Source organism: Hakea prostrata, chromosome 4 (assembly GCF_041222555.1).
Source record: "Hakea prostrata isolate BN-2017 chromosome 4, UWA_Hpros_2, whole genome shotgun sequence".
Classification (NCBI taxonomy): Eukaryota; Viridiplantae; Streptophyta; class Magnoliopsida; order Proteales; family Proteaceae; genus Hakea; species Hakea prostrata.
The window spans coordinates 46,115,410-46,179,118 of NC_142603.1; the positions used below are offsets into that span (position 1 = coordinate 46,115,410).

At 38.9% G+C, this 63,709-nt stretch overlaps 4 protein-coding genes across 4 annotated transcripts; 2 read left to right on the forward strand and 2 right to left on the reverse strand.

The window, feature by feature from the left end:
- Positions 1-2,976: 2,976 nt before the first annotated feature.
- On the forward strand, positions 2,977-9,500 carry LOC149019137 (F-box protein CPR1-like). The gene is made up of 2 exons (XM_089154062.1): positions 2,977-3,889; positions 9,376-9,500. Exons 1-2 carry the CDS (start codon positions 2,977-2,979, stop codon positions 9,498-9,500), a joined length of 1,038 nt encoding a protein of 345 aa, XP_089010188.1.
- A 14,367-nt stretch (positions 9,501-23,867) lies between these two features.
- On the forward strand, positions 23,868-24,947 carry LOC149019138 (F-box protein CPR1-like). Its single transcript, XM_089154063.1, has one exon. The coding sequence runs from the start codon at positions 23,868-23,870 to the stop codon at positions 24,945-24,947; it is 1,080 nt and encodes a 359-aa protein (XP_089010189.1).
- Positions 24,948-26,104: 1,157 nt separating this feature from the next.
- On the reverse strand, positions 26,105-28,715 carry LOC149019139 (pirin-like protein). Its single transcript, XM_089153203.1, has 7 exons — positions 28,551-28,715; positions 28,402-28,454; positions 28,143-28,181; positions 27,989-28,017; positions 27,821-27,883; positions 27,617-27,720; positions 26,105-27,497 (listed from the first exon to the last, which is right to left on the reverse strand). The coding sequence occupies exons 1-7, from the start codon at positions 28,661-28,663 to the stop codon at positions 26,984-26,986; spliced, it is 915 nt and encodes a 304-aa protein (XP_089009329.1). The 5' UTR covers positions 28,664-28,715; the 3' UTR covers positions 26,105-26,983.
- A 1,020-nt stretch (positions 28,716-29,735) lies between these two features.
- Positions 29,736-57,043, reverse strand: LOC149019140 (lipase class 3 family protein). The gene is given in 15 exon segments (XM_089153202.1): positions 29,736-30,758; positions 31,241-31,780; positions 37,845-38,000; positions 38,099-38,325; positions 38,328-38,443; positions 44,445-44,726; positions 45,791-45,867; positions 46,034-46,099; positions 49,447-50,023; positions 50,216-50,343; positions 50,421-50,525; positions 51,175-51,361; positions 51,442-51,504; positions 55,601-55,710; positions 56,598-57,043. Coding segments are annotated over 15 exon segments (3,084 nt in total). The 5' UTR covers positions 56,859-57,043; the 3' UTR covers positions 29,736-30,569.
- Between the last annotated feature and the right edge of the window lie 6,666 nt (positions 57,044-63,709).

The window sequence follows — 63,709 nt, forward strand, 5'->3', positions numbered from 1 at the left end:
TTTTAGTTTTCCTTTGGGTCATTGACCATGTTCGCAAGATCCTATGTTGAATTTCTCTTAGAGCATATGTGGTTACGCTTAAGAATGGCCTATGGATGTATCTTGTCACTCTCTATGGACCTTCAACCATCCAATTGGACTTGTTGGATTTTTAAGATGGATGATTGGACAACACCCTCTGGATTTGATTATTTTTATTGATATCTTTATCGTTTTCGAGTTTGAAAAGAATCTCCCATAATTCCTTCTTCATCTACCTCCAAAGCTTCATCATCTTTTTTTCACTAATGATCCAATCCTCTTTGTGAAATCCCTCGGATATCTAACCCTTTAACCCATAGTTTCAGGACCGCAAACCCAAAACTCGAGTTGGTGACAATTGTGGGCCATTCGAGCCGAGTCCGAAGGTTCAGAAGTGGACCCCATGATAGTGGATGACCTTAATAATGACTTGGCCACTCTCCTAAAATTTAAGAGGAGAGAGAAGGTCAATCACGAAGGCATTAAAAGGCGATTTTGGCACGTCTGAAAATCGATGAAGGAAAATCCAAATGACGAGGTAAATATACCCAAACGTAGGCCCTTAAAAGACCTTTCTTTCAAGCCAAAAATCATAAGAATCAAACACCGAATGGGGAGGGGGCAAACATGGACAGGTCGATTGGCTGATTGAACAGCTGGTTCAACTGCCCATTGCCCAGTTTAGGTTTGTTTAGGGAATTTGGGTGTAAAAACCCTAGTTTATGATTCCACTCACCTTAGAACACATTTTCTAATACTAGAGTGAGGCTAAGGCTTGGAGAGGAGAAGAAACCAAGAGGGATTCTGGATTCCATCCATGCGGTGACGCTTTGGGACCTGAATCATCGTGGAAACATTGAGAAATGTGAGTGTTCTTCAACCTCTCTTCTCTAAATCCAGGTTAATGGTGTTTTCTTCATAGTGAATGTTAGATCTTTGTAGTTGGGGTACAAATGCCTTCCATTATTTCTCTTTATGTTTCCCTTTGGTTTTGAGAGTTGAATATGCGATTCATCGTGAACGCTTTTGCGTTGAACCTCTCAGAGACACCTGTGGGCACTTGCAAGAGCCGAAATTGGGGCTTTTCATTCAAGCCCTAGTTTGGATAAATTGTTGGTACTTTTAGGACCCTATTACTATTAATTAGAAGTCCCCAAAGTCTCGCTTCGATCCAATTTCAAATCGGAAGTGAAATATGAATTATTGGCCGAAACTGGGTGGACTGGGGGGAACCAGTCCTATCCGGGAAGTTTCTTTTGGACCTCTTTTGAACCCCAATTGATTCTCAATTGTTACTTACTCTTTCTTTTATCCAACTAGGGTTATTTTGAGTCTAATTACATACTCTTGGGTGCAACTTGTGAGACTTTGGAGAGCTTATACTAACTTGAAAGGTGAAGAATATAACTTACCATGTCTTGTAAGTTCAATGATCTTATTTAAATTTCATTATTGATATCTTGCTTTAATTTTGATATTTATTATCTTGTGATTATGTGTGTGACTTTGCATGAATGAAAGGTAAGTATGGTTGTTTCTATTCTTTTTGAATCTAGTGATTGATGATATGAGAATGTATTTATTTACCAACTAAGGTTGTGGATTCGCCCATTATTCTAGTGACCTTATATGAGTATGCATCTAGACCTAAGTGCATGAATGGTAGGTCTCTAAAAGTGTTCGGCTAGATAACCCCATGAGTACTTCTACCCTTCCTGTAAAGGTATTGAAACCGGGTAATCCATGATGTCAGTGGATGGATCCTGTGAGCATCAAGCAGACCCACGGTCATCATGAGATGGTAGGGTTGCATATAATAGATAAAGGCTCATGGGCGCTCAAAACTAGCAAGTAACTTGTGAGAGGACATTGAGAGCATCATGCTCATTATATGTGGATGACCATAGGGTTGAGAAATGGAATCCAACAGATGCCTCTCATTGAGGATCCCATTTCTAAGTGAAAAATGATACTGAACTGAGTTGGTTGGTGCCATAGGGGAAGTGTCTTGACCATATGTAGCACAAGACCGTATGACTATGCATTGGGCCAAGAGTTATCCTTGACACGTGACAGTTCTCATGCCAAACGGTGATGTGAGAGAGTAGTGACTTATAACCCCTGCCACGGATTGAAGTGGCTTGACCCAACAACCGCAGAGAACCCAATAGATATCTTTTGTTGAGGGAGAGTGAATGAGAGTACCAAGAAGAGACTGATATACGACTTAATGCATGTCTACCATAAAGACTTAATGATAGATTAGGAGCATAATATCATAATCATTCATATATCATATCATTATTATTAATTACATCATCAATATTAATGTTATACGTGTGATGTGGAAATTGTGAACAAATGCATGATATGATGCTGAGTTGATCTCACTGAGTTATGTTGATCTCATTTTTTTTCTATGTCTGTTTCTAAGGTTCTTCTCACGGGAAGTCCAAGGATCTATTATGTAAATTTAAAATATATAATAAAAAAATTAATTTACATATAAGTCCCCGCTTTGATTTATGGCCATTGGATACATTTTCGTAAATGTGGCAAGATCATGACCCTTGGGTGCAGGCTACAGCAAAGAAAAATCCGAAGTGGATCTCTCTATCATTCCTTGTCTAATACGGAATGTGCTAGGAAAATCCTTGTGTATCCCATAGTTTTTTTTTTTTTCGGTACAAATGCGCTTTTTAATATATAGGGATGGGAATATTACATATGCCGCCGGTAGGTGTTGAACCCATGACGTCTCCACTGAGAAGCAGGTTCCTAACCATCCTACTACACCTCCATAGTTGATCAAGTATAAGAGTTTTGATCGGTTCGTATTCCTCACACAGCTTTCCAAGTAAATCTTCAACCTTCAATCCATAAATAACAAACTCACCTTATTTTTGTGAATAACTTTTTTACTTAAAAAAATCCTAGGCAATATTCGCTGCAACAATGGAAATAAGAAAAAGAAGGAAAACGATTGTAACGGCGCCGGATCTCCCAGTGGAAATAATCAATGAGATCCTCTCACGGCTACCGGTGAAATCTCTACTCCGATTCAGGTGCATATCCAAAGAATGTCATATTTTGACGAGTGATCCTGAGTTCATCACTCTCCACCTCAATCGATCCAAAGAGAAAAGTCCTTCTCTTGTTATCATACCTGGTGAGGATGTCAATTCGATCTTCTACAGAGTGATAGAGAACAATTTTTCATGTTTTCAGCGTGGCAATATATGTCTCTTAACTGCAAAAGAGAAAAAGTTGAGTAGCGGGTTCCCTGGTAAGTTCAGAATCAATTATGTTGGTTTTAGTAATGGGTTATTATGTTTCTCGTTGATTAAGATTAATAGGTCAAATATTCCTCAATCCGAAGAACCTATATACCTGTTGAATCCAGCCACTCAAGAACTCAAGAAGCTTCCACATTTTTCACGTCCATCGTTCGATCCTTCTTATACTTACAGTAGCTTCGGATTTGGGTTTGATCCTATCAACAGAGACTACAAAGTTGTTAGGATTGATTGCGTTCCTCACCTCGCAAGTTCTGGTTTGGGCACTGTGAGTGTGTACTCGTTGAATTCTGGTAACTGGAGAATAGTCGAAGATGCCCCACTCCCAAACTTATACATGAATACAATGCCAGTCGTTAATGGTGCTCTTCATTGGACGTCAGATCTTTTGAGGAATATATACTCATTCGATTTGGTACATGAGGTGGTCAGAGAGTTACCGTCACTTCCTAAATGTGAATCTAATGAAAGAAGGAACTACTACATGGATCTTTTCGGCATGGGAGAAACCCTTTGTGTTCTCTGTTGTGATTCACAAAAAATGCTTGAGCTCTGGATGATGAAGGAATATGGTATTCGGGAATCTTGGACTAAACAAAGAATCATTATTTATCATACGAATTGGTCGTGTTGGCCCAATTGGAATTACCGTCCAGCATTATTATTAGGGTCATGGAACGATCATGAGATCCTGTTCCAGCTCTTCGACAGGAAGCTCAAAGAGCGCAAGCTGGTTTTATACAACACCAGGTACAAGACAACTAAGTATTTTGGAATTCATAGGCTTCAAGCCAAGTCCCAAGTAATTATTCTAAAAGAAAGCCTTGTTAAACTGGGGTTGAAGGGGGAGGGGGTTAAGGAGTGAAGGGTTTTTTTTTTTTTTTTTTTTTTCAAGTTGAATATTCTTCGTAGATTTGGTAATATGAAATTCACTCAATTTAACAATATTTGAAGGTGAATCTACTCTCTAGAAATCCTTCTCTGAAGGTGAAATAATTTCACAGAGTTTCTACTAGATGCATATTAGTATTTTATTAGTATTGATTTAGAATTAATTATGGCTGCGTCCAAGGGCAGACCCACAGGGGGCCATGGCCCCCATTTTTGCAAAAATTATATTTATTCTTTTAATTTTTTTAGTTTTTAACTTTTTATATTAATTTCTTTAATTTTTTCAGTTTTTTTTTTTCTCACATGCGAAATATCACTATTTGGTCATTCTTTCAATATTGAAAATAATTTTTAAAGATAAAATAATACTATAAATATCATTCCTAATTAAAAACTCACTCCTCAATCCCTATTTATTCTCCTCTCTTTTCTCTCTTGTTCTTTCTTGGGTAAAAGGAAATTTTTGAAAAAAAATCTTATTAGTTATTGGATACCTATTTAATCTCAATCCATATTTATTCTCTCCTCTCTCCTCTCTCCTCTCTCCTCTCTCATCTTTTATTTTTATTTATTTCTATAATCGTTGTTAAGGAAATGTTGGTGCTATTTCTGCCGATCGCCTCGAACCGTAGTTTTCCGCACCGAACTCCTCAGATCTGATTCGATCTGGTTTGCTCTTCGATCAATCAACCTCTCACTCCTGAAAGAAACAGAATACCAGTAAGAAACGAAGCCGATCGTCTTGATCGGCCCGTCTCCGACGATCTAGTCAGTATGGTGTCGATGGTGTTTCAGAGCTCTCTGGAGCTTCTAAAATGCTAGTAATGGAGTTCAATCAGAGTGAGCTTAGAGTTTTGGTTGATTCTAGAGACTTACCTTCTTACGGATCTTCCCTTGCTTTTATACTGGCTTTCCCGCTTATAATACTCTTTCAATCATGGCCATCAGATCATCGCTCCTCTTTGGACGTCTTTGATCATCTTACCTTTATCTCTCATTCGAACCCGACTGAGGTTGGTTTGGCCGGTATGAACCAGCAGTGGATATATTAGTTACAACATAAGCCCCCAAGCCTACTGATCAGGTTGAACCTAAATGAGACTCTGATCAGCAGGTTTAATCCTTTTCATCAAAATCATACAGTATTCCTTGTCCAGCTATTACGCCTTTTCCCCAGGTAATCCTCGATTTCTTCAAAACCTTGATGCCAAGTCACCATATCATCATTATCTTGAAAATCGATTTATGACCATGTCCCTTATGAAATTATGTCCTTTGTTTTGGTTGGAATCATATTATTGTATTCAGCCCCCAAATTATCTTAAAACCAGCTGAAATCACTTTCCTGTCAGACCTTTTATGAATTTTCAAATATAACTTTCCAGCTTCCTTAACGTTACCGCCAGCTTGATCATTAATTTCGTCTTTTTCCCATGTATTACCATCATATTGTTCCCTTACATTTTCACACATCATCCTCATTCTTTCAACTGCAGTTTTCATACGTTCGCCGATTGATCCCACGCGTCGGTTACGAAAGGTAATGACCATTGATTTTGGACCATCGTGCATTTCCCCCTCCTTTCAAGAAATCTTCTCTCATTCTTTATATATATCTGTCAACTGTCACATGTTCCTTTCCGTACTCTGCTCTTCTTCTTCGTGAACATCAAACATACCTATCTGCCATTTTCTTTATCACTCCTTTTCAGATTTTACCTTTCCAGTTTTCTTCTTCTTCCTTTCTTGTCTCCGCCATGGATCCCGCTTCCAATCCTTCAAGACTACCAGTACCTCTCGCTCAACCCGATATACCTCCAAGCAACGAGCAAATGAAAGACGTGTCTGGTGCTTCCTCCTCTCAGCATAATCCCTCAGACTGGAAACCTGTTCCATATGCTCATGATGAAGCCATTCTTATTTATACTCCTGTCAATATGTCCAGAGAAAAAATGGACCCAAAGCATGCTGGTCCTAAGTGGTATCCCACCAAAATAAAGAAGTCCCATCTGGACTCTTATTTGGAAAGTTACCATTTTCCTTCCGATGCTAGAATATGGGTTCCTGACTCCTCCGACCGTCCCTACTTAGTTGACCCAGGTGTTATCACCATTTACCTTGATCATCTTGATTCAGGTTTTAGAATCCCCCTGATTCCCATAGTTCAATCTTTATTGGACTACTATCATGTCTGCCCTTCTCAACTTACTCCAAATAGTTGGAGATTAGTTTACTATTTTTTTGCGTTTATTCTCCAAATGAATCGTACCACATCTGTTGACCTTTTCAGAAATTATTACACCCTGAAAGTATCCCGCGAACGCGGATACCTTCATTTTGCTAGAAGAACCTGTATTGTGAGTGAACTGGGAAGAGAATCCAAAATTTTCATTGATTCTTCCATTCCCCATGACATCAAGCAATGGCGGGAAAAGTACTTCTTCTGTGCCATTCCAAATCCAAACTTTCGGTCTCGATGGTGTTTACATTCCTTGGAATCCTTATCTCCCCTGAAAGTGCGTCCTAAACTTACTGAATATGATCGAGTAACCTGGAATATGATTCCTACCGGAACTCCAATAGATGCAGCCAAGTTGAAAACAGATGCAGGTCTCATTAGTCACGGCCTTTTTCCAGGTAAAGATAATAACAACTGTATACCTTTCTTTCTTTTTCCCCTTATTTTCTCTCTTTTTGTAATCCTTATTCATTATCATATACTTTTATCATCAGAAGTAATTGCTCGTCCGGTCCCTAGTGTTGCTGATCTCCGAAGAATTGTTTCAGAAGAAAAGAAATCCGATTCTAGGGTTACCAAACCCTCCAAGAAAAGGAAACACACTGCCTGTCACCCTTCAAAAAGAAAAACTGTTGAAAAAGATTCCCCTGATCAAGAGAAAACCATCCCGGCTCCAGAAGATACCATCAGAGAAGATACCGATGTGCAAATTGTGAAAGTTATTGCAAGTAAGACCCCTGGTCCCAAGACGAGGACCTCCAGAACCTCCAATACACTGAGATGTAGACTTAGGTCTACAGGTCCAGTTTCCGACCAGGGTTCGTCTGGCTCAAAGAAGAAGAAGAAAAGAAAAGAATTTCATATTGCTCCCACAGAAGTTCCCACTGTTGAAGATAATCCACATGAAGAGATTCCTGCTGCCACCGAGGCTGATGTTGAGGAAAATAGAGAAAACTTACTGCCACACATATCAGCCAATTTACCTCACGATACTTCCATCTTCCCAGAAAAGATGGTTGAGGATGAAGATCGAGGTAAGGATTTATTTGACTATTCTTCTGATCATCTGAAGAGAATTGCTGAAGACATATTAATATATGTTGCAGGTGGTATTATTGAGGAAATAGTTGACCAATTGTGTGATGAAAATGCTGATGTTCCTGTCTCTCCCTTGGATGTTGTTGCCGAGGACCATGTGAATGAAACTTCCGTTTCCGTTTTACCTTTATCCATCCCTGTGTTGGATGTTGCTGCCCTAGATACTAATGTCCCCCCCTTTTGAAGAAAATGATCAAGATGCTCCTCCCTTGGAGGAAAATAACCAGAATATTCCCCAGGAAATTCATGAAGTTGTTCCACCAGAGAATAATCCTGCCCCACCTGAAGCTCCCATGGTAATTGATCCTCAGAATGGTCATGAAGACCAAGAAAATATCATCATGCAGACTGGTTCAAATGATGTCTGTGTAAATGTAAATCCCGAGAATATTCTTGAGATAGCCGATCTCCAACCGAGTCCCCGACCAGCCCGATGATACCATGAGCATTGCTGACTCCGGGAATCCTTTCCACCCTGAGTGGTTTTTGAAAGAAAATCATACGGCCAGCCGCAATTGGGAGGTTGCCAGAGAGTGGGGCACAAAAGGCAGAATCCCCCGCGACAAGAGGAATACTGCACGAATGTCTAATTCTGACCTTTATTCACATGGGTGGGGGTAAGAAATAGACCTTTTTCCCTTTCTTCTATTTAGAATTAATTTACTATTGATCTAATTACTTATATTGTTTTTAATGTATATATATATATTGATTGATCGACAGATGTTTTGGGGCTACCTTCAATGCATTTTCTGAAGTATTGGAGAGAGAAAAAACTTTGTCTCAGGAAAATGATGAACTGATCAAAAAGAATTTTGAATTGGTCAATGAGGTACAAGATCTTCGGAGAAAATTGGAATCTTCGAGAGAGAAAATTAACAGCAAGAATGAGTTCGGAGAGATTGATTTGATGAATGATCTTGATAGCTTACACACCGACTATGAACTTTGCTCTGACCATTGTGCTGAATTGCAGGAAGAGGTTTCTATGTTGAGAGATGCCGTTTTGAATTATAGGAATGAGCTTTTTCAGCTCGAAATGTTAAAGAATGATGCCCTTGACAGGGCTAGGATTGCCACAGATGAAAGAGAGGATTTTAAAGGAAGGCTAACCAGAGCCTTGGTCTGGTCACAAAGTATTGAGAAAGAAAAGAATGAACTCCAGGAAAAGTTCAATGAGATTGAAAAGCTAAATACAACTTTAGAGTTGGCTCAAGAATACCATGTGAAAGCTTTCAGCTCAATTTTGCTAGAGAAGTCTGCTTTAGAGGATAAAAATAATGATTTGGGGTTGAGACTCAATGAAATGACAGCAGAAAGAGATAATCTCGATGCTTCCCTTAGTTTGGTTTCTAAAGAGAAAGAAAGTCTTCATGCTCTCCTGGATGAAACTTTAAAATTCAAAACTTTACTGCATGAAGATTTAGAAGCAGAGAGGAAACAGTTTGAAGTTGAGAAGAAAAGAATACAAAGTGAAAATCAGATAGTCTTAAATTCAGTTACCTCCTCAGTGAAGGAAGTTGGAGATAATCCAACTTTCCTCGGATTTTGCAAGAATATGGTAAAGGATTGCTCTGATCAAATCTTTTCAGAAATCCTTAAGATTCATCCTGGTTTAGATTTCAAACTGTTATCCCCAGAATTTCTCCCTTCCAGAACCTTTTTTGATCTTAGGAACTTGAAATATCCCAACTCTGATTGCTCATCAGAAGATAATTTTGACAATGATATGAGTGACTCCTCCAGTTCTGCCAAGATCATTCTGCCAGTGATTCAGATAACAATGATGATGATAACTTACCTGCTCAAGAAGGTGAAGAGATTATTCAGATAACAATGATGATGATAACTTACCTGCTCAAGAAGGTGAAGAGATTGCTGCTAATGATATTGCTGATGTTGATCCATCTGGTAATGCTACAGATGTTGATCCATCTGCAAAACCACAAGTTTGAAGAATACACTCTTTTTTGTTTATGAACTTACCTTTTTCCTCCTTGTCTACCTCTTCTGCATATGAGGTTTTTTAATTTGTCAATCTTTTATATTAATGAAATTTTCTTCCTTTCTTTTGCTCTTTTTAGCTTTGACAGAATAGTATCTTTTGTAATGTTGGCTATCATCTTCTAACCAATTCATAATTGATTAGATGCATATATCTTTGATCAAACTTTGTAAATTGACTTCTGCTGAAATACTTTTGATGAAAAAATATTTGAAAGGAACTTTAATACCTGATCAGATACCTTGAGATGTTGCTTTACAGATAATCTTTGAACTTCGATAAATAGTCCTCGATGTAACCTGATCCTTGAGTTATTTTATTGATTAATTCCGTTGTACTCGATCCGAATGCTGCCTTAGAAAGATGCGGCCTTAGAAAGATGGCTACTGGAGCCTGACTTCGGAAAGTCGGGATCATTCCTCGGAAGGAACAATCCGGGATCACCCTCGCGAAAGGAATGATCCGTGATTAGCTTAGCATGACCTGGCTACCTGAGCCTGACTTACGTAAAGTCGGGATCATCCTCGGAAGGAATGATCCGTGATCAGCTTCGGAAAGCATGACCAGGCCTCGGAAGGCTGGCTACTTGAGCCTAACTCACGAAGAGTCGGGACCACCCTCGGAAGGAATGATCCGTGATCGGCTTCGGCGACCGAAAAGCATGACCAGGGCCTCGGAAGGACCGTGTCGCTCCGAAAGCTGACCTTGAGCCTAACTCACGAAGAGTCGGGATCACCCTCGGAAGGAATGATCCGGATCAGCTAGCATAATCACGCCTCAGATGGCTGGCTACTTGAGCCTGACTTCGAAAACCGGGATCATCCTCGGAAGGAATGACCCTGAATCAGCGTTGAAAAGGCATGATGTGACCTCGTAAGGCTGACCACTTGGGCCTGACTTCGGAAAGTCGGGATCATCCTTGGAAGGAATGACCCTGGATCAGCGTTGAAATGGCGTGATCAGATTTCATAGAGCTGACCACTTGGGCCTGACTTCGGAAAGTCGGGATCATTCTCGGAAGGAATGACCCTGGATCAGCGTTGAGATGGCGTGATCAGAAGAACTAGTTAACAAAAATGTCCCTTGGATTAATAATGAAGAAGAAATTTTAGATGACCACGTTTTAATAAAATGTTTTCTCCAAGAATACCAGAAAATCCTTTCTACTGATAATATTTCTTAAGGTGAATTACATTCCACGGTCGTTTCAAACAGCTCCTATGAGAATCTTTTAGCCAATATGTGTTTTTGCTCACAATTTTTGTCACCACATATGGCCCCTCCCAGTTTGCAGAAAGCTTTCCACAGTTCCTTGGATCTGATGCTGATTTTTTCCTCAAAACCAAATCTCCTACTCTGAAAGATTTATGTCTGACTCGAGCATTATAATACGCCGCCGTTCTCCTCTGATATTCTATATTACAGTATAAGGCTTTTTCTCTGACTTCATCTAAAAATTCAAGGTTTGCCCGCAGTCCTTCTTCATTAGTTATTGGATCAAATCCCTCATATCTGTTTGATCCCACCATAACCTCCACTGGAGCTAATGCTTCTGACTCATATGCCAGTCTGAAAGGTGTTTCTCCTGTTGGAGTCCTGACCGTAGTCCTATACGCCCATAGTACATGAGGTAGTTCATCGATCCACAAGCTATGCGCTTCATCCAGCCTCCTTTTTATTCCTTGCAGAAGTGTTCTGTTAGTTACCTCAATTTGGCCATTGCATTGAGGATATGCCACAGACGAGTGCTTGCACTCAATATGATAGTCTGCACAGAATTCCTTGAATCTTTCATTGTCAAATTGTGGTCCGTGATCAGTCAATAGAATCTTTGGTAGGCCATATCTGAATATGACATGATTTCTGAAGAACTTTTCAATTTGACTTGTGGTAGTTGTTGCCAGGGCTTCTGCTTCTACCCATTTCGTGAAATAATCAATTGCAGCCACTACAAACTTTTTTCCTCCAGTTGTAACAGGAAAAGGCCCAAACAAATCCATACCCCACATAGCAAATGGAAGGGGATTAAGAATTGATGTTAGTTGCTCTGCTGGCTGATTCTGAATTGGTGCATGAATCTAACATTGGTGACACCTTCTTACATATTCAATCGCCTCAGATTGCATACGTGGCCAATAAAATTCTAAGATGTCTTAGAATTTTATAAGCCAAAGCTTTCCCACCTAAGTGGTTTCCACAGATTCCTTCGTGGACCTCGGATAAGGCATAAAGAGCATCAGAAGGTCCCAAACATTTCAAAAGTGGCCCTGAAACTGTTCTTTTATATAATAGCCCATTCTTTAGAATAAACCTGGCAGCTCTTCTTTTCACAGTTCTGGCCTTTTCCCTATCTTCAGGAAGAATACCATCCTTCAGATACTGTATAATAGGATCCATCCAAGATATTTCTGCGTCAATTTCCATTATCTCTGGCTCTGAATATGCTGGAATATCTAGCTCCTCATAATATACAGCTTGTGGAATAGAAATAGACTTTGCGGATGCCAATTTTGCCAGAGAATATGCTTCATTATTTTGATTTCGAGATATCCTCGTGACTGAGAATTGTGTGAACCACTCCTTACATTGCGATACTTTTTTAAGATAGCTGACCATTCGATCATCTTTCGCACCATACGCTCCCGTGACTTGACTAACCACCAGCTCAGAATCACTTTTTACTTCAATGTTTTGAACATAGAGGGATCTGGCTAGTCGTAATCCTGCAATAAGAGCTTCATACTCTGCTTCGTTGTTTGAAGCATGAAAATTAAACCGAAGTGCATTTTGAATTAAATATCCGAACGGACTTTGTAAAATCACCCCCGCTCCTGATCCTTGTGAATGACTTGACCCATCTACATGTAAGGTCCACACAGAAGACACCTCACTAGAATCTTTTTCCTCCTCTAGTGATGAAATACTTTCAGCAATAAAATCAGCCAAAACTTGTGCCTTTATCGCAGTTCTAGGTTTATAATCTATATCATGTTCTGTTAACTCTACTGCCCATGATACCATTCTCCCCGCCAGATCAGGCTTATGTAGTATTTTCTTTAAAGGCCAATTGGTAAGAACAATAATTGGATGAGCCTGAAAATAAGGTCGGAGCTTCCTGGCTGCTATTATTAAGGCGAAAGCCTGTTTCTCAAATTCCGGATATCTAGATTCTGCATCTAACAATGTATGGCTTACAAAGTAGATAGGATTTTGGACAGTACCTTCTTCCCGGATTAACACCGCGCTTACTGCCGCCTTTGAAGAAGATAGATATATCTGCAAGCTCTCTCCAAGCTTTGGTCGAGATAAAACTGGTGGACTGGTCAGCCTCCTCTTCAGCTCTTCAAATGAATTCTGACAGTCCTCCGACCATTTGAATTCGTTGAGTGCATTTAGATTTTTCAACGCCTTGAAGAATGGTGCACACTTATCTCCTGATCTTGATATAAATCTACTTAATGCTGCAACTCTTCCTGTTAAGCTTTGAATTTCTTTCATACTGCTGGGTGCTATCATATTTAAGATAGCCCTGATTTTTTCTGGATTTGCCTCAATACCCCTCTGCGTGACCATGAAACCCAGGAATTTACCAGATGAAACTCCAAATGCACACTTCTCAGGATTGAGTCTCATTCCATTTCTCCTCAATACATCAAAGCACTCTCTTAAATCGGCGAGATGATCAGATTTAAATTGACTTTTTACAAGAAGATCATCTACATAAACCTTCATATTTCTTCCAATCTGATCAGCGAACAGCTTGTTCATCGCCCTTTGGTATGTTGCACCGGCATTTTTTAACCCAAAAGGCATAACCTTATAACAATAGCTTTCCCGATTGGTCATGAGTGCCGTGTGAGGCTGATCCTCCTTTTTCATAAGAATTTGATTATAACCAGAGTAAGCGTCCATAAAACTCAACATTTGCTGACCTGATGTAGCATCAATTAACTGATCAATTCGCGGAAAAGGATAGCAATCCTTGGGACATGCCTTGTTCAAATCAGTGTAATCTACACACATTCTCCATTTTCCATTATGCTTTTTCACCATTACCACATTTGCTAGCCATCTTGGACACTCAATTTGCTCAATAAACTGAGATCTCCTAAGCTTGTCCACTTCAACTTTAATTGCATCATGCTTTTCTGATGAGAAATTCCTTCGCCTTTGTTTCACTGGCTTGATAGATTTATCTATCCAAAGGCAATGCTCCGCCACTTCTCTACTTAGACCTGGCATGTCTTGTGCTAACCAAGCAAAGACATCCGCGTTTTGCTGAAGAAATTCTCTCAATTGCTCTTTGTCTTGACTATTCTGATCAGCTCCTATCATGGTCCCTTTTTCTGGATTCTCCAAACCAAAACAAATTTTTTCCAGCTTTTCTACCCGGTTCACCTCTTTGAATTTTTTCCTCATCCCTGTTATCCGTAACTTCAACAATAAAGGCGAGTGCCTTACCTTGTGCTTTTGAATCCTTCAAAAAGGTTGTATAGCTCTGCCTTGAAGTTTTCTGATCTGATTTGCATTCACCAATGCCTCCTTCTGTTGGGAACTTGACCTTCAAATGTCTTGTCGAAATTATTGCCCCAATAGTATTCAACGTTGGTCTCCCGAGAATTATATTGTATGCTGATAGACTTTTTATTAACAAAAATTTAGTAACTGTAGTTACCGTTTGTGGATGTGTTCCAAGTGTTATTGTTAGCTCCACAGTCCCTTCTACCGAAGTAGACTCTCCAGAAAATCCAAATAGCCTTGTGCTGCAAGGTTTTATCTTGATCGTATCCAACTTCAATGGCTGAAAAACTTCGTAAGACATTATGTCTACAGATGATCCTGTGTCTACCAGAACTCTATGAATATCTCTGTTTGCCACCTCAATGACCACCACAATGGCGTCATCGTGTGGTTCTTGAATTCCTTCCATTTCTTCCTCCGTGAAGACTATCTCCTTTCATCATTTTGATTCTTCTAGGAGTAACATGAGATTCAACAGCATTTACGTACGTGGCATGCGCCTTAGATTTTGAAATTGAATTTAAATCCAAACTTCCGAGGATGGTCATGACGGGAGACTGCTTCTGTTGAATCTGTCGATTTTCCTGCTGTTTAGCATTTTCTTCTGGAGAGTTGTACTGAAAATCTCCCTTGGTTTGGTCTTCTCTAGCTGGTGTTCGATTATTCCACCTTCTCGGCTGATCAGCGGCATTTCTTCTGTTGCCTCCATTTCTCTTTTGAACAAATTGGTCCAATCTTCCTTGACTGATCAGTCGCTCAATTTCATTTTTCAGAATTCTACAATCATCAGTATCATGACCATGATCTTTGTGATCTCTACAGAATCTATTCGAATTCCTCTCATCCGCCTTTGCTATCATAGGTAATGGCCATTTCATAAATCCCTGATGCTGAATTCGCATCAGAATTTCTGATCTTCTTGCATTGAGAGGAGTGTAGTTTTCTTGGAACGGTCTTGGGATGTCCCTTTGTATTGACGATCAGGAATATTTCTTGAAAAACTCCTGCTATTCCTCCGCTCTCTCTGATCTCTCTAATCAAATTTCACAACTCCATCATCTTTCCTTTTAACTCCACTATTGTCAGTTTCTTTTCTTGCTTGGAGAATGTCCTTCATATTCGCATACTGATTACGTGGATCGATTCCGCTATATTCGCCGGCTTGTTCATGATCAGGAATTCCAGAAGATGCTCATCTGTTAGGCCTCTGAACATAGCGTCATATGCCACCGCCTCATTCAAATTTTTAATTTGAATTGACTCCTGATTGATTCTGACACCACAATCTGCCACCCATCTTTTCGTGTCGGTTTGTTTATGTTACTTTAAGTTTGCCGTGATTTCTTTCTACTTTGAAATCTTAGATGTCTTTGTGGGCCATCTCGTAATATGGTGTTTGACCCAAAACCCTGGTTTATGTGGTGTTTCCTTTGACCTTTTTATTTGGTGTTGACTATTTATTTGTGAAACCTTGTTGTGGACCTAAGCTTTTGGCCTGGTTTGAGACTTCCCTCCTCTGGTTGTCGTTTTCCCTCCAATTTGTTTCCCTTAATCCCTTTTTTGTTGTCGGCTGGCTTTTGGTATTCTGTTTTGCGTTTTGCTTTTTTCTTTTATTTCGTGGTACTTTTCCCCCTGTGTCTAACCTCTTGTAGTGGGTCCCTTTGCTCCCTCTTTGGCCCTCCCCGTCTTTGGTCTTTGTGCCCTGTTTCTTGGCTCTTTGTCTTTTGGGGGACTCTTGTTTTTCCTCCCCTTGTTTCTGCCTTGGGCGTGGGGTCCCTGTCCTCTCCTTCGGCGGGTCCTCCTTTCTTTCTTCGTTCTCTTCTGGTTGGTTGCTTCGTTTCTTCTTTTTCTTCTTTCTTCTCTCTTTGTTTTCTGATCATGAGGGGTGTTACCTCTGTTGCCTCTTCTTTATTCTTTTACCCTGGTGTCCCCATTCCTCTTGTCTTGGCCTTGGCTGTCCTTGTTTTGTTCCCTTGCTCTTATGTACTTTTCCTATTTCCTACCTATCTTTATTATTGTGGGGGGTCTCTTTTTCCTGCCTTCCCTTGTGTCCTCTGTTGGGGTTGATCCTTGTTTTTCTTTGGCATTGGCCCCTTTTATTTTCTATTAATTCATTGGACCCTCCCCAACCTTTCTTGATTGTATTCCTTACCCTGGGTGAATCTTTATTCTCCCTAGTCTTTTGTGGGTCCGGTTCTTGTTGTTCCTTTGTATGATTTGTTTGTTTCCCTTCACTTTATTGAGAACCTTATTTTCTCTCATTGTGACCCTTTCTATTCCATTCTTTATTTTGTACTTGAGATTTTCCTTTATCTATCTTGGGTTGTTTTTGTGAGTTTTTGGGTACTCTCTGAGGGTCCACTCTTATGGGGTCCTTTGCCCTATTGTTCTTTTATTTGTTGGCTTCCCACCTTTTTCGTTGTGCATTCTTTGTTTCTCTTTCCCTGGGTGTCTTGATTCGTTGTTTCTCTTTCCCTTGGGTGATATTTGTGTTAACCTACTTGATCACTATATTTTATTCATGATCCATGTTTCACCTATTGATTTCTAATTATTCTTTCTTCATTCTTGTTCTTGTTTGAGATCGGGGATGATGCATCCTTGCACCATCTATTCCATGATCTCATTCTATTCTTTGAGATCTATGATCATCATCTGATCTTAACCCTGCTATGTTCTTGACCTTACCCTCCCTTGTGTCTTTCGGACCTTTTGTCCTTCCTGTGGGGCCTCTGGGTTGTTTCTGTTAACTCTAGATTTCCTATGTTTCTTGTTATTTTCTTGATAACATCATTCCCTCTCTTTCCGTGATCATAACCTTTTCATGGCCATATGTTTGTGACCCTAACCTCTTTGTTACAACCTATTATGTTGATTTTTGGCTATGTCTCCCCCTGTCTTCTTTGGGTTTGGTTGTCTTGGTCTTCCCCCTGGCGCCCCTTGTTAGCTTCTTGGGGCGGTTCTAGTGGCGGTTGATTCCCGCCGCCTTGCGCCCCCTTCGCTTGCGGGTGCCCTTTTTGCCCCTCTTCGTTTTGCATCCCTCGCCCTATTACTCTTATTTTGTTCGGGTTGCTTTTTGGGCGTTGGCGGCGTGGTCTCGTTCGTCTGTCTTTTTGTTCCTTTTCTCTTCTATTCTTGGTGTTCGTTGGTTGTCTCCATCTGCTTCTCTTCTTTTACCTCTTTGTTTGACCCATCCCCTTTTTGTTGGTGGTTCCCTTGTTTGTTGTTCTCCTTTTCAATGTTCTTGATGAGATCCTGTCCGAACGAATCCCCGCATTTGTTTAATGGATGGATCCCATCAAGGGAATGATTTGGGTAATAAATCTTTGTTAATTTTAGGGTTTCTTGTTACCCCCTTGTTCTAGACCTATTAAGCTTGAAATTCGGACTAAGATCATCCCAAACGGATTGAAATCGGATGATAAAAAGTCCGATTTTCGGAGTTGGAAACCTGCTCTGAAAGCTCGCTTGTGGAGGTCGCTAACAGCAACCGCCACAAGCAACCGGCTGTTTCCGATAGCTCGTGTAGGTTTGATTTTTGAATTGTTTTGACTCTTGACTCTTATACATTCTTGTAACCCTATGCCTAGGTGTTCTCTGTTTCAAATAAAAGTCTTATAATAGTTTTTGGATTGCAAGTTAGAGGACTTCTACTAAATTACGGTAAGGACATGCATTCTTATTTATATGCAATTACATATACATGATGATTCGTTGTTCTATTTACTATTCTTTGATCATGTAACTTGTGTAATTGTATAAAGCATGTAAATCTTATTGTATACTCGCTGTTTGTGGTATTCCTTGATGTACTTCATCTTTCATGATATTGCACACTGTTCATGGTATGATAAAGAGTGATTGTGTGTAGTTGTGATGGAAGGGGTATTCCATTGGGATATCTTGCTTGGGATATCGAGGTCGTGAATGGGACACATGCTCTGATGTCTCCACACTATCATGATTCTGGATGACATACTTAGGAGAGTCTAGATTGCATGGCTGGTACCCCACATGCTATTACCCTTTCGGCGGGGAATTGAAGCCGGGTGACCCGTGACAATGGTGCGTGACTATGTTTCATCCAACGCGGTACCTCCTCGAAGACTCGGTGGTCCACTATTGGTCATGTAATGGTAGGGTTGCATATGTTAGGGTTGGGCTCTGGACGTCCAAGGAGCGGACCGGGTGTCGCGAGGAGTCATGAGAGCATCCGCCCCAATAATATGTGGATGACCATAGGGTTAAGGAGTGGAGTCCAACGAGGTAGCCGGTCCGTGAGGATTCACCTCCTAGGTTGCGAGGATCGAACCGAGTTGGTTGGTGCCATGGGGAAGTTCGAACTTCATATAGTATGTTACCATTATGACCCGCATTGGATTAGAAACCCCGACATGCGCCGTACTCATTGCCAATGGTCGTGGTGAGAGGTGTTGACTTAACCCCCCCACGGTTTTGAGAGCCGGTGTGGACTTACCCCTTGCCCGGGATCCCTACGAGGTAACCGTCCTTGCCGGATCGAGTGATGAGACTTACCCAAAGGAGGGCTGGTGTATATCTTAAAGCATGTCCCATTAGAGACTTGCATAGTTAGATCTTAGTAGCATTCATATTTCGCATATCATCCATATCATTTCATATGTGCATTCGTGGATTGTATTGACATATATATGAGAATTGCTTGTTCCTTCGGTTCGTTGGAACTCATTCCTTTCATTGTATGTATTATATAAACTGTATGATGGTTGCACAATGTCGGAAGTTGGAGATGATTCATATGAAAGAGCTTTCTCGTATGAAGCCGATGTGAGGCAGGCGTGGTACTGGACTTGCGAGCATGAAGCCTCCCGAAGATGAAGATTATTTAGTTACTTATTTTGCTTCCGCTGAACTCGATATTACATTTGATACTTGATTCTTTCCTTTGATTATTTCTTGGATATTTATTGGGTATTTGGACTCTTGTAACTTTTATTAATTATTGCACTTTTCTTGCTCTTGATTATCCGTATTTGTATTTATTATTATTGATAGACTAAAACCATGGATCTGTGCGGTTCACATCCGCGGGTTGTCGGGCGGTTCCGGCGGTGTGATGATTCTCTTCATGTAATTTCGAACTAATTCTCCCGATTTTTTACGGATTGCGCTAAATTATCAACGGTTTCTTTGCTTTTCATGCTACTTTGGAATCTTGACAAGAATACTTTCGTCAAATCCTTAATGGAATCTAGTAATAAGCTAAAGAACCAGGTTGTTGCAGATCCTTTCAAGGAAGATGGAAATGAGCGACACTTTAAAACATCGAGTTACTCGCCAAAGATCATAACAGAGAGTTGAACCGAGCCGGGTGTTCCATTGGATCTGTGCTTCCATCATACATCGTGAATGTCGGAAGTTTAAAATTGCGCGGCAATGGTGCTGACATAATGTCCTTAGCAAATGGATTTTGGTTCATCATTTCCTCAACTTTTTCTCCGTCATCCTTGTTTACCAGTCGCTGAATCTGATCATCAAGGACGCGAAATCTTTTACTGATTTCCGATCCATAGACTTCAGATCTGCAATCTCCTGATCTTCCTGTTTCTTTCTTATCTCTCCAATCCCCAACGCTTCTACTCTTTTTGCTCCAGATATGACTCAATTGATCATCCCTGGATGATTCTCGATCTTCGGTCTCTAGTGGAATATAGTTTGGATCCGCACTCTCTCCTGATCCTTCCTTCAGAAATGACCTCCTTCGGCTTCCTCCTGACTTTTGAATCTGAGAATTTGGGACAGAGGTCGTTTTTGCTCGGGAAAAAGTTTGAGATCTTCCAGCTAATAAGACCGGAACTCTTTCCTCAGGATGTACTCCGATCCGCTTGATGAAAGTCCTCATCGATTTTGTGTCTCCAATATTTGATGCTTGCATGCTCTCAAACCGCTCGGGATCGAGATTTGGATCTAATTCGGACGAGATGTCGCCAATGTATCTGCTAATTGTTTCTCTTGCCTTTCGAACTGATCAGTTGGACGAGGTGAATGATCCTCCATCATTCTCAGCCTCTGTCGAGTCTGCATCATCGGGATTTGCGGTATCGGAACCACTTCTCTCGTTCTTCTTTTTGGATTTACTCTCCTCGGCTCCCTCTGGCTTGTTTCCGCCATTTCTATCGGTAATTCCTCCTCCCGCTCAGGTGATTGAGCCATAGCTTCTGCTTTGAACTTGTTCCCAGAGACGGCGCCAAAATGTTGGTGCTATTTCTGCCGATCGCCTCGAACCGTAGTTTTCCGCACCGAACTCCTTAGATCTGATTCGATCTGGTTTGCTCTTCGATCGATCAACCTCTCACTCCTGAAAGAAACAGAATACCGGTAAGAAAACGAAGCCAATCGTCTTGATCGGCTCGTCTCCGACGATCTAGTCAGTATGGTGTCGATGGTGTTTCAGAGCTCTCTGGAGCTTCTAAAATGCTAGTAATGGAGTTCAATCAGAGTGAGCTTAGAGTTTTGGTTGATTCTAGAGACTTACCTTCTTACGGATCTTCCCTTGCTTTTATACTGGCTTTCCCGCTTATAATACTCTTTCAATCATGGCCATCAGATCATCGCTCCTCTTTGGACGTCTTTGATCATCTTACCTTTATCTCTCATTCGAACCCGGCTGAGGTTGGTTTGGCCGGTATGAACCGGCAGTGGATATATTAGTTACAACAGAAAACTTTGGAAAAAATATTTTCCATAATTAGGTACTCTTTCTCTTACTCAATTTATTCATAGTTTTTTTTTCTTCTCATTTTATATTATTTGTTTCTTTATTTCTCCTACAATTATTGTTATTTGATTTTATATTGCAAATAAAATATTCATAGTTAGTAAGGTAACTAACTACCATTAGATTGGTTTGCATCCCTTACCAAAGAAAATTTTAATTTGCATCTAACCTTTTAGGGTTGAAAACATTTTTTTTTTTTTTGGTGGCTTTAATTTACAGATATTTTGTCCAAAAAAAAATATATCATTATCAATAATTACCCCTTTTTTTCAAATATGTGTGGGCTATTCTTTAATATAATAAAATAATTCAGAGGTGGGACCCCCAATGGATGTTATAAGGGCCCACACAATGTGTGGTGATGAGCACATTTATGTGTGAAATCTTAGGGCATAAAGCATGCATTTTATACACTTAAAGTGGAGTTACCTTGGGTTTTATGTTGTTTTTGCAGATTTTAGGACTTTTCAAGATTTAAACAAATATTTGGAGTTTTGGGCTTGAATCATGTAATTTTACACGTCAATAAGTCCATTCAAATTCTCAAATGCAAAATGGGCCTGATCTGGAGCATGATGGGCTAGAGAAGTGTGATTATGGGCCAACTCTGAAATATTGAAGAGATAAAAAAGGCAAATTTGATCTACGGTTGATTAAAGAAAGAAAAAGAGGAAAAAGAATTATATTCAGATAAGGATGAAGCAAAATTCCCGTTTTTGAATGTCTCTGTCCAGTTTCGATCAAGCCCTTCATCGAACGGTCATCCAATGTCCAATCGTGCTGATTTTTGGAGGAGAGTTTCACGACTAATCAAACCTCAAATCCAACGGTGGAATTATGCATATGATCTCTCTAAGTCGACGCAATTAGTATGTAAAAATCCTAATTGGCTGAGTCAAATAGGAACCCTGAGTTTTATTCAAATTCAACCATGCCTCATATCTCATGTAAACTCTATAACATGATAGCATACTCCATCAAAGGAGGAGGTGTTCTAGAGCTTAGTAGAAGCATTCTTTCTTCTCTCTTCAGTTTATTTAGGCTTTCTCTAGTTTATTTTCAGTTTGCATTTGTGAGATTTAAATTTCTAGATTGAATGTTTAGGTTTAATTTTTTTTATGTAATGTGCAATTCAAGTTCAAGTTTCAAGTTTCAATTTTTTAGATTCGTTTTTCTTTGGGTCTAGCAATTGCAGATTTAGATCATTCTAGATCTAGATATGGTTGTTAGGGTTGGTTGAGATTCGAATCGTTTGTTCAATTCGCAAGTAAGTAACCTTCTTTATTAATCTTCTCTCCTCCCTCCATTCCCTCTTCTATCTACCCCTCCATATTCTTAATTTAGGATTTACTTTCCCCATTTACTTATTGTTTTCCCATTCCCTAGATCCTTGATCAGAGATGTCTACAGTCGTGTCTCTCGTTGATTAAGGCTTCCTTTTTACTTTCTGCAATTTACTTTCTATTATTTACTTTCTGCAATTTACTTTCAGCATTTATTTATTGTTCTCCATTCCCCTGGATCCTTGATCAGAGATGCTTACAATTGTGCCTCTCTTTGGTTAAGGCTTCATTTTCCTTTTATTGCTTTGTTATTTACTTTCTGCACTTTTTTTTTTCTTTAATATCCATTCTCCTGATCGGTGGACCGGAAACTACGGAAAAGGGTCCACGGTCAAAGTCATTATTATTATACTCCCCTTCCCTCGATCCAGAGCTGACACTCGGATTACTTCCCCTTTCTTTTTATTTTTATTGTTCGCATTTTTTTTCCTGTCTTTTATTTATGCATTGATTGTGTTTAATTTATTATTCGTTTCAATTCTATTGCATTAGATGTATAGATTAGGATCGTTTAGTTTAGTTAATTAGTTAACAAAAAGTGAATCATTATACTCTCGCATTACTATTAAGAAGTTGAATTATAAGTGGCATACCTCCTTAAGATCGAATCGTTAACTACATGATACCTTGCGCTTGCGGTTATTTTTCAATTTCACAAACATGTAGCGAAAAAACATTAGTACTTCCCCAACAGGAATTTTAAAACCCTACAAATTTGGTGGGATTTTGTGGAAAAGTTTAGAAAAGTAAAAAGTGGACCAACCACTATTACTTTTCCACAAACCCTTTCTTTTCCTTCTTTCTCCCTCACCCCACTACACATGGGGCCCACATTTTTTTTTCAACCCCTTTTTTTCCACCCCACCTTTGCAAACAAACGCAGCCTAAGAGTTTTGGATTTTGCTAGGCACTGCTGCAAGCAGCGTAAGGTGAGGATTAAATCTGGGTTTTTTCATTAAATACTTACCGTAGATAATACCCATGTGCAACAAAAATGCTTTTAAGTGCTATTCACTCAGTTTACTTGCTTTAACCCGGACCAGGAAGGTTCAAACCAAACCATCATCTTCTTCCCTGTTTAATTGCTATCAACCAAAATCCTGACCGAAGTCGAAGAGTCATCACCGTACAATCCCATCGTTCAATGTGAGCGAGATGCTCGCTGAACCCTATGACCAGAAAGTTCAGGACTACAACCTTGGTACAAATCTATTTTAAACCTCACATCGCGCCTTCAAATCCTTCAACTTTCTGCTTCCAATTTGCTTTAGTGGCTTTGCCTCTTGAATCCATATTCTATGGAGTGCTGGTACGGGGTCTTCTTGCCTGCGTCCTACTTTTGGGGTTGGTTGATGGGAGCCGCTGTTGGTGCGTTGGGTGTCGGTGTGCTCTTCCTTCTTTGGTTTTGGTTGGCATTCGGGGGTGTGGTTTGGTTGGTTGCCTTCCCGCGTCCGGTGTGCCTTAGCTTTTGTTGCCTGGGTAGTCTCGGCGTTTTGACCCATATTTATCTCACCTATGCTGCTTGGCAAAAATCCAAGAGTTTTGACCCGTTCGTATACCTCCACAACTTTCCAAGTAAATCTTCAACCTTCAATCCATAAATAACAAACTCACCTTATTTTTGTGAATAACTTCTCTACTTAAAAAAATCCTACTTCTTTACTTTAAAAAACCCTAGGCAATATTCGCTGCAACAATGGAAATAGAAAAAAGAAGGAAAACGATTGTAACGGCGCCGGATCTCCCAGTGGAAATAATCAATGAGATCCTCTCACGGCTACCGGTGAAATCTCTACTCCGATTCAGGTGCATATCCAAAGAATGTCATATTCTGATTAGTGATCCTGAGTTCATCACTCTCCACCTCAATCGATCCAAAGAGAAAAGTCCTTCTCTTGTTATCATACCTGGTGAGGATGTCAATTCGATCTTCTACAGAGTAATAGAGAACAATTTTTCATGTTATCAGCGTGGCAATATATGTCTCTTAACTGCAAAAGAGAAAAGGTTGAGTAGCGGGTTCCCTGGTAAGTTCAGAATCAATTGTGTTGGTTTAAGCAATGGGTTATTATGTTTCACGTTGACTAATTGGTCAAATATTCCTCAATCCGAAGAACCTATATACCTGTTGAATCCAGCCACTCAAGAACTCAAGAAGCTTCCACATTTTTCACATCCATCGTTCAATCCTCCTTACACTGATGCTTACATTAGGCTCGGATTTGGGTTTGATCCTATCAACAGAGACTACAAAGTTCTTAGGATTGATAGCCTTGACCACTTCGCATTTTCTGATTTGGGCGCTGTGAGTGTGTACTCGTTGAATTCTGGTAACTGGAGAATAGTCGAAGATGCCCCACCCCCATACTTATACATGAATTCAATGGCAGTCGTCAATAGTGCTCTTCATTGGATGTCAGATTTGAGGAATATATACTCATTCGATTTGGTACATGAGGTGGTCAGAAAGTTACCGTCACTTCCTAAATGTGAATCAATTAATAGAATGAATTACATCGATCTTTTCGGCATGGGAGAAACCCTTTGTGTTCTCTGTCATAATTCACAAACGGTTGAGCTCTGGATGATGAAGGAATATGGTATTTGGGAATCTTGGACTAAACAAGGAATCATTATTTATCATCCGAATTGGGATTACCATCCAGCATTATTATTAGGGTCATGGAACGATCATGAGATCCTGTTCCAGCTCTTCGACAGGAAGCTCAAAGAGCCCAAGCTGGTTTTATACAACACCAGGTACAAGACAACTTAGTATTTTGGAATTCATAGGCTTCGAGACAAGTCCAAAGTAATTATTCTAAAAGAAAGCCTTGTTAAACTGGGGCTGAAGGGGGAGGGGGTTAAGGAGTGAAGCATATAACGAGATGTAAAGATCAGAAGTAGTAGTTTTTTTTTTTTTTTTTTTTTTTGGTAATATGAATTTCACTCAATTTAACAATATTTGAAGGTGAATCTACTGTCTAGAAATCCTTCTCTGAAGGTGAAATAATTTCACATAGAGTTTCTGCTAGATGCATATTAGTATTTTATTAGTATTGATTTAGAATTAATTATGGCTCTTTACAATGGGACTTTTTCCCAGTAAGGGTGGAAATACAAAACTTGTGCACTGCTCAAATTTATTACTAAACCTAACCCTATCTCCAAGACTGGATACCTTGTATTCCCTCTTTCAATTTATACTCTCAACCCTTAAAGAGATTACTAACTCACTATTCCAATCCTAAAGATGCCTTGCTCAACATTTTGAACACTCTTCATATGTTGTATTTCAGGCAAAGCCCCACCCCACCCCATTTATAAATGGGGAAAGTTAGGGTCACTGAGAGAGAAAAAAAAGGAAGAAAAAAATCTCTTTCTCTCATCTTTTATTGTTTTTGTCAAAATCCGGTGTCTTTTATTTTTTATGTCAATTGCTTTTTTCGGGGGAGGAGAGAGAGGAGCTAAATAGAAAAACCCTCTGTCTCTCTCTCCTCTCTTTTGTCAACATTGGTGGGTGATAGAGAAAGGAGAGGAAACTTCCTCTCTTCTTTTGTCAAAAAGCCTTATGATGAGGACCTATAAAATCCCCTCCAACTCATAAGGAGGGACAAGTAGTCCATACCATGCTTCTGCAGTAGTCATGTTTAATCTTTGGTAGAGCCTTCATCAACATATCTGCTAGGGCTGCAACAAGGTTCGAGCTGGGCCAGGTTTTTGCAATCCCAAGCCTAGCCCTATATGTTCTAATCTGAATCCATTCCTACCCTGACCCTAGTTTAAGGCCAAGGAATATTGTTCCAAGCCCTAAGCCCTACAGGGCCAAGCCAAGCCCATTCCCGCCCTAATTGGCCCTAATTGGGCTAAGTCGGAATAGGTTGGCCCTGATTGGCCCTAGCCCTGCCCCTAGCCTAACTAAACCTATCCTGGCCTTGGCGCTGATTGGCGTTGTTCCTAGCCTTAATTGGTCATATCCTTTAACCTAAAACATCAAATGTAAATTCATAAAATAAAATAAAAACATGAATCTGTAGGTTTATGGGTATGAGGTGAAATCTCGTTAAACATTTGAACCATGACTCCATAGATGTTTTTTCAAGATGAATTTACAGATTTCATTCCAAAGATTAGGTTAACCAAATAGTTAATTTTATGAACCATGACTCCTAAATTTCAAATTTATAGATTTCAAATCTCTAGATTTTTGAAATCTCTAAACTCAAGTAACCAAACAAACCCTTACTACCTGCAGCTATTCTGTTTTGCAGCAATTTTGTAACCAACAAACCCTTATCTTATTGTTATCTTTTTCTGTTTTTTTTTGGGATCTTCTTCCGCCACTAAGCCTGATGTACCTATTTTTATTCCTATTACCATGCTGGTCTGATATAAACCAGACTCTGTTTGGCTCGTTTGGCTCGTTTTGCCTATTATATGTCTCTTGGTGATGTGAAACCAATTTCAGGGTTAGGGTTTCTTGGAAGGATTTCCTAAAATTTTGGGTTTGCCTATAATCTTCCAGCAAATGATCCAACAATTTTATGGGAAGCCTATGGGTTGCTCTAAAATAGATGGGAGTTGGACAGGAACACTAGGGAACAATAGATGGGTTCTTATGAGATGATGGAAAAACCCTTTCTGCTCTATGTTACACAGTTACAATAAGAGGTTACAAGAGAGAATGTCAAAGTGTTCAATCCAACACAACTTTATTAGACTTTATTAGTTGCAGAGCTACTGGATCTCTCCATCTCAAAGTTTGTAAAAGCATTTACTTTCTCATGGACATCATCAACTCTTGATGAGTATTTAGAAACCATCAGGCATGGACCAGTTTTTCAAGCTAGGAAGAGATTTGGCCTTCTCAAATCCATTCTTGCAAAAAAGATAATCATCAATAGCTTGGTCTACTTCAGCTTGTGTGTTCATCACAAAGGGACCACGCTGAACTATTGGTTCATTAAGAGGTTGCCCACCTATCAGAACAAATCTGAGCAGATCACAAGAAGATTTGTTCCACACACTGAGCCCATCTCCCGGACCCAAAACAAGGACATGCTGAGCTTGTGTTGGTGATGAATTTGAAGTCCCAAAGAGACCTTCTCCATCAATGATATAAACAAATGAGTTCCAAGAATCTGGAACACTTTGATGCCATTGTGTTCCTGGTTTCAAAGTGAAATCCAAGTACATTGCAGGTGTTCGAGTGAATACTGGAGATCTGATACCCATTGCTTCTCCTGCAATAACTTTCACTTCAACCCCATCTTTCTGTGCTGTCTTAATATCCTCGTTCGTCAACTCTTGGTATTTAGGTTCAACCCTATGGATTTGGAATTTTCAGGAAGAACAAGATTTTTTTTCTTTCTTTTTTTGGTTTTTCAATGCAGTTAAAAATGTTCAATAGTAACAGACATTTAATGGGGTTGACAGGATTCTTACATTTTGTCTTTGGATGATAAGTTGATCCAAAGCTGCAAACCCCTATTAGTTCCTGCTCCTGCAGGCATTTCCGAATGAACCATCCCACGGCCAGCAGTCATCCACTGAAGCACAAAGTAGCTCAAAACGTGAACTTGTGATTTCAGTTGTATTTATGTTATATTATCAATTAGAAACTCGATATATATTAATAAGAATATATACTTGTAAATCTCCAGTTCTGATTGTTCCTTTGTGTCCAGTAAAATCTTCATGAGTGAAAGCTCCCTGAAATGAAGAACCCACCAGTACTACAGTTTCTCATTATCTGAAATGAATTACCTCCCAAAAACTATTCTTAGAAAAGAAACATCTTGGAATATAGACACAAACCTCCAGCATGTACGTAACAGTCTCAAAGCCTTAAAAGGAGAAAATCTAAATTAGTTGCAGAAATGAAGAGTAGACAAAATACTCTAAAAGGGTCAATACATAAAATAACTAAATAAAATTGTAAATAAGAAAAAAGCTGGCAAGATTCTTAGACCTCTATGAGGATGGTTAGGAAATCCAGCAGGAGCAGAAACTGCAAAAAGCAAGACATTAACTAAAGACTTTAGTAGGAAAAAAAATTGTCATTAAAAATGCCTATTCTGAGTTTCTAAGAATTGCAAGTCATAAATTCATGGAGGATCTGTAGAAACCCAATATGACATCATGGAGATTACAAATATTTATATCACATGTGAAAAAGGTGGTGAATTGAAAGGTGGGTTGATTGAGAAATATGAAGAAAAAAACCCCACCAAAGAACTCATCCAGCATGATGAAAGGATCCAAAGATATCAATTCCATGTTGCTGAAACCAGAAATAATTAAAAGCCAGTAAGAGAATCGAAATGATGAATGAATAACACAGAGAAGAGAAGATAAATGTGGGATCAAAAAACACCACCTTCCAATGCTTCTTCTAACAGAAGCTCCATCGCCATGATTTAGAGGCTTAGCTAAGACTTTCTTTACCACCAATCTGGGTCGGCTGATAGCATCTCCCACTGCTGCAGACATTTTTGTTGATAAACGAAGAGACAACAGATTGAGTTTGATTGGCGAGACGGTGGTGCATTAGAGCCTACTTATAATTGCTCTGGTGCAGGTACTGCAGCTTTTTAAATTGTCTCTGCACGTGGAGTTAAGTCACTTAACTCATCTCACCTAATCATTTGTCGGTACTTATTATTGATATCGAAATTTGACCGTCGAGATCAAATTTCGATTTCACTGTCCAAAGTCCAATGGCTTGATGTTCCCGTGCATTTATTGTGCAGAATCCAAGTTTTTTGGGTCAACGTTTCTCTTCGGGGAGGGAGATGGAATTAATTTTTGAAATATTTTCCCCAGGCACATGACTCCTGTTCACGGTTCTCAATTCTCCAGTTGGATTACTTAATTCGATGTTTTTTTTTTTTTTTTATTTCAATTTCAAATCCATGAAATCATTACTATATATGAATTGGAAGGAAATCACCGACTTGACCTCAACCTTTGAAATCCAAATAATTTCATTTGTCAAAATAATTCATACACATGATTCTTGATATTAATGCAAAATCGTTTACCAAAAGTAACCAAATGGTTTAAAATATATGCGAAATCTCGGATTTGAAATCCCTGAAACATATAATTTAATGCACTATACATTATCAACATGTGGCCTAAATTTAAGCGGTCCTAATATCAAGATAATGAATGGCCTTGCCAATGTGGTGGCACATGGGGTGGCACATGTGGTATAATTCAAGGTCCAAGGATAGAATGGGATGAAATTCGTCATGTTGATCCAAAACAAGCTTGTGAGAAAGACATAGTGCATTGCGATGACCAAAGTCATTTTTTCACTTTCTGGGATCATTTTGAGGGCATTTTTCCATTTTCAGTGGTATTTTCATTACTTGTATACTTCGACAAAATAGACCAGTTCCATCTGACTGAATCCCAATCTGGTTTGACTCGTATACTTCGACAAATACCAGCATCTCTGTCTGAACCAACACAAGGAAGAAAATGAAATGGGCATCCAAAAGGCACATTGAAAGCATTTCAGGATCCAACTAGCTATGAAGATACAGAGGACCAAGGACAATCTATCTATCATTCTCCCTTCTTTCCATTTTGAATGATTCTGGACAAAGAAACCCTAAGGATGATGGCAGACAATCTAAATATCCTTGTAATTGATTTTGTTTTAATGGAAATATATGGCTAGAAATGGTCATTTATCCAAAATCATACTAGAAACAAGACTTCAGCTATGCATGTCATTTCTCTTTGAATTGTTTAAAATCTACCTCTAACTCTTATAATTCATTCAATCTAGATTAAATCAGTCCTCTATACCAAAACATTCAAACGCTTTCATTCGACATGGTCATGCCACCTCAAATGACCTATTTATGGCTCATCACATACTACAGTTACTACCAAACCAACTCTAGTATGAGTATCCCTTGCTTTATTGTTCGTATAGTTTTCCATTCATCCATCTTAACATCATGACTCATATAATAGCACATAAGCAACTTTAGATTCCGCTCGAGTAGGAGTCTAAGGCAATCGAAACGCAATGGCTTCTCCTAATGTCTTCAGCAAGTCCTAAAGGACACTTCCTAGTAGGATGCCACCTCCAAAACAATATTATATAACACATGAACCTGGACCTTCACATAAATGCACCAACTCATAAATTTACAACAGAGTGAAAGACATTTGCCTGTACAGAAGTCCATGAATGAAATGAATAAATGATATTACACTTGCATTAATGACATTGAGTTCAGCTACCATGTACAATAGATCTCTTAGCTAAGAAAAATCATAGGACAAATCTTGTATATCTTCTCCAGTATGGAAAATCAACGCTGCTCGTCTCCAATCAAAACCGAGTAAACAAAACTGAAATGTCGAACTACTAATCTCAGGGTTTCCTCAAGGCAGATGCTGCACCCATGACAACTGCCAAGACAAGGCCAAGGCCAGCACCAAGGGATGCACCAAGAGCGGCAGCTGTCATAGAACTTCCCTTGCCCTGCGAATCTCGGATTGCATTAGCTGTCTTTGCCTGTTCTCTTGCTGATTCCATCAAAAGTCTCTCTCTGACGAGTTCCTACAAAAAGACACTGTACTTTTAAAAATTGAATCACATGTTGACCAACTCCCAAAATCAACTGTGGGATGAGAATCTACTAAACTCATTTCTACAGAAAAGGCACAGATGCAAACCGCTTACAGTTGAGGCTCCAAATGAGGAGATCAACACAATGGGTTCACATACTATTCATAGAAATCCAATCTACTGGAATATGTTTATAATCAGCAAGTCCCTCAAAATCCATGCACTAGTCAGGGATTCATCAAAAAACCTCTAAAGGGAACTGTATTTGTGTTCCCATGAATGAGTCTTTATAATCAAAATCCACGCGCACCCATAAGAATTTCATGAAGAATCCTCACTTCATTTGTGATCCTAATTTCTTACGGGTGAATCTTTATTAATCAAAATCCATACACCTGTAAGGGATTCATCAAGAAACCTCTAAACGGGGAGTTTATTAGTTCCTAATACAGTCGCTGAGTTAATTCTGTTACCTGTAATGAAGACTCCTCATGGCTCTGAAGCACACGGTGAATGAGCTGACAAAGAGCAGTTACACCCTCCACAGGCAGAACATTGGGTCTCCTTTGGAAAGGCATCCGAACAATGTTAATAGGAGCAAGAATAAGCTTTTGAGCGCCCGCCATCCCCTTAGAATCTGTGTCATCTGTTGTACCCCATGACAGAGAACTGACAGCAGCAGTTGGTGTCACATAGGGGCAGGAATTGATAACTTCAGTTGTGCTTGGAGATGCTTGGTATGCTTGGAGAACAGATCCAATTGCTGCTTTTTGTTGGTGTGCGCTGATGGAAAATTTGTTTGTTATAGCAAGGACCCAAGGGATTCCTAGTGCTTTAGCCTCATTCAACAGAAGGGCAAGTGCTGGCTGTGGTTGTGAATCATTGGAATGGTGATACCGTGGTATCTTGTGTGACAGGTTATGCACAAGAACAATCAGATCAGTTTTCCTACAAAGATCACGCACTCCCATCCACAACTCATCCCTAAAATGGGTGACCTCCAAATTCAGTTCCTGTCACACAGAACCCAACAAATTAACTGAAGAAGATATTCACCCAAAAATAAATGGAATGAAATTAGATAAAATTAGAAACATGCAACCCACAACTAAGAATGCCTTGAGTACAAACTTTCTTGGAAAATGGTACTAGAAATTCCCACCAAACTTGAAGAAGCAGTGAAGAGTAAAGACCATGTAACCAAATCAACCACCACGTTTGAGAAGTGTGTTTGATGTTGCCTTAGGTGCTATGTTTTATTGTCGTTCTTCGGAAGATATAGATTTATGACATGCTGTCTGGAGCTCGTTGGCATCTGAGAACTACATGGTTCAAGACTGATGCTACCGTTCAAATTTAGTCTTATTTCTCCAAGCTTGAGCTTTCTTTTGATTTGTGTATGATCCAGCTTGAGGGGATGTGTTGGAGATGTAAGATATGAATACAAGTATTATGATGTCACGCAATAAAGGGCACCCCTCTATTGTGGCTTTGATGCAGTAAAGAATGTCCAAAAGGCATCTGGGCTTTGAAATACTTAATTTTAGCCCATGGGTGGATTCCATAGCCAAACCCTTAACTCCAATTGTTCTCTCTTCTTCACACTCAATCCTTCTCCTTACCCAGTACTTGCTACAAATTTCAGGATTGTTTACAATTCTTAGAGGAAATTCAGGGGTCTCATGCTGAGAACCAGCATAGCTATGGTGTGCAATTGTTTTAAAAATTGGCGCTCCAAGTGTTTTTTATTATGTTTATTGCAAGTTGTCCTTGATAACATTATTTTTGCATCATTACCCCAACTGCTTGAAAGGATTAGGAACTTAACCAGCCTAACTTCAAGATCCTAAAGAGATTAAGAATATCCAAAAAGGTAAATTGAGCTTTGAAATATTTAATTTTGGCCCCTAGGTGGGTTCTGTAGACATCAAGCTTCTTACTTTTGGGTTTAGTAATGTAATAAGCCTAATTTATTAGCCCATAAAGTGGGGGCAATGCCAGCATAAGAGTTAGTGATGCAGGATTGGCAGCATATACAAAAAAGAGAAAAACCCAATGGTCAAGCCCATCAAAGCCTAAGGATATGATCCAAAACAGCCCATGGCTTGCATGGGCTAGGACTATTGTAGTGGGATAAAATGAGCCCATGGTTTCATGGGCTTGGATTACTTTAGTGGGAGAAGATCAGCCCACTATTTTGAACTAAGCCCAAGTCTAGCTTTGAAAAGTCAACAAAAGGAGCTAGTAGGTGGTGTTGGTTAGTGGAGGGGTGTAGTAGGTGAATGTTTCCATTATTGTTTTGACTAGTGGTATTGGGTAGTAGTTGGATGTTTCCATTAATGTTTATAGTAGGTTGTGTTGGGTAGTGGTTGGATGTTTCCATTATTGTTTTGGTCTCTTTAGAGTGCTATATAAGAGACTTTATGTAAGAGATGAAAAGACAACTTATGAATAGAAATCAAATTGCTTGCTAGAATTCCTCCTCTTTGGAGAACCCTTGTGTTTGATCAAGGTAGGTTGGTGTTCGATCCAATCGATCCACCTTGCGGTGTGAAACCCGGGTGTTACATGTTACATTGTTATTGTCACTTTCTTCATTATAATTCTGCCCCTATTTGAAAATCTATTCAGCCCGTTATAATACCATTCTAGTTTCAGCCCTCTTTCCCATCTAAACTCTGTTTCACCTTAAGTCCATCAAATTTGCAATTGACTCCCTGTGAAAAGGTCCTATTTGGGTACTGTTTTGATCAATCAAATTCGGTATCTACATTAGTTAGTAGTTAATTTCAGTATTTAAGTCAGTGCTTGAGCTAGATTAGGATACTTAATAGATATATTTGTGTGTGTGTAGTGCATCCCCCCACCCCACCAATTAAAGATGATTTGATCAATGAATATGACTTTTTTACAAGAGTTTTGATGCTGTTGAGCAGTGCATAGAAAATTGCTATTCCTTCTCTAAGTTCTCCTTTTTTCCCAATGGTTTCTTGTATCATTCATGTTGTTGCTCACATAGAACAAAATTCAGTCGAAACTTGCGAACTTAGGACTGAAATTTCCCATTTTGGGAACCTCTAAACGAAAACTAGGGGACCGAAAAAATCCCAAGTTTCGATCGAAATTTGTCGAAACCTGGTTCAACCCAACTGGTTCATAAGAAAAAAATTCTCAAATTTCGTGAAAACCTGGGACTAATAAAGTAACCGTTGTCAATTACCTTGACAACCATAGGCATAAAATGTCATGGGATGTCTATGTTCGTTGGTTGGAGGAGAGGATATTACAGGCATAGTACTACTCAGCTCACAGGATGGATCCACCGTGGCACTCCTCTTAGCACTGAATTGTATTTTCCTTTTATTGTCAGTTATTTTGTATTTGATATATTGAATGTTATGTACTTAAGTAGTTAAGTTTATAGTGTACTTCTTGGACAACTCTACATTGATGTTATGTACATTGAATGACATATCTACATTGATTTTTTTAGCAAATACAGTCAATGTGTTCTTTATACTCTAATTAGCTTAAATACAGAGTCCCACCCTAAAATACTCCCTAAAACCTGTCAAAACTTCATGTCGAAACTTGCACAAAAAAGTCCTAAGTTTCCTTGAAATTTCCCAATTTCCCACCTAGGCTTTTGATAACTCTATGAAATAGAGCTAAGTTTGGTAATTTTATACTTAAGATAGCTTGATTTAAGAGTATTTTATCTTTGTTTTAGTGTTAGTTGTCATTAGATGTTGTTTTAGTGAGTCTTAACATTTTAAATCTTGTAAAGGTCCTTTATGTCATTCTTGCATGAATTTCTCTTCAGTTAATGGATGAATTTAATTAACCTTCTTTCTCTTGGCATTATAGGTGAAGATCCATAATAGAAGAAGAACAAGTCCTCTCACTTTGCTGTAGAGATTGTTGCAGCATCACGGAACAGAATATTCTCAGATTGAGTTCACATGGAAATGACTAAAAAGGGCTAACTAAAGGGGAGTTTATTCTTGTAAATACGTGATTGTTCTCAGCCCTGGATATCATAAGGGAATCTTCTAATCCTACAGTCCAGATTTCTACCCTATCATTGGGGGAATTTTTTGGGAAAAGAGAGAGAGGGCTGCGACAAGAATGGAAAGAGGCGATTAGAATAGGGAAAAGAGGAGAAGAGCTAAGCTCGTGTGAAAGAAATAGAGCTGCTGGAGAAAGAGACCTGCTAGAAAAGAAAGCTGGAGCTCATGTGGAAGCATTGCATCTCCTAGTTTCCTATTCAGTTTTATAATTCTATTTTCTCATACTCTAGCTGAACGATGTTGATGGTTATATATATTTCTGTGCTTTTGAATTCTGATATGAGCTAAGTTCTACTTCTTACTGTGTTGGGATGATAAGAGTACCTAAACCTGTATTTTGAGTTGTAACTATTCAGTGTTCTTTAGTTTTACTGCAGTACAATCTATTATCAATGAATTCAGCATGTTAGTTATTGATTAATTTCATTTATTGACTTTTCATGGATGTGATTTTAGTTAACTGGAAAGTTAATTAAGTCTAGATGATTGCTGAATGGCGTGGATTAGCTTAATCTTTATTTGGATTTAGTTAATTAGTTGGATTTAGTTAATTAGTAGGTTGGGTAGGAATACTCACTTGCCTCACATTGCCATGATTGGAATTGGGTATAATTTGCATTCTCATTTCATTTCTCCATAGGAATATGAGGATTTCGAATTAGGAAGCTAATGCATATGTGGATTGGAAAATGCCATTATGTCATTTCATTCCAGGGTCTTGATATACTTTGTGCTGTAGTATTGCTATAGTATCTGCATTATAAATTCAAGGGAAGGGAAATTGATTCCCAACACTCATATCATTCATTAAAGGTCCATCTATTGCATATTTTCCTTTTAGGTTCTCAAGTTTAATTACATGTCATTTGTTTATTTAGTTCATCAATCACAAATCAATCTTGTTAATCTTGTTTAAATCAGTTTTTCCTTTTACATTGAAAGTCAAAGATAAAATTATCCGTGGGAATCGATACTTACTATATATTACTTGACTGCGACACATGCACTTGTGTAACATCTTTAGATACAACCACAGCTTTCCATTTTCACCTAGTCGAAACTTGAGTTTCCCTCAAAATTTTTTCTATGGCTGTTCAAGAAATCTTCATCAACAGTAAGTTGAATTATCTACAACTCCAGTTATTCTTGTAATCTTCTAATTCCCAAAACCTATTTCCTTAAATGCCCCTATTTATAGATCGCAGGAATTAGAAGAACTAATGGCAAACCTAAGATAACCTTAGGAAAGTGATGAGAAAGGATATGCACAGTATAGGCCTTGTATAGTTGAATCTAATATGGCCTCAAATAGAGGTGATTGAAACACAAGGTACAAATTTTGACCGAAATCCCGATATTTTAGAAAACTGAGGTGAATCGAACCGACTAGTTTCACAGCTTTCACCAAGGCTGTTTGACCCCCCACCCCCAACAAAAAAAAAAAAAAAAAACAAACAAACAAACCCCCTCTTTTGCTGATTATTTGTGCTTCCAACACATTTTTCATCCAATTTCAGTCACTCCTTTGCCTTCCACCACACCATCTGCTCCTCCTTTGGGGATTCTGAAAGATTTTTGCAAGGTTTGTTCCAAACTTCCCATTTTTTTTTTTTCTTAATTGATGGCTTAAATGATCTTGTATGGCTATGAGATTAATACATTTTTAGTCTATGACAATGAACTATGATCATGTGTTGCTCAATTTTACAAAGTTTGTATTTTTCGGAATCTCTCATGTGTTAGTATACTTGAATGATAACTTTTCATTGATCTTTCTTAACAAAATATCAGTTCCTTTGTGTTCATTATGCTTTAAATAGGTAGTAGGCAAAAAATCAGATGAAAAAACCATCAAAAAAGGACAAAACTTGCTGTAGCAACTTGATTGGGGAAAGTTCCAAGTTTCGACTAAAATTTCGGTCAAAACCACCACATCTGGTTTCTGGCCTGGTCGAAACTGGTCTTGAAACCGAGATTCCGATCCTTGATTGGGACAAAGCTTGCTGTCGTTGTTAGATAATTCCCAAAGAAGGCCAAACTGTAAATTTATATTGCACCAATCTAGCCATTAAAATTGTCCCAAACTTCGAATATCATCCCATAAATACCGCTATCTAACTTCTCTCCATGTTTCATCCCCACCCAACCACCATTACCTATTTTGTTGACCCCAAGAAACTACTCCAAAATCTTAAAAACCCTAAAACCCCAACTTTATAAATTGTAATCCAGGATGACCAGCCTTAATCCTATTCAATATAGATCTACATATCGTAAATAAAATAGACTGTCAAAAGGCCTAATATTAAGCCAGGACATCTTTCCACCAAATGCTGAATTTTTTTTCAATAGCCAAGCTAGTGCAATTTCCGAGCATATTCCCAGCCAGTTGGGTGGTAAGATGACGCATGTTGAACCTTTTTCTATTCTGTGGGGACTACTGCAGGCATATTACTTCACCTAATTCTGTTTTGCAATTAGCTCTGCTGATACTCTTGATTAACAATCAAATGAAACTGTCACCTGCAATACGGACCAATCAACACTGAGATCCCAGTGAAGCAATGGCCAATACCTCAAACATCCTCCTTATATTGGCAGATTACAAGCTAGCCAATACACCCAACCCAATCCTGACACATGAAACCTGAATCGATTAAGTCCTTATTTATTTATCAATAAATGAGCACATACGACTCAACAGTATCCTCAATAAATGTGAAATGGAAGAACACATTTATTGATGAAACATGCAGAAAGTCAAGGTTCACAGTTCACACCAGTAAAAGTTGATTTGGTACCAAAATAGATAACTCAATGATTAGAACCACTCAGGTTTTCCTGTGCAAATCTGATGCCTGGGGTAAAAGGTTAGTGTTCATAATATCTAAAATTAAAACGAACAAAAAATGCCATTTACTTAACGGATATGTATCTAAGTATAAGGCAATTGTCACTCTGACAGGCAGAAGGGAAGCAGAAAGCTGGTCAATGAAGGAAAAAGTACCTGCAAATTTATCCCTGCTGAATCTGAATAGCACACGCCACGAGCAATTCCGTCTCGATTATTGACCTCAGGAGGGAAACCCTCAGCACAGGTGGTGGGAGAACGGCCCTGGCCCTGGCCCAGGATAGCACTAAATAAAGAAGTTTTGCCAGCACCCTAAAACAATCCATGAGTCAATTTGCTGCCCACCAAGCTATGAAATTCCACAAGGTCAAATATACAAGAATACTAATGAAAAACCTAAAGAATAATACCTCAAGACCAACTAATCTCACTCTACGAGTTCTGACATGAACTTCCTTCGAGACGGTGGTGAAATCACTTGTACAGAATATGACAAAACCATTTAAACCTTCAGGGCGAATGCTTCCACTGTCCTGAAGTGATCCTATATTGCAGTTTTCTCCAGGAAGAGGATTTATGGATTCTGAATCAACTGAAGGAAAACCTGGAGCCAAAGGATCTACCATTATCTGATTTTGGGGGGCCTTTTGAGTGGAGGTCCAACTAAGACCCGTATCTTTTGTAATTCTGACTCTAATCCAAGAGTTGAAGAATAAGGTGGCATTGAGGGCAATAACTCTACAGTGGTTGAACACCTGCACCCAAAAATGTGATCTCATCAGACAAATGAGACTTACAGAACAAACTCACACCATGAACACGTTAATGAAAATAGAAAGACACATATATGGTTATATCAGAGCATGTTGTCAAGCATGACTTTAAAGGCAAACACCCTGGTGCCACCTTGGTGACCACCCAATGAATGGAGGTGCAAATAAGTCTTGCCCAGTTAAATTGTGAGTAATATAGCTAGAGAGGGTAGAATTGTCTGTTAGGGTATCTAATTGTAATAATCCCATACCAAGAATATTTGTTTTTTTCTTTCCATATTACTAATATAAATAAAAGGCTTGCTATATCACTCGGACATTAGTCAGGATTTCTCAAATCATTCAACATGGTATTATCTTCAGAACCACTGCCAGCCACCCATCCTCCCTGCGATCACTCCTAGGGGTATCGCTTCCCACTGTGAGTCTAGGGTGTGTCGCCACCTACTGCAAGTCTAGGGGGTGTCGCCACCTACTGCAAGTCTAGGGGGTGTCACCACCTCCTGCCAGCCTTCCCTTCTCCCAGCGACAGCCCAAGAGCCATCCCCTCCCTATCATGAGGTCGCTAGGTGTGTCAACACCTCGCGCCGGCTTCTGTTTCACCCAGTGATAGCCCTAGAAGCCACCTCTAGGGTTGTCATTGGCCATCCCAGGCCTCCAGCCAGCCAGCGATTGCCTCTAGGGCCATTGCCACCTCTTGCAAAGGTCCCTAGAGCTATCACAGCCCTAGTGCAAGACCCTTAAGCCCTTCGATCCTCCTTGATTCTCTTTTTTTCACCTTTAAAACCTTTTTCACTCACCTATGGCTCTTCTCCTTTGGTGGTGAGCACTTTTTCTCCTACCAAGGGTTCCTTTTATGTATTAATGATGTGATTTATTTCTTGGATTAATTTTCAGTGTGATTCCATGCTATGGCCTCTGATTCAGTAACCTCCGCCTCTTCTGGTACATCTGGATTAGAGAAAACTCCAGTTTCATGGGAATGTGATTTCTCCCCATTCCATATGAACACTGTTAAACTTAATGGGACTAATTGCCTCTGTTGGTCTCGATCTATTTCTCTTATGGTTGGGGCTCATGGCCTTACAGGTCATCTTCATGGGACTTATGTCAATCCATCCTCTCCTAATACAACACAAGAGAAGTGGGAGACTGATGAATACTTAGTTATGGGATTCCTTCTTAATTCCATTGAAGCATTGCAAAAAGTTGTCTCCTTCTTCCTGATACAGCCACAATCTGGAAAGTTGCCAGGAAACCTATTCAATGTGGGAAAAGATGCACAATGTTTCGAGATTCAGCAAAAAATCCATCAATTGCAGTAAATGGAACTTACTCTATCTCAGTATTACAATACTCTTCATGGTTACTATCAAACCCATGATTTCTACGGGCGTTTTACTCCAATCTGTGTTGCTGATGTTACCGCCTATCAAAAGTGGGAAGATAAACTTCCGTGTATGATTTCTTGGCCAGACTGAATATTGAGTATGATCAAACAAAGGCTCAAATCTTCTCACAGGAGCCTTTTCTATCTCTAAAGCAAGCTTATGCTATAGTTAACACTGATGATAACACTCGAACAACAATGGTGCACACTCAAATGTCAAAGAGATCAGCGTTGGAGGCTAGTACAGGAGGCAACCAGACCCGTACAAGTGATTCTTCCCATACACCAGTCAAATGTGATTATTGCGTCCAGGAATGTCACACTAAGGACAAGTGGAAATTGCATAGTTGTCCAGCTAATTCCTGTGGAGGAAGGAATGAAAATCAAAGTAGAAATCAATCATCTGCCCATCAAGCCATCTCGAAGAATCAAGTGCTCTAACTCCTCTTTCCTCTAACGAGCTCCAGCACCTTCATCAATTGATGACCATACTTGACCTATCTTCTTCTACGCCGATTTCTAGTGCCAATGTCGCTTCTGCCATGGTCACCTCGAGCCATTCCTCCTAGATAATTGACTTTGGGGCAACCGATCATATAAGTGGTCTCCGTCTTTGTTTCATACATATTCTTCTGTTCCTTTGAATCATAACGTTCGTATTATTGATAGATATCTTTCTCTTGTTTTTGGAAAAGGTTCCATCATTTGTTCTCCTTCTCTAAAGCAATTCTTTGTTTTGCATGTTCCTAAATTCTCTGTTAATCTTCTGTCTATTAGCAGTCTTACTAGTGATCTGAACTGCAAAATTACCTTTCTCCCTTCCTACTGTGTGTTTTAGGACCTCAAGACAGGGTAAATGATTGGCAGTGGTAAACATCAAGGGGGGCTCTATCTGCTGGACAAGTCTTTATCAACTTCAACTATAGTCTCCAATTCCAATTCTCTTTCTCTTTTCACTTTATCACAGTGGAATCATTGTTTAGGCCACATTCCCTTACTCGTTTTATCAAAGTTTTTTCCTAATTTAGTGAAGCATTGTAATTTAAATGATTTTCATTCTGATGCTTGCATTTTAGCCTAGCAAACTAGGTTGTTTATCCAATTTCAGGTAACCGCAATACTGTTCCTTTTTCTATTATTTATTTCGATTTGTGGGGCCCATCTGGTATTGTTTTTATTTTTTATTATTGGTGGTTTGTTACTTTTACTGATTGTTGCACTAGAACCATGTGGGTTTACTTACTCCACCAAAACAATGACATTTTCTCATGTTTCAAAATTTTTCACAAAATGATTATTACCCTATTTGGGGCTACACTAAAAATTCTGCAAACTGGAAATGGGACCAAGTATTCGGGTGGGGAGCTTCCCTATTATTTGGCCAACCATAGGATTATCCATCAAACTAGGTGAGTTGACCTCCACCTCAAAATGGAGCTGCCGAATGCAAGAAAAGACACCTTGAGGTTGCCTTCTCCCTTATGTTTACCATGAATGTCCCGATTCGTTTTTGGGGGGATGCTATACCCACTATGGCCTATCTCATCAACCTTATGCCATCCTAAGTGTTACAACAATGTTATCCTCTTGAAGTTCTCTTAGGGACAGCAGCCTTTACTGTACCCCCTAAGGTATACTTGGGTGTGGAGCTTTTGCCCAAAACCAGCATCTACATGGTCAGCTTGACCCACAAGGGTTGCGGTGCATTTTCCTTGGTTATTGAGTTACTCATCCAACCAAGAAAGGCTATAGGTGTTACGATCCTCCATACTGTTACATGAATGATTCCATAGATGTTGTGTTCCAGGAACAAATTTTCTTTTTTGCCCCCACACCTCTTATGGGGGAGAGTACTAGTGAAGAGGTTCCAGTCCTTGTCCCTCCTTTAAATATTCCACCTAACATTCCTGAAGATGAACCCCCCTTGGAAGATGGAGTAACTGGACAAGAACAACTGATGGACCAAGACAATGATGTGCAAGGGGAGCAACAAACAACTCTAACATCACCTCTAAAGATGTCAACTGCGATTAGTAAGAGAAGGTCCCCCTATTGTTCCTAGCCGATTGGAGGCTCCTGCTCCGAGTACCGAAGTAACTATTCTTGGCGAGTCGATTTCTGAACCATCTTCTAGCCCTTCTTTAGACTTACCAATTGCATTAAGGAAACAGCCACATACATATACCAAACACCCAATTTCTAACTTTCTTTCGTATGAGTCCCTCTCCCCAGAGTTTCAAAGCTTTATTTCCTCTTTGTTCTCTACTTCTTCGCGTAACATATAGTAGGAGGCATTGACTCACTCAAACTAGAAGGAAGCAATGGATGAGGAAATAAGAGCTTAGGAAAAAAAACAAGACTCGGGAACTGGTGACTTTGCCTATAGGGAGCGCGGACTGTTGGTGCAAGTGGATATTTGTGGTAAACACAAGGTAGATGGAACCATGGAAAGGTACAAAGGAAGACTGGTAGCCAAGGGTCAAACTTACAAGGTAGAATATTATGAGACATTTGCCCCAATTGCCAAGATGAATACAGTTCAATCAGTTCTCTCATGTGCAGTAAACCAAAGATGTAGTCTACAATAACTAGATGTGAAGAATCCATTTCTAAACGGAAAAATTCAAGAAGAGGTGTATATGGATGTACCACCTGGATATGCTACTTCTGAAACTCATGAGAAAGTTTGCAAGTTAAAGAGAGCCTTGTATGGTTTAAAACAGTCTCTCAGGACTTGGTTTGGGAGATTTCACAAAGCCATGGTGTACATTGGCTATAAATAGAGCAATGTCATCAAGGAGGCGGAGCCTATATGACTATGTTACTAGTAGTGGATGACACTGTTATCACGGGAAGCTGTGATAAAGAGATTTCTGCCTTAAAAAAATTTTGAGAATTGAGTTTGAGATCAAGGATGTGGGAGACTCAAGTATTTTCTAGGTCTAGAATTGGCATATTCAACTAATGGTATTTCTCTTTCTCAAAGAAAGTTAACTATTGACTTGTTGACTAAGATTGGAATGTTGGAGTGCAACCCAACTGAAACTCCAATCAAGCCCAATCTACACTTGAAGGCAAAGGAAGGAGAACCAATAGACGAAACAAGCTATTAGAAGTTGGTAAGGAAATTGATTTAGTTGTCTCATACCCGACCAAACATTACATTTGCAATTAGTCTTGTAAGTCAATATATGCATGATCCCTACTCTTCACACATGGATGATGTTTACAAAATCTTAAGGTATTCAAAGGCTACTCTAGAAAAAGGGATTCTAATTTCCTCTCATGAACACTTGAAGATTGATGCATACATAGATACGGATTGGGCAGGGTGTCCTAATGATAGAAGATCTACCTCTGGGTATTGTACTTATGTGGGAGGCAACTTAATAATGAGTAAAAAGTAGGCAGTGGTTGCTAGGTCCGGAGAAAAGGCTGAATTTAGAGCAATGGCTTAAGGTATTTGTGAAGTGTTATGGCTGAAGGGACTACATCAAGAGCTTGGACCAGATTCTGAGACACCTATACAGCTGTACTCGAACAGTAAATCAGCAATCAGCATAGCCCATAATCCAATACAACATGACAAGACCAAGCACATGGAGATTGATAGGCACTTTATCAAGGAAAAGATCAAGTTAGGGCTGATCCATATCTCCTTTGTCACCTTTAATATTCAAAGGGCTGATGTACTTACAAAGAGCTTGAGTACCAAAGTTTTTTATCATATTACTAGCTCATTGAGTATAATCAATATCCATGCACCAACTTGAGGGAAAGTGTTGTAATACAGTAATATTAGTTAGAAAGGATAGGATTGTCTATTAGGGTATCATATTGTAATAATCTTAAATTGGGAATATTTGTTTTCTTCTTTCCGCATTACTAATATAAATAAAGGCCTGCTATGTCACAAACATAAGTCAAGATTTCTCAAATCATTCGACAAATTGGTTTCCGTATTTCGTAATCGCAGTTTCTTGTCTCAAACAGGTTTCCATTACTCTCTCTTATAATTTCATAGTATGATTCATCAGTTTTATACCTCTATTGCTATTACAACTTTAAATATCTCATTTACTTTTATAAATTGGGACCACAACGCTTCTCTAATCATCTAGCTTTTCCCTTGTGCTCATAATGTTATTAAAATACTCGGGTGACGAATATGCATCCAAATTATAGTAGTAACTTTTGATAAGAAGACTCCAGACTCTAAATCAAGTTGAGTTTAAGATTCAACTGGATAATGGATTGAAATAAACTATGAGACCTTTAGTATAGTACCACCTGAACTTTTTATAGGTACATTAGGAATAAGTTATGCAGCAGAAAGCGAAAATTTATCTTTTCTGATAACATTGCAGTGCAAAGAATCCCTTTGTATTCAGTCTATACCTGCTAGGGTCTTCCATCATCCCATCCTATAGTTGTTTATACCAAATACTTACTTTTTACATCTTCATTTGTGTTTGGATAACACCAGGTCATGAAACAGCATTCTATTGAGCCATGGATCACTATTATAATTTCACAATCTTAGAACACCTAGCAGATAAAATAACGAGATGTTAAAGGAGAAACAGGCAATACCAGTTTCCATTCACTTGAGCCTGAACCAATGAGCAGAGATGTAATCCATAACCAGTGATATCAACTTTTAAGTGTTCTTCCTTCTTTGCACCTGGAATACCACTCCAACCCAGAGGGACAATAGATGTAGCTGTGCGTATAACAGGGGACTCCACAATATGGCCAAGCTCTACAGCACCAGCAACTGTAAGACCAAGCCATTGTTGCAAATGTGGGAACTGTGGTAACTGCTCAATTCCCAAGAATGGAGAAGCATTGACAGACATGCACAAGTCATAGATTCTGCAAGAATGAGAAAGTGCAGATAAAGTTCTAAAACTGGAGTTCTTATCATATTATAAAAACTAAGAAAATAGTTCTATGAATAATAACAAATATAGCTTTGGTCAGTTGACTGGAGTAAAAGAACCAGATAGCTGACCTCATTTAGTTGTGATAAGGCTGAGCTGAATTGAGTTTTGTTTTAAATAAGTTAATAAGACAGTTATTTCTTTATTTTTTAACAAATAGTTTTCAGTGAACAACTGAGAAGGTTTTCTATCAAATCTCTTTTCAATAACAGGGAAATGCTTTGTTTCACTTCCAAAAAAGTGATAATAAATGTTCATAAGACATATTAAGAACCATCTGCCTCTTTGACCAAGCAACTCTGTTTTTCTACTTTTTCCCCTACTTCTCTCTGGTTCAAAAAGGAAAACCAGTCACTATTAGTATGCATTTGGACCTTTGGCAGATGATTTAAACAAATTAATTTAAGAATATGAATATCTATTGGAATGTCTATGGTAAATCAACATCATGTGCAAAAGAGTCGAATTTTCTTTCTTTGTCATTTAGTCTGATGCAATAAAAAGGATTACTAAGGGAAAACTCCAAACACTGAATGACTAATAAAAAAAATCTCTCCATCCATTAAAAAAAGTACAGAAAGAAAGTACTACTTGAAACTTGCGGATACCACAATATTACAGTCCCTACAACCTATAAACTAATGCTTCTGAAGCATCAGTAATAAAAACATCATCATCCCAACTAATAAAAGCCTTCCCCGAAAACCTCTCATCTGGCAGAAAACATTAGCAAATGAAAAAACAAGGACCAGCAGGGTCAAAAACTAAAGCATGGAACAGAAATTTCTTATCAGGCAAACCTTTGTTAGCCTGGACAAACAATGAAACAATATCTTCACAAGCAAGTTGCCCAACCAACCAAGACATAAATTTAAAGGATTTAACAGTGTCAATGACAAAGAGACTCACCAGGTTAAATGCTCAATGATAATAACATCAAGCAGAACTAGATGAAACCTAAGAAAATTCCAGAGTACAATAAATAGTAACTCTTACTTTTGAAAGCGAGACCTATATGACTTCATTGAATGTGATTGAAATAGTTCCCTCAGTTCTGAGAGCACAGACCTCACCTGCAAATGCCTTTGCAAGTAGAAAGCAATAAGATGCGAGCACCTACAAATTTCTGTAATTTGCTACTGCTGGTAGAAATTGATAATAACATGATATACTGAGAATTACACTAGTTTAGAGAGAGAAAATCCTGAAATAACATTTATTGCAGTTTATAGTTCATACCGATGTTAATTTTGAGTACTCCGCATCAGAGAGTGATTCAACTGAAGAGTTGCCCAAGAGATAAAGCTGGAGTATATCAAAAATAGCATGGTTATTTCTAGACAAGTTTACAAGTATACAAGCAGAATCTGTAGAAACCTCAGCACCAAAAGCATGAGATGATTTATTCAGACTAAAAATATCTACTAAACACCCCCTCCCCCAAAAAAAAGGAACCCCTTTTTGCTTCAGCGCCTTATAATATGAACACATAATGTGATGTATTAGAGAAGTAAAAAAAATAATTCTGTTAGCACTATGTATAAACTATTAGCATACGAATACCTCTACAAAGTAGCTCCCAAATTCTGACTCTTTCAAATAGTGACCATGAATACCATTGACAACAGGAACTGGAAAAAGAATGTTTGCAATTAGTCAAGCACTCAAGCGCAATCTTGCCCTTCAAAAAATGTGAATTGGGCTGAGATCTCGATAAGATGTGGGATATTTTTTCTTGAACTCAAACCTCCATATCAAGGAGTATTAAGTGTCATTTGGGGCTACAACTTGCTTCCCAGCCTACTTTAGATTTATGAAAGAAGTGTGTAAATAAGAGTTCATTTCTGACTGCTGGAAATCGCAACATCAAAGTAAAACCCTAAAGTTGCCTATTGCATACATGATACACTCATATAAAGCCCTTAACTTATACATTGATATTCAAACATATATATGTATACAATACTGTTGTAATTCTGGGTACAAGGGTAGAATTTTCCGCAAGATAATATTTGAAATATCCATATCAGGTATTTTTATTTCTCTAGTATTCATCTCGAAGATAAATAAAGGCTGTCTATGTCTCTCTGACATAAGTCAGATTCTCAGAATGTTCATCATGGTACCAAAGCCGATGGCTTTAGGACTCAATACAGAAGATGTTTGAGAAACAAACTGGCCAACCTGATTGCCTTCCTGTCTCTCTCTCTCTCTCTATTTTTATTTTTCTTTGTCTCTTTATTTATTTTTTTCTTCTTTTCTTTTTTTTCTTTCTTTTTTTTTTTTTTTTTTTTTTTTTTTTGGGGGGGGGGGGGGAGGTAACAAGACCACCCACCACCATCCTCCTCTCTCTCTCTCTCTCTCACCGCCAAACCACCACATCCACTTCTGCCTCAACCTCAAAAGACCACCAGGTCCACCACCCTGTTGCCAAGCCTCCACAGCTTCCGCCTCCTTTTCGCAAGGCTCCTCTCTTCCACTCCCCTTCCATTACCCCTCTTCAACCTTTGGTTGCTCTCTGTGGCTTATTCCCCTTGACATTGAGCACTTTTTCCCACCAATGGTCTTTTTTACCAATCTATCATGTAACTCCTTTGTGGTGAAGTATCTTTGAGATGTTTTTTTCAGTTTCATATTTTTCTGATCAGCAATTATGTCTATCAGATCTACTAATTCATTCAAAGTGGACGAGGGTCCAATTATACATCAGCGTGACTCTCTCTGTTCAGATGAAACCTATCAAGCTTAAAGGGACCAAGTACCTGAAGTGGTCTCGATCTACTGCACCAACGGTTGGTTCAACTAGTCTTGCTAGCCATCTGCATGGCACTAATGTGAAACCCACTACTGCTAGTCCAGCTCAAGACACATGAGAAAAATGCCTCTTAATGGGATATCTGTTCAACTCGAGTGCAGCTGCTATCATTGAGAGTTACCTCCTCCTTGAGAATGTTTTTGACATTTGGAAAAATGCAAGAGTGACACATCCAAAGGTTGGTAATGATGGCAAGTGTTTCGACATTTGTTGTAATATCCATCAGTTGCAGCAAAAGGATTTCAACCTCTCAATATTATAACACAAATGTTTTTTCATTTGGAACATTGCAAGAGCGACACATCCAAAGGTTGGTAATGATGGCAAGTGTTTCGATATTTGTTGTAATATCCATCAGTTGCATCAAAAGGATTTCACCCTCCCTCAATATTCTAACACACTACATGATAACTATCAAACTTTGGACTTTAATGGGAAGTTTACTCCCACCTGTGAACCTGATGCTACTGCTTATCAGAAAGGGAGGATAAACTACAAGCTTATCACAGTCATCAAGGCGTCACCTAGGTGTTCAGTTGAGGTTGGACATGTCTAAGCGTCACTCATGTTATGTGATGTCAATAAAGCAGGCGCCTTGGATGCCTTGCCAGCCAAGCATCCGCCTTTTCTTTTTTTTATTTTTTATATAAATATTACTATATCAAGGGCTGATGTTTATCAAATTACCTGATCCTAATCTAAATAAATCAATTGACTGCAAATACACTAAAATTCTGATCAGCACTAAATGGGATCAACTTACCAAAAAAAAAAAACTAAATCTAAAATCGCAAAACCCATTCTTCAGTCTTCATGAACCTCTTCTTCGCAAAACAAGCGGCAATCTCCAGCATGTGGTTCCTCTCTGACAGTCTTCTTCCCTATCGAAAAGGTAAGTTTTCTCCTCCTTCCTCTCTGGCAACCTTTTTTTCCAACCTCTCTGACTTATCTAGTCCGCTACACCCATAGAAGTTGCAGCAGCAATCTCCAGCCACTCTCCAGTGTGTATCCTGCAGCTTGAGGGGGAGTGTTAAATGATATCCCTTTCACTTTTACTTGCTTGGTTTTCCAGATAGGTGTTGCAAGCTATATATGGCACTGATATGTTTCCATATTTTCTATGTAATCAGTTTAGAAAACTTAGATTTAGATCCGATTTCATACGAGCTGTAGAATATACTATTTTCAATCTTTCTATTTTTCAAAAGGTGGACAGAATATTCTATGCAGATTTATGTAATCTTTTTATATAAATGTAGCGCCTGCGATTCTAGAGTCTAGCCTAGAGTTGCAGGGAGCTTCTTTCCAAGCAAGTTGATCTTCCTTTCTTTCTTCTCCACCTCTTCTCCTCCACCACTTCTTCTCTTCATCATCTCTGCTCTGACTTTCTAAACTGCAGATTCTCTTAGATTTTTGTTCACATTAGAAAGAAGAAAGCACAACAAGGAAAGCCTACCACAGTTCTACTAGGTCAACCAGTGAGTCTATTAGTGTTTTTCTTTCAACATGAAGTACAAACTTAAAATCTTAAAAATATCAGCAGGCAACATCTTCAAATTTTATAGGCATCAAAAGAGTAATAGTTGGAAGTTTGGACATGGTGTTGGGAGGAGGGACAACTAAAACAGGTGAAGTGTGCAAGTCAAAGAGGTCAATCAGAGTATTAGATCAAACTAATGCTAAAACCACAAAAACCAAGATAAGCAACAATACAGCTCTTTCACCCCAAAAAAAGTTTATTATTGTTCAAAAGCAGAAGCTATTCAATCCACCATTTGTGCAAGCCCAATGAAATAAATCATGACAATAAAAAGAAAATATCAGATTGTATAATTACCTGTCCAAACGGAACATAAGAAGGAAGGTATGGAACTCTACGCCATCCCGCAGAATTATCAATAGTACTACTGCCCTTTCCCGCAATATTGCTAGCTTTTGCTTCATCAAGTGCATCTTTTTCTGTATCAGATAAAGGTTTAAGAGAGATTCCATCTGATCCCTCTTGGATCTCAAGAGACTGAGGTGCAACTTCATCATCTGTTGATGTCAAGCCAACATCAGAAGACCCTAAAATTTTTTCTGTTGGTTCAGTTTGTCCTGTAAATCTATTGATCTGTTTTCGAACACTCTCCAAGGGCACAAGCCTCGAAAGCCTCCAGAAAGAATTTTGCACTGGTCCTAAACCCAGCACAAGCCGCTCCCCCTCATTCTCCTTGGTTTTAACTGTTTTTGACCCCTCAAACCTATCTTCAGATCTTACCAACGATGGGCTGCTGGTTCCCAATTCAGCAGATGATTGCAATGGTTGTGCATTATAGTGATGAAAATAAGCAGGAGACAGTATACGTGGCACTAAATCCTCTGGAATGCAGTAAGTCTTGAAATAGTGCTGCCATCCTTTTTTTTGGACATAACTGGAAGTTATAAATAAAAAAAAGTACAAAATTAAATTGAGTTAAAAAAGGGAACCCAAATTATCAATGAATCACTATGACAAGTAGAAGAAATAACAACTCGTATGCTGTCATTAGCACCATCTGATCTGGAATTCTGGAAACAAATAAATAGGCCAAAAAAATTCACAGGAGATATGCCAGGAAACCTACTCTCTCAGAGCAGCATTCCCTACAGGGGGCTGGGAAAATGTGATACACTTGACTTGAACTTTTTCATTTTCCTTTGATGAAGCACCAGCAATAACCCTCAAAATGGCAAGAGTAGCCAGTGCTGCTACCTACATTTCCAAACATACAACATCAGAAAATTTTGGTTATTAAATAGCCATCAGTGAAAAAGATCTACTGTACTTACTGCACCACCAAGAGAATGTCCGCATAGGACAAGCTTTCGGTTCTTTTTCTGCGCAAGTCTGTACAATTCCAGTGCTGGTATTCCTTTTGCACGAGCCAAGAATCCCTAAACACAACATATTATTTTATTGATCAAATATAAATTTAATGGAACAGAAAATAATACACAGAATACAACACTGGGATCAAGAATGCCAACTACATGACATTCGTCTCAAACCTAAAGATTACAACCAATAACAATGTGCACATACACTGATACAAGATTGTGGCAACAAAGGAAGCATCCCTAAAGAAATCTAGGGCTTGTGATCCCTTGTTCAATTAAATCATTGGCCAAACAAGTAGAATACTGGCAAATAAACTTGTAAATAGAACTCAGCATTTAAGAAGAGAGAAAATGAGCCCACAGTATGCTGTGGAGCTTCACAGAAACTTGTGAAGCCTCAAATTCAAACTAGGAAAATAAAAAAGAAAAGGAGTTAAAAAAATAAAAAATAAAAAGGACTGATTATGAGTAAAACAAGGATTACAAATCCTACTGGAACTGAAAAAGCAGCCACTAATCAGATTTATTTATGCCCAAATGCCCTCTAACTTAAAATAGAGAACACCAAAATCTATTTCTTTTCCTTTATTTCCTTCTTCTTTTTTCGCTCTTTTTTTTTTTTTTTTTTGGGGGGGGGGGGTGTTGTGGGTTGTAGAGGAGGGTTTTGGGTTGTGGGAAGGAGGTTTGTCAAGGAACGTGATCTTACCCGATGAGCAGCAGGCCTGGGTTTAGTTTTCTGGTGGTTGGGCTTCGACTGATGTGGCTTCTTTTGATTTTCTTCATTTTTAGCTTGCAGGTGTTCAGATTCAGCAACTTCACTCTCTTCAATATCTTCTGCTGTATCCTCATGAAATATGGCACCTTGCAGTATATTAGCATCAGCCATTACATCCCTTGAAAGAATAGCGGAAGAAATGTCAATATTTTCTAAGAATCTTTTTAAATGCAGAAAGTTGAAAAAAGACATACTTACTTATACTGCTTTGTTCCGATGAAAGAAGCAAATAAAGTGTCTCCTGCTTCTGCTAGCAGATACCTGCAACAGGAAGAAACACGAGGAAATAAGACCAGGAACATTGGAAAGCTAAACTCTTGAAATCTGGCTAAAATCTCAAGACCCTGAAGGAATGTGGCATCTAGTTATTCAGATCATTTTTGTTGATCTACAGGAATATCAAATCAATTTAAACAGAAATAGATTGAGATTGTGATATTTCAATTAACATGAAATAAATAATTCAATTTAAATGGAAGAAGATTGACTGTTGGAATTTCCATTAGGAGACCAAAAGTTACTCAGCTATTTTTCAATAGCAAGTGGCCTTAAAATCACAAACCCTGCTTTTTTTAGTCATCTTCAATAAGAAAACGAGTAAGACACTCATCACAAACTTTGTTATGCATGCACGATTTCCATTCTGTCTCAACCAATTCTTCTTGTACATTACATATGCCGTAAAAATGGACAATCCCCCTTGCACAAAGGCATGATCAATCCTTCCGTCAAGCAGGCCAAAGTTCAGGAACCAAAAGACTTCCAGCCCTAAAGAGTCAGGATCACCTCCCAAATTGGCCTTGTATAAGAACAACCATGATTCTGGCATTCATCCTTAACCCCAGCCCTGAAAAATATTTCTGGATCAACCACGACCACGCAATCAGCATGCATCAAAATTTGATTCCAGGTAAGCTATCTGTGAGGGTACCTACACTCTAGTGCAACAGTGGATACGTTAATGTACCCCATATGGAAGTACCTGTTGGTAGGGCTTCAAATTTAAACAGTTCAGCAGCATGGCTCATGTGCCAAGAACCATCACACTATCATTTGACACTAACCGATTCTCCTTGCAATAAAATCAAAATTAGGATAATAAAGAAGATTATAGACAAGTTTTTGATCATCTATATATTTTCCCCTAAAAGATGACATATCCATGGTTTGGAGAGCCAAAGGATATAAATTCACAATGCTCCTCATCTCTCTTTAAATGAGGATAAAAATCTCAGCTTAATGGGTTGTATTTTTCAGGCCATTGTTCGAATGCCTTTCTTTCAGACTTCCTTGTGTAAAATTTAATCTCTATCACTTTTAGACTTCTTTGTGTAGAATTTGATCTATGTTACCTTCCAAAATTTGTCCCTTACCTTGGCAATCTTCCACTTTGGAGATCTAACATTGCCATACATCTGACTTTTTTGACTTGTGCAAAACTTGATCTCTGTTACCCCTGGAGATTTGCCCTTTACCTTGACTTCTTCCCTTTGGAGATCAGCCTTACAGAAAATTTGGTGTTTGACCTTTACAGAACTTGATCTCTATTACCTTTGGAGATTGTCATTTATCTTGACAATTTTTTCCTTGTTTTTTGAGATTGTCCCTTTACTTGGCACATTTTCCCTTTAAAGATCTAACATTGCTACATATCTAAAGTTTCACTTTTCCTGTTGTACTCTAGCAGTTGTTACCCCAAGAATATATTTTCCCTCAGATTTGCGCAGAAATTTGGTCTTCTCAACATTTGAAGATTCTACATCTTTCTTTGGCGTACCTCTTTCTTGGGTGTTCTTCCCTGCAAACCGAAAGTTGCAGTTGAGATGAGGACAAAGCAAGTGGAAGTCTATAAGGCAAACATAATCTATAAGCTATTAATGAAGTTTGAAGATCAACAAATGTTTACCTAAACAGATGTTTTATACTATTTTAGCCAAGTTGAGCATGTGTGATGTCCACGCCTCAACTTGAGGGGGAGTGTTGGAAGTATGATTGAGGTTTCCTAATTGTAGTAGACTCCTCTTTTAGTTATATCTTTTGTTTTCTTATATTCTTTATATTGGTTTCATATTTTGTGTTAGACTAGGTTTCCTAATATCTAAGATTGTTTTTTCTATTCTATTTGTTTATATTTCCTTATCCCACTCAAAGTAGGATTTACTCAGAATGTAACTATAAATACCCCATTGCGGCCTATGAATGAAAATAACCATCTAATTTCTTCAAATTCCAAAAAAAGAATTTCTAGCAAATAGAGCAAACCTAAAACCCTAACATCCCCCATCTCAAGATCACCCACAAACCCTAGAACCTGCACAGACCAAACCTAGCATCGGCGGTGTCACATATTTGGATCAAATCTACCCCAAATTCGTTGGAAAACTCCATCTTAGCTGCATCCCGTTTGACCATTTGAAACTGTAGAATCCTTCATCTTCTTGTTTCCTAAAATCCGGAAACCAAACTTAATTTGCTTTTATTTCAATTCCAGCAGAACTACATCCTCAAAACACTGTCAAACACTGTTAGGTTCCCCTAGGTTGCTTGACATAACTCCATCACCCAACCCTAGGTCCTGCCGAAGTTTAACCCTAATTTGACCTAAATCCTACTTTTTGGCCCAACCAAATTTACTAATTCACCTTGAAACCTGATTATTGGCATCTGTTGGATCATTTCCAATCTAGAACTAGACTATGACCTGCATAAACTTGTCAGTTCTTCCAGGGAATACTTCCTCCATTTTCAAGAGCACCACCAAAACTGCCACAAAAGGAACAGGTTGTGAATCTAAGATAACCATCCCAGTCAGCTGACAAACTTGAATGCCACTGAGATAAAATAAGGCAGATTATTCAAATTCTTTAGTTAACGAACACCAGGTTTAATTACAAAAAATGGCCCAATCTGCACCCTATAACGTAAGTTTAAAGGGCATAAAAGACCAGATTACCACGACCTTCAAATTTCAAGCAACAAACTCTTCCTTCAAATTTCAATTTCAGATTCTCCACCTTTTTCATAAACGCCATTAGCCATCATTATCTCCAACACCTCTTCAAGTTTCTCCTTGAAACTTGAATTACCACGACTTTCCTTCAACTCCTCTTCAATTTTTTTTCTCCATTAACTTATCTTCACCAATAACCCGTTTCAGGTTGTAGTCTTTCTCTGATCGAGCCGGGTACTTGAGTCTCACGGATCCCGTATCCCCTGCTCATCCTACTCCACCCCCCCCTCTTCCCCACCTGTCCTTCCTTGTCCTGCAATTGATGATCCCGTATCCCCTCCTCATCCTACTCCACCCCTCTCTTTAATAGAATCACACTCTGAGGATCCTAGATTCCCTCTTCGTCGTAGAACTAGACTATGACCTGCATAAACTTGTCAGTTCTTCCAGGGAATACTTCCTCCATTTTCAAGAGCACCACCAAAACTGCCACAGGAGGAACAGGTTGTGAATCTAAAATAACCATCCCAGTCAGCTGACAAACTTGAATGCCACTGAGATAAAATAAGGCAGATTATTCAAATTCTTTAGTTAACGAACACCAGATTAAATTACAAAAAATGGCCCAATCTGCATTTTACCAACAACATAAGTTTAAAGGGCATAAAAGACCAGTTAAAGTCTCTTTTTATCCACTATATAGTTTCCAGAGAACGTTATTTCCTAACTTAATTGATTATGTATACGCAAAAGAAAAAATTCTGATTTCTGATGTAAAATAAGTGCTGGAAATGTGATATAAGAGTGTTTCAACGAAAATGAGAAATGAAAGTCTGCTGCTGCACAGAGAGAGAGAGACAGTGAGAGGCAACTCATCTAACCTAAGGTAGTAAGCATGCTAAATCAACTGAAAACGTGAGAAGAAATCAAGCTAAGGCAATGATAAACACCATACTTACACTGCTAAACAACATTATCATCTAGTTTTCCCTTCAAACATTCTTCTGATGTTTTCATTTGAATCACTATTCAATTGTGTAGACTGTACTGTCACATGTAGAGAAGGTGCAATACCAACTAATGTTATTATCTGAATAGAAAATCTAATCTTAAAACAAATCAGTGGAAAGATAACCTAGTACAGTTACATTTAAGTGTATATCCATATAAGAAAAACATATTCTTCTAAACCCCAAGATCACAAATTTTCAATTCCCTAAAGTAACTGGAGCCACCATCACAGATAAGAACCATGCACAACATTTAAATTTTAGAACAGACCTAATTGGTTCAGGAGAATTAGCAACCAGTTATAATTTTAGCCAAAATCAAACAAATCAGGCAAAGGAAGCAATTCAGTCAAAAACCTAAGATATTTTACTATTAAAGTTTAATGTATCAGAACACCTGTGAGGTACATGATCTAAAGAGGGCTGCACACGCTCCAGCGACACAACTTGTCCTCCAAAGTCTGCTTTGAACTTGTTCACTACTCGAACAACCTCAGATGCAGGTCTCTGCCATGTTACAGTGGACCCATGTAAGAAGCACACTCAAATTTTACAATTTTTTTGAAATGTGATGAAAACATATAGAATAATCCACCAACTACAGCATACATAAGGTATCCAAGGAGATGCATCGTACATCAGATGATTAAAACATCATATGACAGACAGAATTTCCTAGTAAAAACATTATGATGAGCCACCCTGTTGTAAGAAATAACAGGTGAGCTCAGCACAATTTTGGGCCATAACATATCGTGCCATCATCTCATATGCATCACTAGACAGGCCCTTTATCAACATAGTAATTAAAAATGCACACTTAAGGTATTTGACATCATCCTAAAAATAAAATGATTAAACAGAAATAATTCATCTTTATAACCCCCCCACCCAAAAAAAAAAAAAACCCACAATTACGCGTGTAAATGTCTGCCAGGTTTGTCATATCTGCTTTAACCCACCCCAGAAAAGGAGTAAAGCTTCAGCACTTCACCCATACTTGCAACACTAGATGCTACTTCAAAAGCATTCACTAGTTGTATTAGATCAACAGCTAAGAATCTCTCTAGTTCGTAGTACATGTAGTATTCTGATCTCTAGATTGCTCCTCATGACTCGCTAATGCTACATCCCACTGAACAGTTAAACACGTAATGAACAAGGAACTACTTCTCTTTCAAAAAATGCGATTTACAGCTTATACACACAAAAGGTGGGAAACTCTGAGATACAAAATGACAGATTTAAGGTATAGAAATTTTAAGTAGAATTCGACTCTGCTTCTGTGATCTCTTAGGAGTATTGGAATCCACCTGTTGCTTGCAGTCATGATACCATGATACGTGAACGAGAATGTTCCTTCAAGTGAGCCAAGAAAAATAAAGACGAATTACCTTGTAAACACACTCGGAAAGAACCATGCAGCAGAGAATGTCCTGCAAGTCAGACACAGAATCAGCCTTCACGGTGTGACAGAGATCGTGAAGCTGTTTCTTCCGTCTCTCGTACTCTTCCTGCAACTTTTTCCTCTGTTCTCTGTCGTTCTTCCATGGCCATCGGAATTGGGTGAATTGTGTAGGCCATTGAACCTTTAAAGTCCAATTCCCACGATCTCTAATCCATGACTCCACTCTGTGTTGCAGAGCTTCCATCATACACACAGAAGAGGAGAAAGCAAATGCCCTAATTCGCTTGGAAAGAATGAAGTTAACCGTTTTTGGAGTAATGGTAGCAGAGAAGTATATGCTTTGGCATCAAATTTCTCGGAAGACTGGAGAAGTAGACAGCATCGATCGAATTAGCGGACCTATCAAATCTACTCTACAACACGAAAGCCGAAAGCTTTCCCCTTTTTTCTAAACCAATTTACCGGATTTTTTTTTCTTTTCCTTTTCTCTTTTATGAATTTTATTTATGAATTTACAATTTATCATTGGATTTCATTGAACAATCAATTTTTTTTTAAACGTCATATTTTGACATTCTTTTAAATTGCTTTTTACCATACTGATGCAAATGGAAACTACCCATTTGATCACAACAAAGGACGTGGTTAATCGAAACCGTTGAAATTGGATCTAATAATTTAAAATGGCATCTTTCTAGTAGCGTTGGATACACAGAACCAGCAAATCCAAGGAGCACCAAGGGAAACTTCAAGGGCAAAGGATACCACCACATCTTTTTTTTTTGGTAAACAGCACTTCTTTTAAGTAATTAAAAAAAGTACAAGCTGCATGAGTACACAAAGTTCGAAATGAACCAAGGAGCGGCATATGACCAAACTGTCGTACACGCAATTGACAGGGCCAACCAAGGTAAGGGTTGGGTCAAGCCCAAAATGGATCGCGTCCACAATACCCTTAGAACAAACACCCACATAGGGGGAGATACATATAATACCCACATAGGGGAACCTACAAAACGCCGCAAGGGCGGACACAAAACTCCTACAGGTATGGCGATGGTAGCAACGAAAGTGCGGAAAAGGTGTAGACCTGCCATCCGACTCTGCCGTATAGGCGTACTAGTCAAGCTCGACGCAAAATAACTTGTACCCAAAGTTGGAGTTGTTCTGCGTGTGCACCAAAGAAAACGCTCCTCGGCTACGTGCACAAGGAAACGCTGTAAGCCTGTAACCAAAGGAGCTATGAAAAAAAAAAAGAAAAATAAAAAGAAAACAAGAAACAAAAACAAAGCACGCAACCACGATCTAAGGGGAAACCCTAGATCTGGTTATTAACGGAGAAAGCGGGAAAGAGGGAGGCGGAGACGGGAAAGAGGAGCAGGAGATGCCGGGAGAGAGAAACCGATAGAAACAGAGAAAACGGGAGAGAGCAATAGAGAGGGCGGGAGAGAGAACAGAGAGAAACAGAAAACGGGAGAGAGAAAAACAGAGAGGGAAAATGGGAGAGAGAAACAGCGAGGGAAAACGAGAGAGAGAAACAGAGAGGGCGGGATACAGAAAACGGGAGAGAGAAAACGGGAAGGAGAAACAGAGAGGGTGGGAGAGAGAAAACGGGAGAGAGAAACAGAGAGAGCAGGGGAGAGAAAGGGAGAGAGAAACGAGAAGGAGAAACAGAAGGGAAAGAGAGAGAAGCGGGAAACGGAAGGAGGACAGGGGGGGGGGAGAGACTACTCAGGCGAGTCTCTCCGCCTCAAGCTGCTCGATCGGGAGGAGTTGCAGAGCGGCGACGAGGGTTGCAGAGTGGCGACGAGGGTTGCACAGTTTATGTGCAAGTCATGCTTGCTTTGACACTCGGATACCACCACGTCATGCGTTTAGGAAGAAGCGTTTAGAAGTGAGTAACATATGATAAATAACGGATCAAGACAAATATCAAGTAGAGGAGCTCGCTTCCTATGAAATACTATGATAACCGCTTGATTAAGTGTAGTACTGTTGCACCATAACCATTGCGGAGCTTTCTAAAGATTTGTATTTGCGTCATAATGTTGATCACACTACGTAATAAAAATATAATCGAGCGGTTGAGAATCAAATTGCGGGATTTACTTGTGAATATTATTTTTTTAATTTTTACATTTTAAGGGTTTATAGTTTACTAATCTACAAAATTAGATCCCTCATTTACCCAACTCCCAAGTCCCTATTTCATTTTCTTCGCGACTTGAGACCAAGCTTCCGAGAAACCAAAGCACTCCATTCAATCTTTATGCATGAATTAATTTTACAAAAAGGAAGAATGTTTTTGATTTGGTATTTCCTCCTCCATATCCGTCATTTTGAAATTGTCTATATTTCATTTGAGTTTGGAATATGTTAAACTTCTACTTTTTCTTGCTTCAATATCTCGTCCCCTCCGTTCTTCAGTTGTGTTTTTTTTTTTCTTCTTTTTTCTTTTTTCTTTTCTTTTTTTTTGATGGGGAAGTCATTTTCTTATTTCAATAGTTTTACTTGTCGTTAGGGGTTGTGTTGGATAATTTGAAAACGCACAAGCAGTTTTCTTCTATAATGCCTTGTGGCTAGTGTTCTGTAATTGGAGATAGTAGATTGTGGTTTTCTGTGTACATGAATTTTTTTTTTTTGTTTTTTCCTTTTTCTTTTGGGTATTGCACACCTGAGGAGAGTGGGTTTGTAAGCTGAATTAACCGGGTTTTGCTTGAAAGCATTGCCTACGTGGCACTGTTCCAAGCAGTGAACGACCAAGATTTAAAGTAAAGAGTTAATTAAATCTCTATCTTTCATTATTAGAATGTACACAAAACATCAACTCAAGTAAAATAAACCGTTTTTGTTTCAAAAGAACCGAACCATATGAGATTCAACTCGACCAAACCAACATCAGTTTTCAGTTTAAGGGTGGTACGACCTCAAGCGGTGGTGGCGGAACGGTATCCGACGTCAGCCGTAATGGTATGTCAGACCACGCGGTGATGGTGTTGGTAGGACAGGAAAATCCGATACACCTGCAGGATTTAAAAAATTCTAAGAGCTTGTTTGACCAAACCAAACTCCAAATTATTTTTTCTCTAAAATCAGAAGCAGCAGCGGCAGAAGAATAACAATGTTTTTTCTCTAAACGCAGAAGAGCAGAAGAAGAACAGGGTTTTTTTTTTCTCTAAAAGCAGAAGACGAGAAACCCACAACACAACACGAAACAGAAGTATTGCACTCTTTTTAGAAGGGATATATAAAAAAAGAGGAGATTCCCAAAAACATCCAGTTCAGAAAACAGAGGGAAGGAGAAGCTCTAGTTTTGTTTTCTTGGTCTTGTACATTATTTTTCTAAGTTGTTCGAGGTGGGTTTCAGGCCAGTCTCCTGTTTTTGCTTGTGATGTTGCTAAGAATCCTGAGTTGGGTTCATTTGCATTCTACAATTCTTCACTGGGATATTTGAGAGGGCAAAAGATTTAGTTAAGAGACTTACGTTTGCAAAAGAAGATTGGGTTTCTGGTGAGTAAAGCGGCTGGAGTGAGTCTACTCGGTATCCCGAGTTACCAATGGTGGTCGGAAGCCTTACATATGGAGTGTCTTACCTCTCAATCCAATTTTCATGTTCTCCCTAAACAACTTTAAGCCATTTCCTGATTTCCCAGAATCAAAAATCCAGATATGATAATGTTCCAAGAAGCCACATTCCTCTCATAAATTTACACCAAATAGAACCTGGGCAGGGAGGGTAATGGTGTTTGATTGGTTAACATACTGCCCAGGTCGCTGGTGGTGTTCGACTGCAGCCTTAAAAACAGATATTGTATCAGGCGAACTAATATATCTAAAAATCACCATTGTATAATCGATATCCCCATAATGCGCAGAGAATTTCAGAACATCCATGGCAGCAAAGGTGACAAACCGGCTTGAATTGATTTGGTAGAGTTGCCTCATGTACTGGCAATCTTGAAAAGATTCAGGAATTCGGTTTCGTGCATTGGAAGATGATGATGCTAATGCTTACGCCGATGATCAAAATGAAAAGGTTGAATACAGGGATTTTGTTAAGGCTCTCAGCCTCCATTGCAGTTCAGCTGGTAAGTGAAAGTTAACCAATCCTTAAAGTAAAGCTAGGATTTCCAGGTTAGGATCTTGTGGGATTTCACATGTAAAGTTAACCAATCCTTAAAGTCAAGACAGTTGAAATCTACAGGATTTAGCTTGAGGGGAAGTTGCTCAACAAGTAGCTTTTAATAATTGGTATTTAAATTAATAGCATTGTTGACCAAAATATCCTTCAAGCTAAGATAAATTTATTTGATAAAAATAGTTGCTTTTTTTATTTTAAAAAGGGATAATTAGTGATGCCATTTTATTATAGCTTAGTTACTACCATATCCTCTATACTTTTTGAAGTTACTAATCCAACCTTAGACTTTGCCTAAAGCTATTGATACCCCTGCCGTTAAGTCGCATTAGTTAACTGATGATGTCGACTCTCTTATTTTTCAAAAAGCCCCAAAATAACTCTAAGGTTTGTTATTATTTAGGGATAATTATAGATGCCTTGTTGTACTATAGCTGAATTAATAATTGAACCCTACTCTTTATGAAATTTATTGCCGCCTCACTTCAAATGGTGATAAAAAACTATTAATGTTGGATGTGCAACATCCATTTTTCCCTTCATTAGAATTAAGAAGCCAAAAGACAACATTACATTCATTTAGAAAAACCATATGGAATACTACTTTTGTCCTTATATTCTAGTCAATTTGGATTTCAAATGGTCAAATCCTAATGAGAAATCCAGAGATGAGGGGAGCCATTCTGTCTCACACCTCAGGCTTGACTTTATTGGAAATTATCACCCAAATTTCTTTTTCTTATTATCATTGGCCTGTCAACTATTTCACATGATTAGAGAAAATGAAGAGTTTTTTCTATGGTGCCCCCTTAAGTGCAATAAATCACACGGCACCCCTTGCTTAACGTTTAATATTTCAAGTTACCCCCCTTTACGATAAAGCATTTTGACCTTTATATTTGGGTTGTAAAATGTCCAATATACCCCTAGTACTGTATAAATACAAGCTTAGCCCTCATTCACTTTTCCTTTATTTTGCTCCATAATTATCCTTTCACCCATCATCTTCCTTCATCTTGCCGTAAACCCCACCACTACCCCTCTACTTTTGGCGACCACTGCCTCTCTCTCTCTCTCTCTCTACGAAGAAATTGAATCATCAGTGGTTGAATTTGTAGAGGACAAAACTGGGGGGAATACCGTGTTCATAATTTTCATTGTCATTATCTCACTTTTGTTTATGAAGAGTCTCTCTGTACAATGACTTGACCAAACCCCATGCACTGGGCTCTACCCTAAACCACCTCCTGCAGTGTGAACATGGTTTCAAGATTCAACGCTTCCACATAAACCTTCTACCTCACCGTCCATTGATTAGAACGGTAAGGGTCCTTCCAACCCTTGAAATTCGAATAATCGACATGGAAAGCTAACACAATAACGGGAACCTCCAACTGAAAATCACACATTCCGTGCTTGGAAATCAAGAGCTCTGCCTCAATGGAGGTAGAACAGCCTTAAGACGAGAAAAGGTCCACCAAGATAGATCCCCCTCTCCTCAACTCCTCTGAGGCTTTGTCGGCGATTGCATTCTCCTGTGTCGTGCACTGGGATGAGGAGGAATAGGAGGATCTCCTACAGAAGCAGCTAAAGAGATAGGGCGCCATCCTGTCTTCCTAGGAGTAATAACTGAGAAACTCTTGTTCGGGGATCAAATTAGAGATTGCTATTAGCTTCAGGGAGGAGAGAGACGCACATAGGGAGAGACCAGAGATTGGCACGACAAATATTTTAGGGAAAACAAGAAGGGAATCCAGACAGATCGAGTAAGGGGTTTGAATGGAAGGGACAGAAAGGAGGTGAAGACAAAGTGGATGACACAACTGCAGAAAAATGAAGGCAAATGAAGATGATGGGTGAGGGGAGAAACCTAAGAAGCAAAATGAAGGAAAATTGGTTGAGGGGTAATTTCATCTTTACATAGTACCAAGGGTATATTGGACATTTTACAACCAAAACTTAACTGGATGTTTGACCGTTAAGAGGTAACTTCGAATATTAGACTTTAAGTAAGGGGGCGCCGTGTGATTTATTGCACTTAAGGAGTTATTGCACTTAAGGGGGCAATCACTAATTTGGAGCCCACTTTAAGGGGACCATAGAAAAAACTTTAATATAAAAGCCCCAAACACTGTCAATAGGGGCCTTGCCAAAATTCTTCCCTTTCCATCTTAATGGTGGAGTTTATTTCCACATTCTTTATCTCTTAAACTTCCTGCAATTGGCTTTGATCATAACCCTTTCCTTTTTATACAACCCCAAAACGTCCCCCTCCTAGGAAACTTTTTTATTGTCAAGTCACTTGGACTTTCCATTCTAATTTGGATAAATTTCTTCTAAAACTTGGTCACCTTGACCCTTCTCATTTTGCCTCTAAGCTACCTTCCTTTTTGCACTGCTCAAAACCTAGCACTGCAACTGTCGAGCAAATTGATAGGTTAGAAGATCATTTGTCTCTGCTAGCAATGGATACTAACACATTTCTCAAGTTGGATTCAAATACTATCACCGTATCGTACATTTTCCAAATGCAAGGCCTTCCAGAGAAATGAAAGTTTCTTCCCCCATCACCACGACCTCTTTCTCCATCAATTAGAAGGCTCCTCTCCTCCTATGATTATTTTTTGCCACAACTGGATCTGATGGGGTTGTCCTCTTGGCCCATATCTATCTATTTATGTCATGGAAGCTATTGCCAGAATCCTAAGAGCCTATCAGAATTTAAATGCTTGTCGTGAATTCGTATGGTTAGACATGCCCCTGAGGTAACTCACTCATTTTTTACAAATGTTGTTTTTATTTTCTATAGAGCCACCTCGAGCTATGTGTCAACTGTCTGTGCAGCTATAATTCTGCAGAAGAAGGAGAAAATTGCTTTTAGAGCAGGATTATTGGAGGCGCTTGCTTGTGGATATGAGTCAATTCTAATTGAATCTGACTATAAGCAAATAATCCAATAT

Excerpts from the sequence above, each read along its gene's own strand:
- LOC149019137 (XM_089154062.1), top strand. The coding sequence starts at position 2,977 with ATGGAAATAAGAAAAAGAAGGAAAACGATTGTAACGGCGCCGGATCTC. Across the intron at positions 3,890-9,375 it reads CTGGATGATGAAGGAATATG|ATAACAATGATGATGATAAC; the intron begins GTATTCGGGAAT and ends GAGATTATTCAG.
- LOC149019138 (XM_089154063.1), top strand. The coding sequence starts at position 23,868 with ATGGAAATAGAAAAAAGAAGGAAAACGATTGTAACGGCGCCGGATCTC.
- LOC149019139 (XM_089153203.1), bottom strand. The coding sequence starts at position 28,663 with ATGTCTGCAGCAGTGGGAGATGCTATCAGCCGACCCAGATTGGTGGTA. Across the intron at positions 28,182-28,401 it reads CATGCTGGATGAGTTCTTTG|TTTCTGCTCCTGCTGGATTT; the intron begins GTGGGGTTTTTT and ends TGCTTTTTGCAG. Across the intron at positions 27,884-27,988 it reads CTGTTACGTACATGCTGGAG|GGAGCTTTCACTCATGAAGA; the intron begins GTTTGTGTCTAT and ends TCTTCATTTCAG.